Source organism: Vanacampus margaritifer, chromosome 9, assembly GCF_051991255.1.
Source record: "Vanacampus margaritifer isolate UIUO_Vmar chromosome 9, RoL_Vmar_1.0, whole genome shotgun sequence".
In the NCBI taxonomy this organism is placed as follows: Eukaryota; Metazoa; Chordata; class Actinopteri; order Syngnathiformes; family Syngnathidae; genus Vanacampus; species Vanacampus margaritifer.
The window spans coordinates 14,886,328-14,947,275 of NC_135440.1; the positions used below are offsets into that span (position 1 = coordinate 14,886,328).

General features: G+C 42.0%; 1 protein-coding gene across 2 annotated transcripts; it reads left to right on the forward strand.

Moving 5' to 3' along the window:
- The first annotated feature begins 15,164 nt into the window (after window positions 1–15,164).
- On the forward strand, window positions 15,165–60,531 carry kirrel3l (kirre like nephrin family adhesion molecule 3, like). Of its 2 annotated transcripts, none has more exons than XM_077576493.1 (15): window positions 15,165–15,698; window positions 42,089–42,244; window positions 44,407–44,556; window positions 49,563–49,720; window positions 50,780–50,930; window positions 51,031–51,136; window positions 52,460–52,608; window positions 52,713–52,840; window positions 54,468–54,594; window positions 54,678–54,778; window positions 55,414–55,612; window positions 57,965–58,084; window positions 58,198–58,307; window positions 58,432–58,521; window positions 58,619–60,531. In XM_077576493.1, the coding sequence occupies exons 1-15, from the start codon at window positions 15,659–15,661 to the stop codon at window positions 59,108–59,110; spliced, it is 2,277 nt and encodes a 758-aa protein (XP_077432619.1). In that variant the 5' UTR covers window positions 15,165–15,658; the 3' UTR covers window positions 59,111–60,531. The 2 variants fall into 2 exon arrangements, with proteins under 2 accessions (XP_077432619.1, XP_077432620.1); XM_077576494.1 differs by having other exon boundaries at window positions 57,965–58,072.
- Window positions 60,532–60,948: the final 417 nt, after the last annotated feature.

Genomic DNA, 60,948 nt, shown 5'->3' on the forward strand with positions numbered 1-60,948 from the left:
TAAGTGATGACTGTTCACATTTTTAATTTAGTAGCGGGATGAAATATTAATCACAACTCAAAACCTTGATTTATATTTTAAAAAAGAAGTCCTGTCGTTACCACCCTCCGCCTTGCTCTCTCTACCATCCATCTCTTTGGCTTGCTCGGCTGATCTTTAACTACCCCCCCCACTTCTCCTCCTTCTTGGCCCATAACTAATCCTTATGCCTCTCACATAAAGTGCAGGTCTGGCACTATGCTGCCCAGTCACACGACATGAAAAGTGTGAGAGTGAAGGAGGGTATCTTACGTCCTGCCAGGCAACGTTCTCCTGTTTCTGCCTCTCATTTGGGATTTACTCCATTGGATTCCGACTGACTATATTTAAATGCAATATTCGGGTTAAGGTAAAAATTCCATTTTCTGAAACATTTGGATAACCCGTTTATATGCTTGAGTGGACAGAGTTGCTCCTAGACTGACAACGTAATTTCCGCTTTTAACATTTGTCAATATGAAGTACGGTCTTGTAAACTTGCCAAATAGGGTTTTCCCAAGAACGTACTCGAGAACCTTCTTCCTAAGAACACAATTCTCTTTATAAATTCGAACGACTGTGTTCTTGTTGACTGAACCCCCGAACACCCCCACACCACCCCCACTCCTACTATGACGCATTTCCGCGATAGCAGCATGAAATGCTTGTTGGGATATTTTCATAGCCGAGCATTCACAAGCAACAAGTTTTGCATCCTGGGACCATGGGAAAATCAATGTATTCAAGTTAGGCTTGGTGAGCAAGTGGCAACTTAAGATGGCCGCCATGCATACAAGTAGTCCAGACCAAGATTCCTTGAATGGAGCATGCACTGAACACAAACCAAAGTTAGTACCGTTCAAAAGAGGTACCCTGATCAAATTACATTTTATTTTTTTTTGTCACATCTCAGAATTTTGATTAATCACGTTTATTTTTTTATTTAAAAAAAATAAAATGACCCCAGTAGTTTGACATATTATAATATTCTGAATGCTAGAAAAGTGGATCCCAGGCGTCTTATTCAGGTTTTCGCGTGTGTTTACGTGACCTTTCATCGTCAATATTTACCCCATTGTTTTGTTCCGTTTTTACACAGGTCCCGTCCTGGCTTCTCAGTTTTGGGCCATGTGTATGTCAATCACACAGTTTTAATAACAATTAATATGACAAACCAATTAAAAAGGAATTTAACAGTTAATTCCTTTTTACTTACTTTCAGATAAGTTGTATTCTCATTGTGATCCAGATCTAATCGGTAACAGGCATGTTCTCTGCATACTGGAACTTCCTGCTTCCATTACTCATACATAAGACTCATGGGAAATGTAGTTCTACTAGTTTAATGCTGCAGTGACCCAGGACAGATTGAGCTTTTAATTCAGCATTTTTTTCATTGTTACAATGCAAGACTGGCGTAAGGTAAACGCCACTGTCACCTTCCAATACCTGCTGCGGTCAAGCAAAAAAGGTTGGATAATGGTGAGTGCATTGCCTTGTTTAGCGCTGTTGAACTGTCAACCAAGATAGCATTTAGCATTAGCTAAAGCAATAACACAACCACCCGTCACCAGATTGGCTAGCGATAAAATATGTATTTATTGTTTATTTTAAAAATTCAGGTAAATTGTAGTGTCCTGTTTTTTATTTATTTTGAAAACCTGGTCACCCCAGCCAATAATATTCAGGTTCTCAAAGAGTTATTGACTGCATGCTAGCAAGTGTTAAAGTGTTCCCCTGTTACTGCCTCTCATTTGGGATTTCCTCCCTTGTATTCCACTGCCATCCCATAGTCAGCATTAGAACCCCTGAAAGGTAGATAACTATTAATAGAGTTTGCCGAGCACTGCAGTCATATGGATGGCCCCGCAGTGCTGTGACTAAGTAGAACTGATGTCTCCAGTGACAAGTGCTCGTGTTGCTGTCATCCAGGACGCGCGCACGCTCTGCATACATTACTGACTGCTGCCCCCCGCGCCCCACCCCTTACCCTGCCCCTGCTTTTGGATGGCACCACAGCTGTCCCAAAGTGAATCCCAAATGAGAGGATCTGTCAGGGTTTGTTTGCCGCTGGCCTTGATTTAATGCCGTTCCCGCGTGGAGATGGCGAGATGGGCTCAGGGTGCCGGAGATGAGAGCTGCTGGTGGACACTGTCACTCGCCTCAGGCCTGGCCTGGTGGCAGCAAAAGCACTTTTTCAACAAACGGAGAGCTAAAATCAATTTGTTTGCTGTTGAGGGGGTTTTCGGATCCCTCCCTAAAAACAACATTCACCGCTGATTCTTCAGCGCACCCCGTGTTTGCTTGGCAGGGGCTGTCCTCCCTGCAGCCAGATGTTCTTCATTCATATTTCTCACACACAGATGTGTATGTAAATAATACATGATATCTCCTTCTGGGTGGGTGACTCTCAAGGCAGCAGATTCCGTTTCCATTTGGCTTCTTTTAAACTTTAAAAGCGACATATTGCTTATTTTTAATTTCTTATATACAAATAGGTGGGTCTCTAGAGCGCCTGCCCATCTATGACGTGTATTATTTTTTTAAATTGTCTGCAAGTGAGTCATTCTGCAGTTCCATCCCGCTGTGACTTACCAATGGGGCTAATTTGCATAATAATTAACCACACTGACATCTTGATTATTAATGAGAGCAAATAGGCTGGGTGAAGATCCAAAGCCACTTTCAAGCAACGACTAGAGTCAGATGACCAGACTACACCGTTTAAAACATAGGTGTCAAACTCCGGTCCTCGAGGGCCGGAGTCCCGCAGGTTTTGGATGTTTCCCTTCTCCAACACAGCTGATATATGATCAGCTCATCAGCACGCTCTGCATAAGCCTGATAACGATCCTGCTGATTGGAATCAGCTTGTGTTGGAAGAGGGAAACCTTCAAAACCAGCAGGACTGTGGCCCTCGAGGACCGGAGTTTGACACCTATGCATTAGATGTAAGAGTGTATAGTGGACAAGTCTTTACATAAGAAAGGTTCTAGGACTGGTGTCAAAAAGATATACATTACATTATTTGAAATACAAACTACAAATTTAGGGCTTTATTTTCGTGCCCAGGGCAATTCTGGCGCGAGGTGCGGTCTGAATCTGCGCAGGGGCAGAGTAAACTAAGTTTTGGTATTTTTGCAGACCCATGCAAACTTTTTTTTTCTCCCCCAATATGTCTTCACCAAATGGCCCAGTATTAAATGACGGCCGTGACGATGGAGCTGCTGAGGAATCATTCAAGGAGCGTGGCAGAGAAAGTTGATTTAGTGTGTTAGGGGGATCACTTTGAAGGGGGTAAATTTACTGTAGTTTGGATTCTTTTGTGACATCAGTCTTTCTGATACTCCTCATAACTCTGGATGTTCATGCCTGAATTTTGTGATCTTAATTTGCTTTTCATGAAAAAAACAACGACACCTCCAAAACCTGCAGGACTGCGGCCCTTGAGGACCGGAGTTTGACACCTATGGTCTAAAATATTATCATGAAAAAAAATTGTGATTCCTCTTTTATTATGTCAAGAACAAAAGGTAAGCAGAGCTGCATTAAGTTTTGTTAGTTACACATAATAATGCTAGATAGCAGTGTTACCTTCTTGATACACACGGCGTAGGTTAACATGCATGATATGTCTCCTTCAAATCAAAGCAACAAGCATGGTTTCACAATTTAAATCCAAATGGATATTTGCAGCATCAATGGCCTATTTGACATCCGCGTTAAAGGTTCATTATACAGTCGTTGCAACCAAAGTGACAGACTATGCCTGTATATTAGCAACAGGAAGCCCAATTTGACCATAAGTAAGGCGACATTCAAATTTGGTCAACCATGACAGGCCGCAACATATTCCCTGACCATGAGCAGCAAAAGCTGTATTGAAAATAAGGAATGCTTTTGGTGTAGCCTGTACTACAACTGACAGGATTCAGCACAAGTGGACACAAAACATGTTAGCTGAAGCTGCTTTGCCACCTGAGCCAGATTGGAGAAGATTCCCCACTGTCACTCTGGTGCACAGGCTTTTTTTTTTTTTTTACTGTATCACCCCAAGCAACTCTTTCTTCTCTGTGGCAACCATCAGCTGCACTGACAGCTGACCCAATGCGGAGGTGTGCAGGCAAGTCAAGCAGAACAATAACAAAACTGGAGTCAGAGAGAAAGAGGGGGAGGGGAAAGACGGACCCTAATAATGGCCGTGCAGCGGCTTGACATGCTATGAAAAGTGACAGTGGACGAGTCATTCATTATTTACATCAGTGCAGAGCTTCACCGGATCACGGCACGAAACAAGCAGCCAGCCAGTCGTGGGCCGGTCATGTGATCGAGCGAGCTGAGTGATGGGAGGAAGATGTGACGGAAGATGGCCTCCCATTTGGACTCTGCACCTGCGACTGGGTTCACCTGGACAGCTGCTGATTGTGACCATGTCGTTGGCATGTCAGGTCAATTTTGAGCGTGTACATAATATACAGTATATATATATATATATATATATATATATATATATATATATATATATATATATATATATATATATAAAGTTCCTTTAACGCCACACATTTTTTTAACGTGCAATTAATGACCGCCCCTTAGCCTATAGTGGGGAAATTCCAGTTGCAACGCAGCAGATGCGTCCACGTCAAATTTTTGCAGTAATACATTTAATAATAATGCATATATTTGTGGAGACTCCGAGACTGGGGTCAAGTTGGTCACCGTCTTACAAATGCAATTATGCCATCTAGTGGCAGAAAAATTACCTCAACACAAATCAATATCACACTCATTTTTTTTTTAAATAGTTTTATGAATTAGGAAATTACAGTACCAATGACTAAAGATGCAGCCATATTTCTATTAAAAAAAATAAATTAAATTAAATAAAAATTTATTGTACATTTAGAACAGATATAAAATGACACCCCTAATTGTGTCAATTTTCATAACGCGTTATTTGAAGCATAATTAATCTCGTTAAGGCGTTAAACTGACAGCCCAACAAATTACCACTACATTGAAGGTATACACAAATCAAATCAATTAAAAACCCATTAAAAATGACAGCTTCATTGTAGTTTTGCAAAACAATGCACATTATTAAAGAAACCTGCAGGAGCCTTTAAGCCAACACTCAACCAAGACATTCATCAGTGAGTGGCAGAAGCGCTGATCCGCAGTGGCCAATCTATACGTATGGATTAGCAGCGGTGTTCAATAGTTCTGTTCAGTCAACTGGATCGCCATCATTGCCACAGATATTTATCTTAGCGGAGCGTGTATTTGTGTGTATGTGTGCGGTACGGCAGAGACGTGACGGACTCCATCAGGGCATTTCTGGCACACTGGAACGTGCATGACATCAGGAACAGATGTTGCACATGGTGAGGCCCATCAAGGGACAACAACTCTGCATCAGCGCATGAATATTTTAGACAGCTTACTGCTGTACTTATCAGCAAAGACACAGCTCGGCTTGCCGTGGACTCAGTCAATCTGAGTTTACATTCTGGCTAGGGCTGTAATTACTACTTGAATGAGTGACGCGAAAGGCAAAGTGTTCTCATGAGAATGTTGTCGGAAATTAGACAAACATTAAAGTACTACATCCAGAACTGGATGTGGATAGAGCAACAACAAACTCCATAAACATGACGCATGCCAAGATGAAAATGTTCCACTATGTCTCAAAATTTTTCATTAGTTAGGCTGTGTTTGTAAAATCCATGAATATATCATAGATGATATCTTGAGTATGTCGCAACCGTATGGCATGTGCCAAAGTGGAGCAATTTGAGAAGATGCCTCGTTAACTAGCTCATTGGAGCTGTATCGTCAAGCCACAACTCATTAGATTTATACTGAACCATTGATTTTGATTGTATTATGTCTTTCTAACTCAATTTTACAAATAGAGTTCATGGCTAATGCGATGGCCACATCCAATATGGCGGACGCACTAACATATCGCTTCAAACGATATCATAAAAACAAAAAAAAGAAGAAAAAATTGATCTTCATTTTAGATATCCAAAGGGTTTGTGCTCACGTGGTTTATTTTATGAAACGGGTTCAAATTGCTCTTGAGTTGCCGTCCCTAATGTAATTTGTCCCTCCTCACTTGCCATACTGTGCCAGGGACAGTCTAAACACGCAATGTACAGAAAAACAAACCTCGCCTAATGTCCGAAAGCTGCAATCGATCATCACCAAAATGACACCCACTTCTAATAATATTAGAAAGATCACCCCAGTACTGCCGATTTTATGGCTTTTTTTTCGTTGCTCACTACAGAAACTTATGCCAATTAACAAGGAAAACTTCATCCATAAAATATAAAATATTGGGGTGATCGTTGTTGATATTTTGAGGTTGATGTGTGTATAAGTATAAATATCCACATACATTTTGTTGATGAGTGATTGCAATTTTTCTGACATATTAAGCAACATAAGCTTTTTTTAACGTTAATGTTGTGTTACAGACTACCCCATGTCTCATCTGTTTGGGAACGGGTCTGGCTCCAGCTAATTCGGACAAATGTGATCGTAATTGAATGGACTTTGGTCAGGATCCAAATTGCATAGCTTCAGGTGTGTTTGACTTTTAAAGAGACAGTGTGTAGAATTTATTGCCATCTAGTGTTGATCTAATAGAATGCAACAACCTAAGTTCGAAGTGTGTGTATTTTGAAACGTGCACTACAGTGCCTCAGAGAGACCATACTTCATAAGCTTGCCACCGATTACTACAAAAGTTCTTCTCCTTTGGGTATTCGTAGCAGAAAGATGGCGGCGAAACATGTCAGCCTCCTGTAAGGGGTGGCACAACCTATGTAATACCATGAGTGATTACTAAACCTACGACTATATATATTTTTTTTTAATTACGTTGATGTGATTTTTTATTTTTTGGGGGGATATTATTGAAATTTATCGGGAGTTTTTAAAATGAATTAACATTGGGGAAATAAATGAAAACTTCTACACACTGGTCCTTCAAGTTCCTGTTGTGTTTGCATTGTCTCACTGTAGTGAGTATTCATGCATGGGCTGAGAATCAATTTATGGACCAAAGTGTGTGTGTGCCTCCTCTACTATAAATGGTGCTTTCAACCTCTTAGTATTAGGCTTTTATCGGCCTATTGGACTTTTTCCGCTTGACCTATTAGATCCCTCACACCCCCATCATAGTAAACAATCTGGCTTGCGGCACACTGAAATAATGGCAAACGGTGATTTTTGACAGTGTATTTTCTATGTGCTGCATGCTTTACTTCTATTGCAATAAGGTATGTTGCACCGTGGCGTGCTCTAAAATGTGACTAGTTTACATGATGTCATAAATGAGATGAGAGGGAATGTGTATATAAATATTTCTAAAGTGAAAATTCAGTGGAACTAATGCATAATAAGTACGTCATTTCTATTTTCTCAAATGTCACTGTTGAAGTGCATCCTTCAACATGCACACACTACAATAACATCAGGCGAGACTTTGCAGTCTTCCTATAGTATAAACACACGCAATTGGCACAGTAGGTTCCACTGTGTAGTTGGCCTCCTGGTCAGCTCCATATCTCCAGAGGAGTTTAGCGGCTACATGCCTGTAATCCACACGGCGTTCCGAGCGCCGCTTGAACCAAAAGCTTCAACCTCTCCTTGACCCCCGAGGAAAAGAATCCCTCCACTCCATCCCCTGGGAGACTTTCATTACAGACGAAAACAGAATCCATGGGTGGGCAGAGTCATATCCTGATATTAGGGCAGAGGACATGGATTTGATATGAGGCTGAAAATATTCCTATAGACTGCAGAGTGAACCGCGGGTCCGGGTCGAGCTTTAATGGCCGCGCTCTGCTCGTCAATCACACGTGGAGAAAATGCACAATTGCAGATTTCATGGCAGGGCATTGGGTTGACGTCATATTGGTGGAACGGAGGGAGAGAGCGAGTGGTTTTGAATTGCGAGGGGATAGCATCTCCTGGAAAAAAGGTGTATATGTCTGCGTGAGTTACGAGCTCGTAGCGGCGGTTAGAGTTATGGTTGACACACATCCGCTCAACATTCAATATCACAATTACAGTAAAAGCTGGTGTAATGTTTTTCATATGAGGTGCAGCATAAACCTCGCTACCCTACGGGGACCTAAAATGGACGTGCATATGTTCATCAATCCATTCAAATATACGGTTATAACCGTACGGTTGTTTTATCTGCTCTAAACTTCATGAGAGATGCTCGCAAGTCACTTTTTGTTTGGCTTTTTTTTGACAGTCGCCTTTCGTGCTGACTTTTCCCCTTGCGTGCCTGAATGTGTGTGATCTGGTTTTGTGTCAGTTAAATGTCCCCCTTGAGGGATTGTAATGAGTATAAAACATTGAAAAGAATGAGAAATAAAGTCATACAAATAACTCACTTTGTGAAGTTAGAAGTAAAAGAAGGTTAAAGAGAAGAAGGAGAATTAATAACACTGGACTCTGACTCCACAAACTCAGAACTGAGAAGCAAACTGTGAAGCTTGGCCAACATGTATCTCAAAACCAGTATCAGTTTTTTTTTATACTGTGGAACTTCAGTTCTCGTATGCCCAACTTATGTACGAATCATTTTTCGACAATGTGTTTTGTCAGAAGTGATCATCCTTCAACTCCATTTTCGTACAAGAGCTAATCTGCCTGCCTGCATGACTCAACCATTCACTTCCTGGAATCTAGCGGCCACATTTGTTATGAACTGTTTTCTTGTTGAGTGAACGTCACCCCATGTGTTCATAAGAAGCATACTTTAAAAAAATAATAAATTCAAGAACTCATTGTAAACTCCCTAAATTACCGCCATCTTTCTTTTGCCAACACGGCTCTGAAATAAAGATTAAAGTTATGTTTAATGTTCATTTATATTTATTTCACTTTGTTTTCTGTATGTTAAATATTATTTATTCTTTTACTCAAACTTAAAGTGTATCTGGAACATATTAACTCATTCACTGCCATTGACGGCTATAGATGTCAAAAATTAATTTGAACTATTTCTATTAGTTTAACATTTTTTTCCACTTTTGTTAACAAGAGTATGAAAACCTAGATTTTTTTTTACTGTGCTATTAGGACAGATACAACAATTTGTGATTGATCGTGAGTTAACTAGTGAAGTCATGCGATTAATTACAATTAAAAAATATAATCGCCTGACGCGACTTAAAGATTATTAAAAATTCGGGGCGTCAGGCGATTAAAATTTTTAAGCGTAATTAATCGCATGACTTCACTAGTTAACTCACAATTAATCACAAATTTTATATCTGTTTTTAAATGTACAATAAAAAAAATTGCCAGTTGAGGTGGCTCGGGCATCTGGTTCGGATGCCTCCTGGACGCCTCCCTGGGGAGGTGTTCCGGGCATGTTCCACCGGCGGGAGGCCCCGGGGATGACCCAGGATACGCTGGAGAGACTACGTCTCTCGGCTGGCCTGGGAACGCATTGGGATCCCGTCGGAGGAGCTGGCTGAAGTGGCTGGGGAGAGGGGAGTCTGGGCTTCCCTGCTAAAGCTGCTGCCCCCGTGACCTGACCCCAGATAAGCGGTAGGAGATGGATGGATGGATGGACAATAAAAAATATATAGGTTTTTATACTTTTGTTAACAAAAGTAAAAAAAAATGTTAAACTAATAGAAATAGTTAAAATGATTTTTTTGATTTATATAGCCATCAATGGCAGTGAATGAGTTAATTGGATTTGTATTATTTCTTATGGGAATTATTGTTTGAGTTTTCATGCAATTCGATTTTATCTGACTTTTTGGGATAGATTAAAGGGATTTTATTTGGCCTGTCCGGGACGTTTCTGGGCGGAGACTCAACTTTTTACCTCCAGCCAAGCAATGGAGGCAAGCGACTATCAGTGGCATATGCAAATATCGCTGTGCGAACCCCCACTCCTGATTGGTGGACTGGTTTCACGGCTGTTCTAGGATTTTGATTCATGTGGCTTGTCTGCATATTCAAATTTAGCCGTGCAATGCCCCGCTCCTGATTGGTGGACTGGTTTCACGCTGGTTCCTGGTTGGCTGCTGTCCTCGGCTTCCTCGAGCATCAGTTTTGAATATTGTGTTTACGAACAGCAACAGAAATCCGTATAGTTTAAGTATAGTGTTCGCTTACCACTTTGCGGATTAGTTATTGCGGCTTCACTCTATCGTAAGTTTATCATTTGTAACCATAACTGCATCTATTGCTGGTTTACCTCGCTATTTTTATTTATTTATTTATGAGCTTTACTTGGGCAGTTATTCTTTTGCCAACCTTGAGAGGAAGCTTGTGTACCACTAGAATCACTGTTCTAGTAGACAGCAATAATATGTAGGGGCCTCTTTTCTCAACAAAAGCACCGTTCATTATTCAAAATGCAAAGAATGTGTCCAGATATGCGCGTTATGATTGAAAGTCATGCCAAGCGTTCCCACCCAGCTCAAGGTTTTAAAACCAAACAAAACGCATTCCTCGATGGTGCCTCATTCTGTTTACTTATGAAAGAAAAATGTCTTCTTCTACCTCTTCCAGATAACAAGGTTGATTTATTCAGTTTCATATTCGTTTAAGCTAAACACACGGCTACCCTCCACCTAATAACACCAAAAGAGGGAGCAAAGAAGTGCGATCTTAAAGCCCAGCATGACGGACATCATCTTTTTTAATTGACCTGGGGTCATCATAATATTTTGTTAAATTATTCTCATTTCCTTATGAATCCCATTTCCATATATTGCCGCTTCATGCCTTATTTATTACGTCCTTACGATTACCATGCAGACGACATCCAAACTGTCACCCATTTCTCCCGCCGAACAGTTTAGTAAATATCAAACCCTATCTATTATTAATAAACCCACTGCTGAAAATCCCCTTTTTATTCATCAATTATTCACGCAGTCAAAAGCTTGGGGAGTTTGGGCGCCCTCCATTTGATGCCGCGGTGGCCGGCGTAATTAAGACTCACATTGGCGAGTTGATCTGCCCTCATCTGCGTGACATCATACATGTCAATGCAGACGCCAGACTCCGCAATGGATGTCGATTTTATTAGCACAGTGGCACCCCGACACTTTTTTACAATCACCCATCCAACCTCCAGTCAATCATTGATGGATTCGCACGCAAACGCTAGGTCCCACACGCGCGCGCGAATTGGTTTCAATCTCCTACCTCCGAGCGGCAACATGCGAGCTGCCGTGGCCGTGTGATGTTTGTAAAAAAAAAATAGCACAATAGTGTGGATTCCTGCGCAAACACACATCCATGCACACGCAGCGCTCATCCATGTGCTCCCTCGCAATAACCTCAGTTGGCTTCCCGGCTGTGCAAGCTGTTTCTCCCATCAACATGTGTTTACTAGCAGGGGACCCTTATGTTTGCATTAGTGAGAGGCAATAAACAGAAAGGGGCTGCCCTGGGCTCTACTGGGAGAAGGGTGCGAAAAAATGCTAAATGATGTGGATTGTTCAAAAGGTGATCTCCCCCCCCACCCCCCACCCCCAAGTACAGTATACACAAATCCTGAGTGTGTCCACTTTGATGAATTTTTCACACTCTTGTGGAGCTCTCACCACCTGGTTGTGTTAACTGAGCACGTGTGTGTGTGTGTGTGTGAATTGGGGGATGTGTCGATGCTAAATAAAGGTTGCGCACACGTGAAAGATTATTTAAGCAGATGAATGCCAGGCCTATTATTTTTGGTTAATCAATAGATCCTTGAATAACTAATGACGCAGATGAAAGGCTGCGTCTATTAACAGCCACAGGCGAGTGATAGACTGCATTGTTTTCATCTCACAATAAAAGGCCGTCGCTTTTGTTGAGATATGATAACGTTTCGCTTCTCTTTGTGAGCGCCCGCCACATGACAACTTGAGATCAAACTGCTTCTGGAATAAGGTCCATTTTCCTTCCACTCGCAAAGAAATATTGTTATAAAAAAAAAGGAAAAAAAAGAAACAATTCTGAGCTTAACTGTGTTACATTACTTCCCAAGTAAAAAAAAATCACATTCTGCTCTTCTCAGTATGTGAAATGTGAATTTAGATGTTAGTGTTATATCATTTACAGTATGATTTTAAGGAAACTATACTTGTTTATATGCGACACAATATAGGTATAAGTTCAATATCAAACATTCTGAGTATTCTTCTCAAGTCAGAACTCATTCAATCCGCATGCTCTGTGTGCAAAACATATTTCATATGAGCATTCTGAACAAAGAATGTCAAAAAACTCCATCAAAGCAGTGATTGTCTGAAAGCCAAACGGAGCGTTTTGTTGTGCTACTGCGACCCAATTGGCCCAGAATTGGCGCTGTATAAGTGTTTGCTCTGCTTATGGATCTGAGGACTCTCGAGTTTTGAGATGTCAGCGGTTGTATGTCAGTTAACTCCTCATCACTTCGTGTTTCTGCTTGTCTTTTTTGTCTTTCCTTGCAAGACAAAAGTGGGGGTTTCATCCATCCATTTTTATTAGAATTTTCAAGAAATGCGAAAACAAGACTGAATGGAAATGGTAGAAATTCAAAAAAGGGCCTAAAATTTGCCCCCCAAAAAGTTTTCACGCTTCGAGGGGGGGGATTTTGAAGCGTATCGAAAAAAGGTTACGAGAATTTTGGCTATGGAAACAGCTTTGGTGAATAAATGCTGACAAGACCTAATACATGTCGCATGTTTTACCGGATATTACATCACATGCACGTTTTTAGTCACAAAGCAATGGCGGACGATAAAATAAGGTATGTTTGGGGGGACGACACAAACAGAAATCTTTTTGGAAATAATTAAAGAAGTGAATATTCATGTTATTTTAGATGGGAAACAGCAAAGAAACACTTCGGTTTATTTAGAATTACAAAAGCAAACTCATACGACGTCCTCAAACAGCCCAGTCGCTTCCTGTTCTTCTTCTTTTAAATTACTGGTGGATCACATCTCTTTGGTGTATACCGCCCCCTACAGCGGTGGAGTCCCCTCTCAATATTGGCAAAAGAAGAACAGATAGATGGAAACGGGCATATAAATTGCATGTGTGTTTTGGCATTTTCAGTAAATTCGCTGAAAAAATTCAAAACAATTGGATGGAAACCCCACTAATGAGACATTTTATTTCTCAGTAATCCAAAGTTTTACAACTTAACATAACATAACATAACATAATTAATGTATCCAATCAGTTATATTATTTTTTAATGTCTTCAGGGTCATTTATATTTACATTTGTCTGACAGTTTATAATGTTAAAAAAATTGGAGACTGGGAGAGATTATTCCAATTTCTACTGCTGTATTTGCTACGAGAAAATTAATTTTGAAATCTTAAGTAAATGTTTTGATATTGTCGTTTGTAGCACCACCATACCAAGAGTCGTTTCTAATAATTTTATTGAGCTATGTGAGCAGGGCAAGCCAAAGAACAGCTCTCAGTAAAATGCAGTGCTAACTACAACAACCACAAATTGAATTTCCTAAATTGAGGGATTAGTACAATAAATTCAGTTCAATTAAAGAGCATTACTGTCTTTGTAAAAGCAGCATTCGGAGATCACGTTCTTGACTCCGCATGATCTCATTAGGTTTGTGATTTCGATCTCGAAAGATAGATCCACTTCATTTTCCTGTGAACAAAAAAAGGTCGCTGCGTTGGTTCGAGTGGTGAGCACATATCCTTTACAATCCAGAGGTTGGTTTGAATCTGGCTTTGAGCCAACCTTTCTGCTTGTAGTTTTCTTGCTGTTCCCTTACATGCATGAAAGGTTTCTTTGAGGTTGAATATGAATGTGAATGTTTGTTTGTCTATACAGTATGTGCCCTGTCATTGGGCGGCGACCAGTCCAGGGTGCACCTCTCCTCTCGGCCAAAGTCAGCTGTGATCACCCCCTCAACACTATTGAGGATAAACGGTAAAGAAAATGAATGTATGAAAATAAAGGATTCAATTTATTGATTGACTAAATGATTGATGAATGTTGACATTGTGGCTGCAGTTGCAAAAGATGTTTAGGAATTCAAACAAAGAAACAAGGACAAAATGGTGGTCTTTTAAGATCAGTGGTGAGAAGTAACAAAGTACAAATTCTATCTTATTGTAATTGAGTAGATGTATAGACTTTTACTCCCTTGATTTGTACTTTCTACTCATTACTTTTAAAATAGACTCATTACTCTTTTTTTAACCTCCGGATGATAATGTAAAAATCATATAGAGGGTAAGTCAACGGCCATTGAAATTTTGATTGATTGCTTATTGATGGATAGACTGATTAATTGATGAATCGATTGATGGGCCAATAAAGTGCTAAGAAAGTTTGAACAGTTTTGGGGTATTTTGATGCTGCTGAATCCGAAAAATGGCATTGTTTTGTTTTTCTTCAAATTAGCTCTACTTTTTGAGATATTCAAGTTTTAAATTAAGACATTGGCAGGCTTTATTCATCTTTTTTTTGGAATGATCACAGTGCATTTCGTAAACTGTCAACGCACGTTCATTATCAATCAATTAATAGTCAAAAATATTGAAATCTCAAAAAGAGCCAATTCAAAGAAACGTATGTAATTTTCGTACTCAATAGAACAGAATTACACAAAAACCCTTAAAATACAGGCACTCAGAAAAATAACAGGGATTGCAGTGACATGGGTGAATCTGAACCTCTAAAAGAAAGAAATTATTTTTTGTGTAGAGGATTTTTCCCATAGTATCAAATCATCAAAAACGGATATTGTTTACAATTAAAAATAAAACTTGATATTTATTTATTTGTTTATTTATTTGCTTTAAGTACATTTTAGCGTCTAAAGTCAAAGCATTGATTCTGTGCTTCTACTTTTACCAGAGTCTTTCTTAACACAAGTCTACACTTCTACTTAAGTACACAGTGTGATGTGATTATGATAGTGTCCGTTAACGTCTGGGCGTCTGCTAAGCAAAATGTTTATTCAAGCTCACATTTAACTCGGGGTAACAGTTTCAAACGAAGCCCTCCCCTTGACGCCAGCTCAACCAATAGGGGGCCCCAAGAGGCGGGGGGAGAGGGTGAGGGTGGGAGTTTATCCCACCCTTCCCACCGCCCCACCGGCGTGCGTGTGAAGCAGAGGGGCTCCACACACTCAGCTTGGTGCCAAATGTGGTGTAAGCCCCCAACGGAGAGTGTCAGCGCGCGTCTCCCGTTGGCAAGAAGCAGAGAGGAGTGCGCGTGTGCGCGAGAGGTGCGCGTGTTCCATACATCACAGCGAGAGAGTCACTCACACGGAGGAAAAGAAGACGGAGGAGGAGGAGGAGAGAGAGAGAGAGAGAGAGAGAGAGAGAGGCCACTTCAGCCGGCTCCATCATCACAAGCGCCCACAGTCCTGGAGAAGAGCGCGCAGCAGCGAACAAGTGGACCGCGCTTCCGTTCGCGCTTTCATTCCGCAGGGTGGAAAGTTATCAGGAGTGGGGAAACATGCATCTTTGACTAGACTTCCACCAAGTGTTGGGACATATTCACAGCGAGTGGATAATATCACGGGAGTGCGTGCGAGTGAGTTAGTGGACCGCAAGCAGCCCCGCACGAAACAGACGGAGCAGGCGTTTATCCGCGCAGCCGCGGGGGAACAACTACAATGATCGTGCTTTACCTCATCTTTTGCCTTATGGCCTCAGGTAAGCTCACTCTTTTATCTCTTCGTTGTTGTCCTAAATGGACATTTTAGCGCGCGCAATGCGCGCTGCGTCAAGGCAGCCGGTGCGGCGCACCGCTCCACGCAGGACGATGCACCGCGTTATCGGTGGATTTACGCACGCAGTGAGTTAAAGGTGATTCCATCAGTGGGTCCTACAGTGGGAGTGAGCAGTGAGCGGATTTCACGCACTTATCTTGGGATTCTTGGCAAGGTTTGGCGTGGAGACGCTCACGGGTGTGGAGACACGGGAGGAAAAGTTGAGTAGAAATGTTGTGTATTGCCAAACTGTTTGAGGGGGTGAAACAGATAGTTAGTCAATGGAAGAAAAAAAATGGATTATGAATGAACCAAATCAGATTTTTTTTTAAGTCGCCCTGCCGTTTTCTGTTCTGTTGAGCGTGAATTCAAAAGTTAAGTGCGTGCTTTGAATACAAAGTGCATTTGTTTTTGTTTTTCGCTATTCACACCCCTCACCGTCTTTAAATAATCCATATGACAAGATACTCCTGAAAAGACTCAATAGTGCTCAGCATTGATGAATATGAAGCAAAAGAGACATCACCTTTTAAAAGTACGCCGACTTCATCCTACTTTTTCCACTTCCACGCATGACTTGCCTTCTGACTGACTCGCAAATGTCCTGATGCAAAAATAGCTTGCGGTAATTAACACTGTGAGAATGTGACTTATCAGCATTGTGCCAGAGCTGTTAAAAGAGAAAAAACACACTCACATATGTATTAATTTAACACCTTGAGCGCGGGGGCTGTCAGGTATATGACAGAATCACAAGCCAGAATTCCTTTTATTTAACAAATGGTATTGTTGGTATTGTTTGCTTAAAAAGCCATTTGTTAGGAGGACCGCCTCTGCACCATTAGCGCCCCCTTTTACTCCACATGGTTTCATTATTAGGGGTGCTGGGGGGAGAGGGGGGGCTGATGGCATGCCAGCAGACCTTTGCTCTCTGACAGACAAGCAACAGCTGGATAAGAAGGAGGGAAGAGCCGGTAGCCAGACAGTGGCACTGTCCCCCGTTCGCCCCCCCCCCCCCCTCCAAATCCAGCACACAGTCACACACACACAAATCATGAAAATGGTTGCAGCTGCCCTAATTAGAGTGTAAGACACCTTGGAGCGCTTATTTTTATTTATTTATTTTTTATTCTTTTTGTTAAAGCTTTCACGCAAAGTCACCTCAACTCCGAACTGTGAGAATACCTCCACTAGGACCTAAAAAAAAAAACACGAATATGGATGTAGCACGGACAAAGAACAACCTATTGGCTACATTTAATTGTCCCTATCCATCTATTGTTATTATTTTATTTTATTTTTCACTGCTGCTTCACTTAGGTTACAAATACTGAAGTTTATTGTCACTTAGAGTCATAAAGCGAGATACACCCTGGATCGGTTGCCAGTACGCTCACGTTCTTCTTTAATGAACCTAACGTGCATGTTTTTGTCATGCGGGAAGAAAAACCACATAAGGTCTGGGATAACATGCAAAACCCACACATGCAGACCAGAGCTGAGATTTAAACCCAGAACTGTGAAGCACATATGTTAACCACTAACTCACCGTGCTGCCCTAGTTTTGTTCAGAGTGTCTAGTCAGGACTTCGGCTTGAAAACTCTAATCACTATTGATGTTTTTTTTTTAATGGCACTATTAATGCTACTGTTGGTCATCATCAGCCTGAGTTTACCCCATTTGTAAACTTCTGTGCGCTATACAAAATGGATGTTTCCAATCTCTCACTCTGATCGCCACTATGTCATCCGCCACAGTCTCCATCTTGCTGCTGTTTACTTGCTGCCCTCAGTCTCCTCTCCAGTAAATGTTTGAATGTAAGAGACCCTCACTGCCATTCAAACCGGTGATGTTTTCACAGTTTCTCACAGCGCTATTTCGAAATAGAAAACAGATTGTCCCAATCTGAGGCAAGTAGAGGATAAGTGCCGGAGAAGGTGTAAGTCCCGATCCAAGGCGAGTAATGGAAAAGTGACAGAGAAAGTCATTTGGTGCTGATTGAATTTAAATTGTTCATTTTCGTCACCATTTTTGCCACATCACAATGTGTCCATAGCACATGATTGCACGCGGGGTGTACACAGCCTTGTTCCCCACTCGCAATTTACTTTCCCGGAAAGTCCCCTTTGGTGCCCTGAGGAATTTGATTCCACACTGCATCAGTATTCTGAGTAATCTTCTTCGAGCGCTTCTTTGGAAACCTTTTTTTTTTTTTTTGCTTTGGGAAGCTTGTGTCTCATCGGGCCGAGTTCAAAGGCTGAGTGCTGAGATTACAAGTTTCTCCTGCTTCCTCTTTAAGTTGTGTCGCCACTCCATGGTGAAAAAAACTCGCCTTATTCCATCCCAGAAGTCTTTTTTCCTTGGCTTAGTGGTGAACATGTAACGACGGGTCATAGGGACATGCGAATGCATCTTCTTAATGAGGTGACACACACGCACACACCTACGGTAGAAGCCGTTGCAAAGCACCACCTCCCTACTTGGCCATTACTAGAGATTTGTCTCATCCTTGTGCGGTGCAGACATGTTTGTGGGGCTACAGACAGACTGGCCCCCAACAGGGTGGCTTTAAGAAAGTGTGCATATTTCATGAGCTATGGTTCTTTGAATTCTTGTGAAGGGAGTTGGGGGGGGGGGTCACTGTGGGTGGACTAGAGAGGGAAGAGGGCCTTGTTGCAGGCATAAGGCTTGGATGTGTCCCCAGTGTCTTAATGATTGCACGCGGCGGGAAAGTGCTGGGGACAAGCGGCAGAGCGCCGTTAACCTTTTCCGCCTCTTGTCGAACACACTCTCCCATCCTTCCTCTTAGCTTCCCCCACCATCACCGCCTGCCACTCATACTCATTTTATTTCCTTAGCTTAGTGGTCGAAAGTTTGTTGGCAGGAATTTCAGCCAGCCGGCTTTGGACACGAGTTGCATAGTGCCGATCCAGCAGAATCTGGATACAGCTGACTCCTGGAGAGGAGTGTCTTGCATTATTTAAGAGACATAGTCATGGCTAAGATGCATTTTAGCTTACTTTGACTTCCTGTCTATCTGTGTATTGGTTTTTGCTGTTTCAAAGTTGTATTTAACATAGTATTTGGATTATCCACATTCACTTGAGGGTGGAAAATCAATCAATCTATCTATCTATCTATCTATCTATCTATCTATCTATCTATCTATCTATCTATCTATCTATCTATCCATCCATCCATCCATCCATCCATCCATCCATCCATCCATCCATCCATCCATCCCAGAATCTGTTTGCCAGCGTTTCAATCAAATTCACCAAAATCACGTTACACTACCTGTGCCAATACTTAGATTTTTTTTTTCTGTATACTCTCAGACAAACTGTCAGTTTTGGGTGTCAAAGTTAAACCTCCTCGGTACAATGAAACGGCCAGCATGGCGCAGAACCGCCTGACAAATTCCCAATAACGCTAAATGACGCTTGCACTGGCATGATAATCAAGAGCGCACCTGCACTGCATGAATATAGAGGCCATGGTGTCTATTTGAGTAGAAACCACTATTTGAGGCATTAGGGCTTCTTCCAAGCGCTCTAAATTGCTCCTATTCCCTCTAAACACTCATTTTATGCAGTAGGCACGCGCAAACAAACCGTAATGAATGACCAAGCTGTTAAACAATGGCCTGCTGCTTTCTCCTCATCCTGTAGACACGGTGCACACATTGCATTGTGATCCTTCATAAACAGCCCCTACACGTGTGCGAAGGAGAAAAGAAACAATGGCACTTCATAATGTCGCCTGCCTCTAATCAGCTTTGCCATTCGGGTAAACACAGATAAAGAACTTGGCAGTATGTCCCCGTGCATTGTTATCAGCTGTTAGCAAATTAGCCGCTCGTGTTCGCCGCTCTGACCCGGCACAGGAAGCCAGGTAGCTAACTGTTGAAGGCACTTGTCCTCGTCAGCCCACCCATCCTCTTTTGTCTTCACTTTCTCCTTGTGCACATTCTCACCTTGTCTCCCTCCGGGCCAGCCGGCGCATCCGGGGAGGAAATGACAAAGAAACGGGACAATGGAGGGGGGCCGTGTCAGCTTCCTGCCTTTGCCTGGAGACATCTTCCCCGGCGACTCCACCTCGGGCTGGATCGTCAGCATGCGACGCAAACTTGTTTACTCTTTCATTCTTCTTGGCAAACAACGTAATGGAAAGAAGGGGGGAACTGAGAATTAATTCTGCGCACGTCATTAAAACAGCACCTCGAGGGATGAAGTCACGTTTATACAGTAGAAGATATTTTGAGAAGTTGGCTTGTATTTACCTCCCCTTCCCACACACACACACACACACACAGGTATGTTTTACTATCTTTGTGGGGCCATCTCATTGACATAATGCATTTCCTAGCCCCTTCCCTTAACCCCAACCATCAAAAACGATTGCCTACCCCTATTCCTTACCCTAACCTAAACCTAAACCCAATTCAAACCTAAACTCTAAAACCAGGTCTTGACCCTCAAAAAGAGATCTAAACTTGTGGGGCCCAGCAAAATGGCCCCACATGGACAGGTGGGCCCCACAACTCTGTGAAATCCCTGAATGTTGGCCCCACTATATACCAAAAACAAGACCACACACACACACACACAATGTCACTTCCTGCTCAAGAGATGTATACCTTCAACATACAACAATAATAAAGAAACAGATTCATTGTTATCCTTCAATCTGGCAAGAGAAGAGTTTCATAACTGGTGTCCACATGCGTAAACAAAGCACACACACACACACACATGCATGGGCATACACAGAAAATGGAATCATGTCTAGTGCAGCACAGCAATATGTGTTATCTTGTGTTCCTTAACCTTGTATCAAACATAGCTCAGCTGTAGGAGGATTATGAGGAAAAACAAGCTTCGGTAGAAATACCTTCGCCACGCTTTTGTCCTGAGACAAAGAGAAGATCTGAAATGTTCGGCAGGATGCTCTGGGCTGATGACATACGCTCATTCTCCACAAATGACTCACCATGAACTCACCGACGCATGTACACATGTAGTCACCAGGGTCAAGGGCACACATTGTGATGATAAGTTGACATGAGTGTGAGGCATCTTCAGGGCTTTGTGCCCTTTCTGGAATGATTAGTCAAAGTCCAATTGTCTTATTAATGATGCTCCAAGAACAGGACATGTCATCTTCTTTGGAAACAACACAGATGAGAAAAACTGCGGAAGCGTGACACTGCTAACGTGGAGTACAAAATTTGAACTGGTAAATACGTTTAAACGTATTTCAATACGTTCAAACGTATTCACAAGTACAATCGGCCGTATTTGCAAATATGTCCTAATGTATTTTTTCCCCCATAATGCCCAATGGGGTATTGATTTAAGGCATGTGCAAGTTAAAAACAAAAACAAAACAAAAAAACAACAATTGAATTTTAGCATTTGGTGTACATGATACTACTATATTCCCAAATGAATGCTGTAAAAACATAATAATAACAAATCATAAAAAATAAAAATTAACAATGTTCATTTACTTCATTTTCATACATATTTGAATAATGTAAGGCAAATGTTTGAAAAAAAAAGAATTTTTTTTTTTTTACTTTCACATGTACAAGTCAATACTTCATGGCATTATGGGAAAAATTGTATGGTAAATATTTTAGCATTTGACCTACAAGTACATTTAAACGTATTTAAACATGTCCAAACATATTAGCAAGTACATTTAAAGTATATAAATACGTTTTAACGTATGTGTAAGTATGTTCGAAGGTATTTGCAAGTTTCTAATATGTTCTAACATATGTTTAAATGTATTTGCAAGTACGTTCGAACATATTGAAAATAAGTTTGGACATTTTTAAACATGTTTAAATATGTACATATGAACGTACTTAAAAATATGTTTGAATATAATTGCAAATACAATCAAACATATTTGAATACGTTTAAACGTATTTGCCAGTCAAAAATGTTTATGCCACATTGGCAGCCCAAAAAAAAAACTGCTTCTTGAGTCATTTGTTTTTAAAGCAGTGTATATAATATAGTTTATCATGGCAATATAATTGATGCTCACTCCTAAAAATGGCCTGTTTGGCAATACGTGACCAAATTTTGTTGATATCTATGCGCATATGCAAGAAGTCCATTAGAGATACTTGAAAAAAAGGCGCATCACATCAGACTTAAGAAGGTGTTTGAAGCTGAAGGAAGCGCATTGGAAGCTCATCACTGGCGAAGACGTAGCTCAAGGAAAAATAAACACATCCTAGCACTTTCCAAATAATGTTGGAAACTGGAATATTTTTCAAGTTGCAGTGAAGTACAGCCTAATTGAAGGTTCAGCCACGGCAATCTTATCTTCTTGTTGTTTAAAGCGCTCGGATTGCCAGAGCCAATATTGCCTTGGTGACTCAAACATGAACCAAAATAGTGGTTTGGCCCCGCATCAATCCCGTTTACGGTCATGTCTGTCTTGTGTTGCAGAGAAACGACTGAATGAATTGTCTTTTATTTATATTTCTTTCCTGCACTGCTGTGTTTTTTTTTCTCGCCCCAGGATGTCCGAGGAAGATGGTAGCCAATTTGCTATCAACTGAAGGATGTCAATCAAAGCGTATTGATCTGGCTTTTAACTGCAACTTCCCCCAATGGCGAAACATGTTAATGTTATTGAGCTGCGTAGAAACACGAGAAACGGCGAATGTGGGTGGCGGTTGAAGCGGGAGGAGGGAAGGGTGTCTTTCGCTCTCTCTCCCCTGCTGTCTTTTTGGCCACAAAAAGCAATGTGCAAACCGCCATGGGCTGAGCATGGGAATAGGGGGTGGGAGAGAGGCAGACTGACTGAAAGACTGGGAAGGGGTCAAAGGGATTTACTGCTAGGAGCTAAACATTTCAGGTAATGGATATGCTTGAATTGGTGTAAAACAAACCTGCTGCTTTTTTTTCCCTTTTTGGCGTGGCAGGGGTGAAAGAAAACAACAAGAGTGTAACTTACCACATGCTCCGAAGAGGATTTATGGAAAGTTGATATTCCAGCACCTGCGGGCCAAACACGAGCTCTCAGGTGTCTACTCGGACATATGCGGGGCCGGGCGGGCCATGCGCACGCGTGTATGTGTGGGTAGTGGATGCGTATCGTGGGAGGCTTCTTCTGCCACATTCCCGGCAAGCGGGCCAGTAACAGTCGGATAAGTGCTTGCCAAGCTGGCTGAGGTGAACTTAACACTCTTGGTAGAAGGAAGCAGCCCAAACCATTGTTCCAGCACATTGCACCCGTCCGACTGAGGCATCCTACTTCTGCGCAGATCCCAGGGGGGCCGCAAGGAGGAACCAAGCAGAGGAGGAGAGGGACTGATTGTTCCCTGCTCAGACTATCCACAGATGGGGCTGTGGCACATGATGTTTGCTTTCCAAAGTCCCAGGCGTGTTCTGTGAATGCACTGGAGGATAGAAAAGAAGGGGATGCCAGTGGAGACAACAGTGAAGGGAAGAAATGGCCGAGCTGTTTAAAACTATGATGTCAGTGCGGATATAGTGCCGGTTCCCGGAACAGAAGACAAAGCATACAATGAAAAGATGGGCAGGAAAGCGCTAGGGCTCGCCACTATTTCCAAGAAGAGCCATATAAAGCTGAATATAATGAAGAAGGGGAGGGAGAGTAAGTGAGAAAAGGATGAGATGCGGGGCTGCATCCATCATGGGCTTTGGTGCAGGAGCCATTTGTACCTACTGTTCTCCATAATTTGTTTTCTCAGAAGCTGCAAAAAAGGGAGGGGCAAAGGCGAGAGACCGGGCCACGGCAGCCATTTATTTTTTGCCGCTAATTACATAAGTGAGACAGCGTAATTAGGCGCATAGCTAAATAAAAAAAAACGATGTGAAGGAAGGAAATCCACACAGGGAGATAGACAGATGGCAATAGGCACAATCTGTACTTTATATATTCAAGTGATCATGTTATAAGAAGCTTTAAAAAAAAAAAAGATGTATTTGGAGAGGAGGGGAGAAGGCAATGAAAGAGCGAAGAGAGATAAGATGGAAAAGTCCTCTTCTCAGAGTGCATGCAGCCCCCAGTGCAGGTGGAATTGTGTTTAATACACCCACTAGGAAAGGGAGATGTTTGAAAAAAAAAGGAAAAAAAGAGGAGAGCTCCACTCTGCTTCCTCGCATCAAAGCTGCAGAGTGGCTTGAGCAAGATGGTGTTGCGGCTTGTTTGGGAGGGTCTCCATGTTAGGTCACGGGGCCGACCCACTCTTAGGCTCAGGTATTACGCCTCGGAGCCGCCACATAGCAAACGATCAAAGAAGTCGGACAGTGTTTGTGTTTATATACAGTGGAACCTTGAAGGACGAACACTATCCATTTCACAACTCTGCTAGACCTCTAGCTACTTTTCCCACTGGAAAAAAAATGGAAATGGTTTTCCTATTTTCCTAGATAATAGTGGTTCAACCCCTTAAACATCACAGTAGTGACTCACTTTTACAGACGTGAAGAACAATCAACATGAATTGTTCAAAAATATCCATCGAAAGCAAATTTATGGCATAACATGCTCCAATTTTCAAATTGCCTTTCAAAGCACCTCATTAAGTATTTAAGGATGAACATGACAACTTCACTACCCAAAATGGAAAAAGTGGAATTTGCTATCACAATTGCACAAAATATAGCTCAAAAATTTCACTCATCATGGTACTGATATATTCTTTTTCGGAATGTCAAAATTATCTTATTTTCAAAATAAAAGTCAAATCTGACACAAGGTTATTATAGTTAATGAAATAAACAAAAACTGATTAAAAAAAACAAAAACATTTTCATTATTGAAATAAAATAAACATTGAAAAGGCTTTTAAAAAAAGGAAAAGTAACTTAAACTACATTTTAAGTTTATGAAAGTAACTAAAATTAGCTGGAATTATAGCTAAAATGTCCTTTGTTTTTGTCTTTTGGGGTTCATTTTAAATAATATATTTATTTCGGTATTGTTGTACGACCATAGAAGAAGTGTCAAAGAGTCATTTGAGAATTGTAGTTTAATTACTCAATAAATAGTGAACTTTATGTTTATCTTACAGTCCACAAAAACTGCATTTATAAATTTAAAAAACAAAACAATAATAAAAACTAAACTAAAAGCATTTTCAGAAAAAAATTGAATTAACAAAATTGCTATAAAAACGAATTAAAACTAACTTAATTTTTTCAAAGACTAATGTTAAAACTAATTTGAAACTAACTATTTAATCTAAAACGCTGGCGACTTGTGTGAGAATAAGTGGTTCAGAACATGGATGGATGGATATTATAACCCTGGTCTGATGGGGGATACACTTAGAATATTTTACTAAATAAAGTATCCTATGTATTTTGCTTACATGAGTAAATTGGCCGTCCTCTGTAGTCCATCACTAAGCTACATTAATACAGAAGTATGTTCATAATTACATTACATATTTGTATGGGAAAAAAACATAATAAGCAAAAAAAAAAATAATGATTCCAATGAAAATTAGTACATATTCTGTATGTATTCTTTCACCACTGAAAATGAGTTTATTGTGCACCATTTGCAACCTGGAAATTGTCTGTTGGTACCATCGAGCACTCCCTGCAGTTTTTTCACTACCTGTTCGTGACCCATAATGGGTCCAAGACCCAATTTCGGGTCCCGACCCACCAGTTGAGAATCACTGCCGTGGAGAGCATCTTAGGTGTGTGAGCGTTAGTGTGTATGTGTGTGGGCGTACTTAGCTTGTCAGTGGTCTTTCAGGACTGTGATACATGGAAAGATAAATAAGCCCCTAATGAAGCCCCTCAATCAGCGGCCAGTTAAACAGCTGACCAAGAGATTGAGGGGCAGCCAGGGCTGATTGTTGGCTCATTCAAAGTGCTGGTAGGAGGCCCTTGAAGCGTCACACTTCACTTGAACCTTTCTCTGCCTCTTTCTTTCTCTCAACGCTCATTTTGATACACAACGGTAGCTCGGGCCCGCTCCCCGATTGTACCGGGCAGTTCTTTAAAAGGCAATTTCGACCAGGGGGGCTTTGTTCAACTCCCCCAAGTATTGAGTGCATTGTTTCTATTGTGCTCTTCTATTGGGTCTAAAGGGTTGTATTGCGGTCATTAGGCATTTGGTGTGTTTTTTTTTTTTAAATATAAACAAGGTGCATCTTAGAACTGGTTTTGACTAGTTTTTGTGGGGGGAATGAGAGAAATCAATGGTCCATTTCAACCTAATACAGCCATGACTGTTGCGGTAATGGTGTGGAAATGGGCAGCGGTCATGTGGATCTTTTATACCTCCAGGCTTGGATCACAAGTGAAGTTCAATTTATTCCCACTTGAATTGAAGCAGAAAAAAATGTTCTCAAGGGCTTTCAAAAGACTCACATGATGATGGCAAGAGAACAGGTCGTGTTTTGTAAGTTTTGTAAGAAAACGGATGAGGCTGCCATTTTGCCAAAGGACAGACGTTCTGTAACACATTTTTCCATAGCAAATAATGATTCCTCTCTGCAGCCTTTGCCTTTTTGATCCCAGGTAATGTGCTAATAAGCAGCGCGGGTTCATGGAATACCCACCACACTCGCCTGTGTATTCACAGCAACGTGTGTGTGTGTGTTTTTTCTCACCAATTAATGAATTGCTTTGTATGCCTGCTGAGGTGACAGTGGCCTGTCTCTGGCGGGGTCCGTCCCACACATCCAACACACACACACATTTGTGTCGCTGGCCCTGGGCCCTCTCACACTACTAATGAAAGCAGTCTCATTAGTGCTTGTGGTTCCACAGTATATGCAAGAGGACGCTGGACCATTGTGAGAGCGACTAATCAGGGGACCACTCAAAGACTGAGGGCCCCACTGCACCAATGATAAAGTTCACATTTAAAAAGAAGCCAACGAGCGCACTGTTTAATTGGGAGAGAGAAATACCAAAAGGGATCTGTCACATTTGGAGTTTGGTGGTCTCCTCGTCCTAAAAGAGCAATGCAGAAACCAGAGGTAGGCATTCCGTCAGAACGGACAGACTGTAACCAGGTCAAGGACTGACTCTTAGTTCATCACTGACCGACGCCTGTTTTGCTGATAAATGCGAAATTAAATGCCCACCTCAGTCTGTCGGTCCTAAAATAGTAGTGGCGAAGTGATGACGGAAGTGTGGTTAAAATAACATGATGGACTGATTATTACAGTTTGGTTCGGCGTGAAAAAAATTTGATTGATTTGACAGAATTTTATAGTAAATTGCTCACCTTTGGCAGAAATCTGAATCTTGCGCATTTCCTCTTTCTGACTCCACATAACTCAATCTGCTCAATATCAAATAATTTCCCCTAGTATTTCCGTCCTATTTCAACCTTATCGCTCAAACCAAGATCTTCGAGCGTCGGGTTGTTCAAAGAAGAAATGGAGTGAAGGGAAGAAGGAATGCAAATGGATCTCTGAGGAGCGCCTTAATGAGAATCAGTTTGCCATTTTCCCGGGTCAGATGTGGAAACAGCTGGAAAATAGATAGAGAGAGAGACCGCGAAGGGTTCGGAAAAGAGAGCTAAATGAAGCCATACAACAAAGTGATGGTGCTGCTTGCTTGATGTTTGGGGCTCTAACTTGTGTCCCACAGCACTTAACACGCCCTGAGCCATCTCTCCTGGCGGTTAATTAGAATCCAATAAGGTTGCCTCCTGTTGGTCATTGTTCCTCCAGTGTGTTTACCCTTTCCAGAGGCTCCATTCGCTGCTTAATCTGCCGAGAAGCTGAATGTCAATAGGTCGGGCCAAGACTCCAGAGCCCAGAAAGGGCGGGAGGGAGCCATTGAGCAAAGGGGGGAGGAGGGAGGATCAGGGGATGAGGGAAAGGGGTCATTTCTTTCCCTCCTTGCTATATTTTTCTCCCTGCTACCGCATTCTTGTTGTTGTTTCTCCCCCCCCCCACATCCCTTCTTTGCCTCTACCTCGGCTTTTCTTCTCACTTCTAATCCGTCCTCTTGATTGTTCTAAGCTGCTTTCAGACAGCCCCCGGGATGCCGGGGTTGGGTAGTTGGAGACTGTTTTAATTAAGATTTAGGAGAGGACTCCCTTAAGAAGGGGGCTTTTAGTGCGGGACGGACGGAGCAAAGTGAACGAGTGAAGGTGACGAGTGAAGGGTTTAAAGCAGAAAAATGGCAAATGGAGAAAGCTTTAAAACAAAAAATAAAGAGAGAGAGAGAAAAAAGCTGTTAATATACATGGAAACATGCGCCCATTTGCTCACACAAACAGTCGGGCTCCGAGGCATCCAAGGGGCTAAGCCAAATGTGATTTTTTTCATCTGTAATCAAGCGGCGCAATCTTTATGGATCGATCTCAACTTCCTGTGATTCATACCACATCCTGCAAGGGCGATACGGGATCAGTGTTAGCCAGCAGGCCAAGTGAGGGAGTTTAAACGCTCGATCTAATGATCGATCATCACACCAGATGGGCTGAGAAGCTTGCGACGCTTCACTTGTTTGTCGCAGCACCAAAGGTCTTTCGCTTAAAGTCTAATTTTGCTGAGAGAATAGAAAAACAGACATCCAACCATTTTCTATACCGCTTCTCCTTTTCAGTGTCCCAGAGAGTTTAAAGCCTATCCAGGCTAACTTTGGGCAAAAGGCAGACTAGATCTGGTCAAGTCACATGACGAAGTCAACCACTACACCATTAGTCACGCCAAGCCGTTTTCTGTTAAGGAGAAACTTTGCAGAGCTACAAATCCTCACTTCTGGTGAAAACAGGCTCCGCATACAAAATGAGTTTTTGCCTGTGGGTGTTTGGATGTAGCCTGAGAAAGGACGCGTGCTCCGTGTTTAGTGCACAAGCCCTTCAGTGCACATCTGTCCCAACTAAGGGCCATGCAAAGTTTAAACCCCGGTGCAAAGACAGAGTGCACAATGAAGTGTTTAAGTCAATCAAACCAGCAGACTGAAGTGCTGCGGGTGGTGAGGTGCGAGAGGGCAAGGCGAGGTCGAGAGACCAACCCTCGGCATTCTCTGCCGTCACACATCCCGACACACAGCCACCATATGTCCAATGTTCCTTGCTCAATGAGGAAACCAGCCACTGTTACAAAGACCCATTCACAGCCACTTGACGCTGAAGAACTGTGCAATGCTACGGTATGTTTGGGAACAGAATGTGACACCAGCCTAAAAAAAAAAAAAAAAAAAACTAAAAAGAAAGGAATAAACACAATTCAATCTCGATTCAATTTAGCACGTGGGAAAAGCTGTAATCTGCTTGCCAGGTCTGGAATTGTAGTTAGTGTTATCACTAAAGAAACACCACGTATGCATGCATACATACCAACTGTGAGTCCTCCGGTTTCTTATCTGAAATAATATTTTGACTAACCTCTGCGGCGAATATACATTTTCCTCTACGCTTCTCCTTATTGGGGTCACGGGTGAGCAGGAGCCTTTCCCACTCGAATTCGGGCAAGAGGCGAGGTACATTGTGATCTGCTTACCAGCCAATCACAGGGCACATCTAAACAAACAACCATTCACACAGATGTTTACACCTATGGGCAATTTAAATTCTTCAATATAACTTATGCATGTTTTTGGAACGTGGGAGGTAGCCAGAGTATTCTAAAAACACCTCACACAAGCACAGGGAGAATTTAATTTGACATATGCAAATAATGTAACTCCAATGGATGTCGTAAAGGTGCTGTAGAAAGTATATTTAAGCATAAGTATAAGCATAAATGAAACAACAGTGTTGTGGTCCAGCATTGTTTTCGTCGTAATGTCGCACTCCACCAAAAGCTTCATAGTTCTATATCCGTCCAAAATTTCATGCTAGTGCAAACCTTGTTTAGCGAGTTTGGGAATTTTGCAGGACTCATTTTGGCATTTTGGTGGGAAAAGTTGTCAAAACTTTATGGCTGCTGGAACCATGTCTAAATATTAGCGCAGGTAGTGTAATGTGATTTTGGTGAATTTGATCAAGGTGCAGGCAGACAGATTCTGACCCCCGTGGACATGTATAGTGGAGGTCATCATATATAATTCATAAATATGAAAACAGCGTACCCACTGAAACATTGCAGAAATGAATTCTTTGAACAAATAATCATTTGACTGAAGCACAGCTATAGGGGATGGATGTTACATACGGACACAAACGATCAGGGTGGTAAGCAGTACCCACTTCACCAGTGTGTGATCTCTTGAGCAAACTTTATATTATTTTCCTGTGGAAGTCTGATTCTTATAAATGTACTTGGCACGCTCAACACAAGCTAATCAGTTTCTTCTTCTGTCATGTCAAAAACTTTTGGTGCGCTTCTTGCTACTTAACGAGAGGTGCTGGCCACAGCTGTGCAAAACACGTTTTCCCTTTTCACAGGTCTGCAAAAAAAATTTTTTACCAAAATTTGGTCTAGCCCGCCCCCACGCAGTGATATCGCACCTTGCACCAGTCTTGTATTGGGCACAAAAATAAAGCCCCAAAGCTCGAAATTGTAGTTATTATGTAAATGAGCCTTTCCTGGTTTGGTTTTTATTGGATTGCTGTAGGCTATTGTGTACTATGCGCAAAGAGTTTAGAGTCTTTTAGTTTCTTGAAATAAGATTGTGCCGGTTGGTCTTTATCAATAATTTCAATTTATGTTGGTGTTGTGGCACTTCTTAATATCGTTTCGTAAGGTCCTAGTTTAGTGTTAAACAGCACATGGTGTTGCTAAAACAAAAACCAAAAAACCACAGAAATGCATCCGTAATTTGTTTTTTAAGCAATGCAGTCTGATAAACAATATCATGATTTTGCCCTCAGCATGTTACAGCTCCCCCCGAGAGTCCCCCAGTACACTGTGCCTCAGTCACTCACAAGGCTCTTAATAAGGCCACCAGTAAATGCCAGGGAAGATATGCCGGGATGAAAGATCTTTTTCTCATACTCTAGCTTTGAGGACGACTTTCCTGGTGTCGTGGGGGAGGGTAAAAATGCAGCTTTAAAGAGCAACGCTACATTTTAAAAGAAACAATAAACCTATCCGCTTATGAAATAATATTTTTTGAGTCCCGCTTCCCCTTGTGTGCCAGCTCAGGGGACTTTTGGCAGACATGAAAGCTGAGCAAAAGGTAGCGGAGGAAGCCCGTGCCAAAAAGATAAAGTGTGCCAAGCTTCACTGGGAGGGATGCATCACACAGATAGTTCATTCTTTCACTGTAGTCATTAATATCCAGCGCAAGAAAAAAAGGTCAAACCTGACTTAAAGCCGTCCAGTATATCACAGTTACATTTATACATCAAACCCTGCTGTGATGTCTCATCAGCTCGGTCACACAGGAGAGACCCACACTGCACATTATCAAAGATTGATGGGCTGTCCTAGTTAACGACAGGGGGGAGTGGATAGGGAGGAGGGGGGGGGGGGTCTTCGTTCAGGAACTTTTGCATAGTCAGAGATGTTGACTGTGCGTCACACGGTGTCGTCTTAGCAGTGCAAACATCATTAGTGCGGCGGGCTCATGCTTTGCCACGCCACCCTCTCTCGCACACAACCTCTCGACCCGACCTCGAGATAAGCAGCGGAACTTGCAAATGCAGTATTCTGAGGTCAGGGCTCTCATACCAGAGGCTGCTGGTAGCTGCAGAGGCTTCAGCCTGCATCTCCTCCCATTCGTCACTTCTCGCCATCCATCCATTTCTCTGTGAAAGGATGGGAAAAAAGAACCCAAGCAACCAGATGAGCCCACATTCTTTTTTGTTACAACACATCTCTTTAATGCAGCGCCATCGTGCCCACTCCTTGTTCACACTGCTTGCTGCTTTAATAATATATTGATTAATTAGCTTGCTCATTAATCATTTATTCCTTAATCATGGCCTGATTTTTCTTAGGGAAGCGGCGCAATCGGAAAAAGCCTGACTTCACATTTCATTCTAATTGCACTCCTTCACTAATCAACACCTAAGAGATGGAATTTCAGGAAATGAGTTTTTCTCCTTCCTTTCTTTTACTCAATACAAAGCAGAAGTATTGAGGCCAGCAGGTAACAGCCCATCAACCCTCCGCTTCCCCCCTCTCGTTTTCTGGCAGCTCATCTGTGGGTTAAAAGGACGTTTCCACTTACAAGAAATCAAATGAACAAAATGAGCATTTGATGTTAAATTAAAAACTATTCTCCCCTGCAAAGTCGACATGCAGGGGAAACAGGGAAATTAGGTCACATGCACCTTTTCAAATATACCCAACTTGACTCTTAACAGCTCTACTGTACTCGCCATTGACGATTTTTCCACTAACAAAGCTCGTGATCAATCAATGAATGATTGTCATTGTCGTATTACTGTAACTTTTGATGATACATGGCTAGGAATGACAAAAAAAAAAAGAAAAATTACGCTAATGTTAGCTTACGTTGAGCTCTAGAACTAAAGTACGAAGTAAGCCAACGTTAGCATGACGTTAGCTTACTTTGTACTTTGTAGAGCTAAGGTACAAAACAAAGTAAGCTAAAGTTAGCATAACATTATCTTATTTTGCACTTTGTAGAGGTAAGGTACAGCTCTAGATTAAAATTTAAAATAGATTGTTTATTATTATTATTTATGTGCCACAGACTGTTGCCCTTAGTCTCCTGTTGAATAAAATTTGTCTCCTGAACTCGCGTAGAGGAAAATACAAGCGACCCGCCATTGTTGCTGCCCATACTGTGAGGCAGAAAGCAGCAAAACAGAAAAAAAAGTGTGTATAAATATTGCAAAGGTGGTTTAGTAAGAATGTAGAGGAGGCAACAATGTGAATCTCATCATTTTATTGTTTCCAGTAGATTCATGGCTCCCTTGGGGGGTAGAAAGTAATTTGTTTAATCGCCAGGAGTTATTTTCTATGGACAGAGAGAAAACATTGTTAATGTGGGGAGAGCATGAAAAGGAAAAAATGAAGAGGAATATTAAAACAGGTTTAATTAGAAGTGGTCTTTGTGCTTTTGTGTATCCGTTGCAAGGCGAGGCCAAAATACGGCACATCTGCTTTCTGTGAAGAGACTCTTGTTGGCTGCAGACAAAAAAAATTAAAATTATGCATCAAATTAAAAGAAAGCTGCAGTGAGATGACAGCAAGTCAGGCATTAACCTCTAAGCTTTAAAAAGCACACACATTAAGCAACGCTAATGAGACTCTCATTGAGCGAGCTGTGTTCTGTGTTCAAAAACACACAAAAGCGCGGCATTTACTTCAATGCCTTACTTTGAATGAGGTTGTCACCCTCACTCATCACACGAGCAGCACATTACAGACTCAAACAATGGCGTCGATGGCCTTTTACTGTAGTGAGACGCGTTCGCTTACAATACAACCCTCATTAAAAAATAATAATAATAAAAGGAAAAAAAGTATTAATTATGAAACGCACTACTTCCTATCCTATCGTGAAGAGCCAAGAGGGTCTCCATTGGGCTCAATTAGGGAGAGTAGGCCACAAATCCCCAGACTAAATTAATTGACACCCCAGGGCATTCAGTCCAGACCCAGTACAGAATCTATGTAGACTTTCTTTGTTTTCATTTCACCACCTTTTAGAAAAAGCAAGAGATGGAGGCAATTGTATCGTTTTATGGATTTTTAGTCAATTTTAATTCAACATTTATTTGCTGGCTTCATTTGTCACCAAGCTACTCCGTCACATGTTGCGCACTGTGTTTTCTACCTCCGCTTACTACCACACCACACAGCAAAATAAGTTTGACTGATAATGAATCATCATCCAAACAGTGGAATTGGGAGGAAGTCTGAAAGGGAAAATTAGGGCTGTGAGACAGAAGGAGCAAAGAGATGGAGCGAATCAGAGGGACAGGCAAGGGCTGGGACTATGACACAGATCCAGCCTGCAGCTGTCTTGCAGTAAAAACACCAAAAGGGGGGTAAGCAGGAGCCAAACGACAAGACTGGCTCAATCAACATCTTGTCAACACTGCTGGCTGATGCGTACAGACAATTTCATACCACCCTCTACTTTTTTCCCTCCTCTGCATATGTCTTTTTATTTACTGTCCTCCTGCCAGCCAAGCCCGTCACTTGCTATCCCGTCTGCATAGAGTCGGCACTTCTCTAGCTCGTGGCATTGGAGTGTAGCGGAAGCGTGTGTGTGTTGACGCTCAAAAGCAATGCTAGAATTATACTCCGCCAGATGCCTCTGCCCTGCCCACCAGCGAGCCTAAAGATGTAGGACTGTGACAGTGAGTGTGCAGCAAGTGTGAGAAGACAGCGGAAGACGGAGTGTATTTGCAGATGCACACTGTCGGCACTGCAGCACAGCGACTGTGAGCCGAACCATTCATATTCGCTCCAGCGCTGACTGTGTCACATCAGCAGTCTTGGTCTCACCCCCCTTGGCCTCCTCCTTCTACTCCTTTTTTTTTTTTTTTTTTTTACATCCTTCCTCCTCCCTTGAATGCATACCACTCTATTATAGCAGGTACTCTGGGAGCCACTGATGCGGCTCGCATCGCTACTGCTTGCCAGCTCAGTAGAGTGAGGATACTATTACATGACAACAATGTAGTAAAGTTGTTCTTTGGGTTTTTTAGATGACAATAGTGTCAGCATGATCCCAATTCACAAATAAACAGGAGTGAAACTGTTGTTATATGCATGCTAGGCTAGCAATAGAAGACCAAATGCTTGTCCTCCTTATCCTCTTTTGGATGTACATGTTAGTTTAAAAGTCAACATGTTAATAATCCATCTCTGGTGGTCGTAGTACAGGTTTACATTGGTGGCCTGTAATGAACTCTAAGTCGCCTTCCATAAAATGAAATTAATGTAACTTCAATACTTTTAATTAATTAACTAATTCATTCCAAGCCATTTTTACTGAAGCAACCCTCCTCCCTCCCGGCTGTTTTAATGGATTTTGACTGCTTTTGTTCTATTGCTATAAAAACATGGAACCTACCAAAAGAAAGATTAGAGTCTCTTATTTCATGAGGAAAAAAAGTATATTTCTATTTCTATCTGTTTCCGGTTTGCATGGCCCTGGTTGATCTCTTATACTCGTTTTTGTAATAACTACTATTGCTTCAAGCATTCTCTTCAGTTCAGAGGCTGAATCAAAGCTTTCTGTATGCTCTAGCATAAAAACATAAATAAAAAAACAAATACATTATTGGGAGCAAGGTAATGTTTATAAAATAACGTATTTATACATTTTTGGGAGCAAATAGGTTAATTATTTAATTACGATATATACTTTTTTTTATTTGTCTGGTCTTTTTTGTCTCATGAATGTTTATATGCATGCTTTTGGAATGCCAGAAAGAGCCTGCACACACGCAATTCAAATCCAAAGCACAAGAAACGTGAAGTAGAGATGCTAACCACGTAAGCACCATAGCTAGCTAGCTAGCAGGATGGATGGATGGATGGTTGGGTGGGCGGATGGATGGGTGGGTGGGTAGATAGATAGATAGATAGATAGATAGATAGATAGATAGATAGATAGATAGATAGATAGATAGATAGATAGATAGATAGATAGATAGATAGATAGATAGATAGATAGATAGATAGATAGACAGACACATTTTAACCTAAAGACAATTTAGAGTCTTCAATGATACAAACAGAAAGACCAGAGCCAAAGTTCCAACCCAAAGCTCAGTACAGTGAGGCAGATGTGCTTACCTCGAGTCCACCACGCTTGCTTGACAAACGGGCAAATTGTACAATATTGAATTTCCCATTCAAGCTAACACTCACAAGTAATGCTATTAAAAAGAATACTCCAGCATGTATAAAGCTTATTGATCAGTGCCGAGGTTAGACTCTGAACACAAAAAGGACACTCCTAGGAGAATTAAATGTGTACAGCGCCATCTACAGTAATGGAGGCACATATACAATTGTCAGATACATATGCAGTATAGTCAAGTTGTTTGATTTGATGTCACAGTCAAGCTATAGCAGTAGCTGTACATGACAGCCTTTGAGACAGGCTGATTGCTGTGTTACATCAACTCTATCTATAGCCAACTTCTTTGCAATTGGAGGCCAACCAGTACTTTTGTAGTCCCCCGCCCCCCTTTTATTTTAACATGTTTTGAATCTTTGTCTGTTCTGCTGCTGTCACGCTGACAAGCCGACATAAAGTCGTGTGAGTCTCGCACAGGGACGCAGCGCACGAGCGAAGGGACAGAAGATGCGAGGGAAAGGAGAGCAAAAAGCGATGACAGCTGACACGAGCGGCAAAACAGACTGGTGTCAGAATGATGTCAGTGATTAATAGCGCCTTATCACGTTGAGGGCCCCGTAAGGTGTGGATTTCTCATGAGTGTAGATGCACAAATGATAAACAGACAAATGAGAGGGCGGGGCTTTGATTGGGGCAGAATGCACCGGGTTAGAGATTCAGGGTAGCAGCCAAGTGGAGAGGAAGGGAGGAGGGGCGGGCTGGCAGGCTGGCACTAGTTTAGATGAGCGGGTCCACTCGCTTAAAAGGGGTCTTGGCCTGAGCCAAGATTTTCACAATGGAATAAAGGCCGGGAGGGGATGCGGGGAGGATTAAACTCCGGCAAAACAGCTCTTAAAAAGCAGTTAGATTGCAATTTGGGCAGAAAAATGCAGACTAGGAGGAAAGGGAGCGAGAGCGGGTGAGTGGAAGTGCAGCCGGAATGCATAAGGGAGTGATATATTTTTTAAGAGATGTACGAGAGGAGACCATCTGTAGACAGAGCTGCCTGCAAGAGTCAAAGAAAACATCCATGCTGGGCATCACGGTGCGGCCAGTTGGTGGGTGGTATCTCTTGTTGGGTTCTTTGAAGCCCTCAAGTTGTGTACAAGTCATGCTAATGAGCTTAGTACACTCCAAACATGAGATGGGTGCCGGGTCCCCATGGGGGCATTCGGCTTGAATAGACTACCTCAGCACTACTTTTTTTTGTTTGTACGCATACGCACACACACATGAGTGGAAGGAGACAAAAGACTCAAAACAAAGGGATAATAATTCTATACAGAGAGAAATGGAGCTTGCATTTCCAGCCCGATTTAGAAGCCTTATCTCGACAAGGCACAATGGATGGCATTTGGGGAGAGGGGTTGTTTATTCCAAGCTTGACACTTTTTTTTGCCAATTGCCTTGTTTTGTGGGGAGTTGTGTTTGTGCATGCGTGCGTTTCTGTTTTCTCCCCATTTCCTTCTCTCTCTCGAGTCTATTAAGGAAACCTCACAAGAGGGTGACTGCAAGGCTACCAAAAAAATGCACTTTTTCATATATGTATATATGGGTGTTTATATATATATATATATATATATATATATATATATAGGTGTCAATTGATTAAAAACATTATCGTAATTAATCGCATGACTTTGCAAATTAATCACACATTTTATATCTCAATTTATATCTAAATTTACAATAAAATGTACAATATTTTTTTCTTCTAATTTTTCATACTCTTGTTTACATAAAAGTGGGAAGAAATGTTAACCTAATAGAAATATGGTTAGAATAAATTGTACAATTATTTTTTTGCTCCAATTTTTCTTTACATTTGTCAAGTGGGAAGAAATGTTAACCTAATAGAAATAAATATATATATATATATATGCAAGTGACTTTGTTTTTTCTTTATATCCGAATGGTGTAACTGATTATGAATCTTCAGGGTGTGGTGATGAATGAACGCTGCTCTGTATGTTACATTCCCATTATAACAAAAGGTCATCCGCAGTGCCATTATCACACTCAGTCTTTAGTTTCATAGCCATCACACACACCCACGCACACACACTGGCAGATTCAATCTAATTCTCCCAGGGCAGATGTCCAGTGGTGAACGGATCACTCCTGGCATCTGCCCATCTCTTCCTGATCTGGCCTGATGTGAATGTACCCCTATCAGTTCAAGGCGACAGAAAAGGTCTTTAACAGGTTCAACCCTGAAAGGCTGTTTTGAATTTCACTGTAGAGCCATGTGACACAAGCAGCAAAGTCGCAACGTCAGAGTACACTGCTAAATGTGCCCCCCCGGGGCTTGACACTTCGATTTCCCTATTAACGCACTTCTCAAAACATCACACAGCGTCAGCAGGAAACGCACGTACACATATACCAACTTAGCGCCATGCGCATCCAGTGGCGTGAAATGATATTCCATTTGGAGAAATCCGGATTAAATTGTTTGAGCCCAGGTTGTTTGACCTTGTTACAGCAGGAAGGAAAAGTGCACACATACACATGAAGTTAAGTAAATGCTAAATTTGTGGCAATGGAAGTGTTTATCTAAATGTGAAAAGCTTGAAAGGTAACATTAATCCAACACATGCATTACAACTAATCCAAAGAGTTGGAATATACGGAATACACGAATGAGTTAATGAATAGATTTAAGGTAAAGAAGCAAAACAAGTCAAATCCAGTGCCGTGATTTGTGGTATTTAAGACTCACATTCGTGTTTTCATCATTTTCATTTCGATTTGATTCAATTGCAGCCAATAGGAAAGCTCCTCCTGTTAAGTCTGGTGAGAAGTGTGTGTTCGCGGACTGCATGTGTGTGCGTGAGAGTCTCCAAACTGCCTCCACCGTTCCCCTTTGTGTGCCTCTGTTCCTCCCTCGCTCCCCATCAGGAACGTATTCATGTAATTAAGCCGCTAATACACCGTCAAAGAATTGTCTAATTCGGCAACGAGGAATTAAAGGAATCTGGCATGAGTCATTAGCCAGTCGAGATGTTCTGTAGAGTCTTTTCAATAAGGGATCTGGAGAGCTGTGAATCACTCACTACAGCACACAGTCGTCACTCTATTTTTGTATGGCTCCATATGAAGCATTAATTGCTAAATGTGAGCATACGAAATTGTGTGTGGGTGTGCTATAGACAAACACTTCACAGCATGTAATCCGTTTAAACAATCAGCCAATGAAGTGAATTATTACCCATTGAAAACAGTTAGATACACTGGGCAAAATACCTAATTGCAATCACTTTTTTGCCCCCTCTCTCTGCCAATACAAAAAGAAAAATCTCAATCTGCTACTGCCCGGGGAGGATTATGAAACAGCTCATTACTTCATGAATGTGGAATGTTAGACAAGCAAAAGTGTAAAATAACACTTTTTGAAGGGAAAAATGTCGGTCCCCGCTTGGCATTTAATAGCCCGAGCTGCGAGGCTCACCGGCATGCTCCAATTGGCCCTTTTTGATTCACACACATGTAGCCTACCTGCCGCTCAATTTCAACACTTTTCGTAAGCGTGATGCACAGACACTCATTACACTAGTGCACCAATTTTTTCTTCTTGGGTGAGTCATTCGTAACATCTTCTGCGAGTCGGATGGAGAGCACGACATGAGCGGCGCATTAAGGCTTTATGCCGCCAAGTAGTTCCGCTCGGTTCAACTCGGAACACATCGGTTTGGTATGTCTATTGGAGTTTCTCCATGTTTGTTTACCTGCGACTTATATACTCGCATATATGTGTGCATATATTAGGGGTGTCAAAACGAATGTGTTAAACGCCACAATTTTTTTTAACGATTAATGACCGCCCCTTTACTGGAGGAATTCCAGTCACAATGCAGCAGACACGTCCACGTCAAAATTTAGCAGTAATAAATTTTATAATAATGCATATATTTGTGGAGACTGGGGTCAAGTTGTCTTTTGCAATTTTAAAAATGTACAGAATTTCACACGTTAAAGATTGATAGCTCGTAATATGAAAAGAAAATGCATCAATGCCTTACAAATGCAATTATGCCATCTAGTGGCAGACAAATGACCTCAACACAAATCAATATCACGCTTGTTTTTTTACTGTACAATACATCTTTATCTCAATTTTATAATAGTTATGAAATTACTGTATCAATGACTAAAAGATGCTGCCATATTCTATTAGTTTAACATGTTTTCCCACTTATGGTAACAAGAGTATGAAAACTTATAGATACAGATATAAAATTTGTGACTAATCATGAGTTAATTATTGAAGTCATGCTGTTAATGACGATTACAAATTTTAATCGCCCGACACCCGTAGTATACGGAAAATAACGTGAAAACGCCGCAGATAAATCAATGTATTCAAGGTAAGCTCGCTTAGTGAGTGGCAACGTAAGATGGACGCCACACATCAAAGCAGTTCTTTACTGTAGACCAAGATACCTTGCGTTTTTTTTTTTTTTAAAGAACAAATATACTCAAATTCTTTTTGCGCGCGTTATTGACTGCATGTAAACGTAGTCAGTGATTGGTTGACAGAAATTTCAGCACTGCACCGCTCCGTCACATTATGATATTTACTTAATTCTTACTAAGTTCCACTCTATCTTTACATAGCGGACACAGCACCCTGCCTACAAGGCGGACTCTACAAATGCAATGATTTAAACTGATTGAGACTCAATCCTACCGTGGTGAACTAAACTGTTCAGTTCAAAGATGGCTTTAGAGAACTTAAGTTCCAAATTCAACGTTTGGCGGTGTACGGCAATGTATGCCGCCATTCATGGATGAAAGTGTACAATTTGTGTTTTGCATCTCTCACACTGTTGCTATATACACTTGTGACCAGGTTTACACAGTATTAACCATCTTAAAAGAAATGGCTCCTAAATACTACTATTCAATCATCAGCATTTGGTTACAATGTTGAGTCTACAGTTGAAGCCATTGGGTACAGTTCAGTATCAACGAGCATCAACTCGCTGCAGTACGGTTTTGGAAGGGTAAACGCTGATCCGACTTTCTCTGCGGGGCATGACACTAATCCATAAACAAGGCACACAAAGGTTTTTTAATTACATTTTGTAATTGGTTTTTAATTACAATTTGTAATCTTATCATTCCAAATCTGTTGTGGTGCAGAAACAACAGTTCAACCAATCAGCAGTCTAATGTAACTCAACTGAAAGAAGGATGTCTAAAATCTGATACGATCCAGTTTGTTTATCTTGATACCATTTGAAGCGTATGTCCATAGGAATGCAAAAATCAAAATGCTTGGTTGAGATTTGGTTTTGCTTTAATTATGCTGCTGGGTGGCAGTGGGGAGGGAAAGGGTGAGGGACAGGGTTCAGTCCACAGGCCCTCCCTGAGATGAAGTGGATAATTGAGTGTGGAATAAACACTGCCAACAAGCAGCCCCATTCAAACTCAAAGAGAGAATGGCGCAAGAAAGAGGGGGAAAGCAGAAAAAAAGAGGGTGAGAGCGTAAGCAAAAAATCCCCGCCGCCCTCCTTAAGGGGTGGGGGTTGCTATTGAAAAGCTATTAAACTTGCATTTAGCAGGATTGATTGAGAATGAAGAGGCCTATTAAAAGAGAGGGACAAGAGGACAATAGCGTGTCTCTGGTTGCCGTATGTTGCCCTCCTTTCAGCAGCTTTCTTTACTGGTGATGGGGGGAAGGTGGAGGGCGGGTGGGGGTGGAAATAACCTCGTCTGTTTAAGCAGTCCAACCAAGACAAGCGGTTCTGGAAGGGTTGTGGGTGGAGGGGGGGGGGACTTAGCCCAGCCTGAATAGAGGCCTCTTTATCTCCCCCAGTCCCCTTTCCCCTTCCATTCTCCATTGAGCAACAATGAAAGAGAGAAGGAGAATGAGTTTTGCTTTTTTCAAAGTCTCCCGACTCACACAGAGCCCACTTAGATAACCAACCAACTGTCTCTTTCCCCGCCTACGGATTAGTTACCTCTGGAGCGCTGCCATCTTCCCCTGCCTATAGGCCCTATTGGGTTTGTAATTCTCAATCTTTATCATAGCGCCACAAACATTTGGAACCCGTATTCCTGTCGTGTCACACTGTGCGTGTGTGCTTTGGTTTGTGTGTCTGAAGGCCAGCCAACTGATCCATTGGGAGTGCGTGCCGCACTTAAGCAAAGCAGCACAACGACGGCAGGTGTCTCTACTGGATTTGAAGCGCCTCAAACAAAACGGGTCCCCGGGGACCTTCGGTGCCGTTTTAATTGTCAACATCCATTTTTACTAAAAGTACACCGGAAGAGTGGCAGAAATTTCCCCCTTCCTCCGAAAGTGCTTCGTGCCAGTAAGCATACAAGCATATGGACTTGGGAAAGAGTTAAATAAGTAATAAGGCAATGCTGACTCTTCTTCTTGGAAGGGATATTTATAGGGGGGGAAATATTAAATGTTCACACAAGTCAGCCTCATCCATCTCTTTAAAATGTCAGTTTATTGAGCCATCACGCTCACTCTTTACAGGGCGACTTTCACGATCCTAACCCGACACACCTGCTGCCATTCACTTGATGTGGGCCGTAGTGTGCAGTTTGTTCTCGATTTGCCCTGAAAATGTCAATTCTTGTCAGATTCACAACATGTTTCTCCTTCTGTCCTTGCAGCCGCCACCCGAGCAGCCTACTTCTCCCAGCAGCCTCAGGACCAGGTGGTGGTGTCTGGGCAGTCCGTGACTCTACCATGTGTCATTGTGGGCTACCGGGGGATGGTGCAGTGGACCAAAGATGGACTGGCTTTGGGTGGCGAGAGAGACCTACCAGGTATGATCTCAATGACTTTGTTTACATGCAGCCAATGTTTGGGTTAAGGTTCAAATTCAAGTTTCTGAAACATTTGGGATGGCCCATTTACATGTGTAAGGGGACAGATCGAGTTAATAAACCGCAACGCATGGACAAAGCCAATAGACAATTAGACGCCATTTCCACATATAACTTTCTACGGTTACTAAAAGACATTATATTCATATCACTCAGCACACTAATTAATTTGTCGGTTTCCTCCTAACTCCAAAAGTGTGGTTCTGTCCTCTGTCGTCATTTTTGTTTATTTCTGATTCTGATTCATGAAATAACGCCGCAGAGAAATACATAGTAGTAGCAATGTAAGATGGCCGCCGCATATACAAGTAGTTCCTGAAGACCAAGATTCCTTGCAATTAGAGCATGCGCAGAACACAAATCAAAGTTACGTTCAAAGGTACACTGACCTCGTTCATATGAAAAGGGATATCCCAGGGTTCTTATTTGGGTTCGTATATTGGCAATATTCGGGTTTTAAAAGGGTTATTGACTACATGTAAACGTAGTCACTGTGCTTCTCACCCGATACGTTGACATGAGTGAAACTGAACTTTTGAGGGACATTGTAAACATCAGTCCGACTGTAATTAAATTTGTCATAGTTGTACTAACATACTCGGGATCTAAATCAAGCACTTATCACAAGAAGTTAGGGCTATTTGGCTTTCAGGTGAAATTCACTTTAACCTTTACAGGTGAACTTAATTTGACCTTCTTTAAAAATCTCTCTCAGAGCGCTAAAGCTAGCAGTACCAATCAGAGTGCTAAAGCTAGCAGTACCAATCTATGACTTTAGGATAGAAATTGGGTCAGATGTTTTGGAACCCTTTACAACTTTTAACAATGAAAACCACACTGATACCAAAGAAAGCAGAACAGCTTTATGGAAACATGGCTCCAAAATTTGAAAGCCAATACAGACGCTCCCCACCTTACGAACGAGTTACGTTCGGGACGATCGTTCGTAAGGTGAATTTGTTCGTAAGTTGCTTCAGTGCTATATTTTGTATTATAATTTATGTTTAAAGCCTATATAAGTATATTGAAGCTTTATATAAGTATGTTTAAGGCTTGTACAAGTAACCTGCATTGGTTTGTACTGAAAAAAACTTTTAATAAAATGGAGAGAATACGTACAATACTGTACTGTACTACGTATGTTAGAGAGAGAGAGCGAAAGACACACACACAGTATGTACATGTACGTAATAAGATAAATAAAATGAAGTTTAACTTACTTTTGGAAGATGTCCTCGATGCTTAAGGAGATGATGGAGGAGGAGGAAGAGGAGGATTTTATATCATGAGAGATTCTTCGTCGTCGCTGGAATCGGCTTCAAAAGTTATTTCCTGCTTCATGGGGACCGGCGTTTTCTTCCTCCTCCTCCTCGCCACGTTGCTCAGCCTCCAATGAGCTCTCACAGCGCCAATCGTCGGTATTAGCGGCGGAAAGAAGCACTACGCGCAATAAAAAATCAAACTTACAGCATTTCTTTCCGAACATTTTTCGACATACTGTACGCGCAGAAATGTTCGTATGTACCGTTGTTCGTAACTCGAAAGTTCGTAAGTAGGGGAGCGTCTGTATAGCACCTCTTAGTGCAAGTCCATTTTCTTTAGGTAAGTTTACTAGCCTTTGTCTTTCTCCGATCAATGCAGGCCCCATTAGAAACCAAGCCTCCCTTCCTTAACCATTTAGGTTTTACAAGAGTGAATGGCGAACGGTCGGCGACTGCTGCGCACACGTAACGTGATTTGCTGTTTAGCTTTTTAAGGTTTTTGTAGGAAGGTAGATAATCAATCAGCTTTTCACACTGACATTTGATGGTGGAGAAACTGCCTCTTGGCCCCGGAGGCCCTGCCACCATCTTTATTGTGTCTGTGCTTCAAGGACAGACTCCTCATGCGTTTCATTTCCCACCTCATGCTGTTCTACACACACACACACACACATACAATGACTCAATCCTACCCAGGCGCCGCCTGCGTTCATTTGTGACTTAAACAGCTTTTCCACATTTCTTAGCGCTTTGTCCAAATGGGCTCCGTAGTTGTGTGTCATTATGTGTTTATTGTTGCTTGGTTTGCGACTGACTGTTGTGTGTGCTGGCTTCACGCAGGCTGGACGCGCTACTCCTTAATGGGCGACCCGCTATCAGGCGAGCACAGCTTGCTGATCGATTCGGCAGAGCTGGTGGATGATGCCGTGTACGAGTGTCAGGCGACACAGGCGGGCCTGCGCTCCCACCGTGCCAAGCTCACTGTACTAGGTGAGATACGCCGCAGCTTGGGAACAGTCCCAACACATCACACGAGACACAAGTATAAAGACGGGCATTATACAAAAGGAAGTCGTGCACAATGTGTAATTATCCCATTCGGAACAGCAGCAGGCAGACAAATGAAATCTGTATTGCATTGTGTACAATATCACTGACCTCTTTAAAGGCTTTACAATTAATAAAATGATTTCTTATCACCACTCAGCACTAACCCCTCAGCGATAAATCTAATTTCTTGATGGAAATGAAATGCCGGGGGTATAATTCTACTAAAGCTCAGCCAAGAGAGCCCGATGGGGGAAGAAAAAAAAAGAAGAAAAAAAGAAGTAAACACTCTCAAGACTGTGGACGTCTTGGCTAATGTGATTGCAGGAATCACAAATGACTGGAGTAGTCACTTGAAAGTCAAGGTCTGCATAGTTAGCACATTTTACGGTGAGCCACAACATTTGTCAACCGCAAGGCAGTTTTTACATTAACGCGATGTGAGTGATCCACTTCTTCATGCAGACATTGAGGGGTGAGGAGTGGCGGAGGGGATGCATGATTGTGTGTCTGTGTGTTGGGTGGGGGAGGGGGGGGGTATACAAGTCTTGTGGGAACGAGCAAAGCACTGCTGGCATCTGGTGGCATTTGAAGGAATGTCACTCCCTATATATCTACTTCACCCCAGCGCGCTTATAAAAGAGGCAAGTCAGAGGCAACAATCATACGACACAATATGATGATGAGAAACTTTCCCCGTTAAAGAAAGCTTATTTTTTATTGTTTTTTTTTTATCCTCCCATCTTATTATGGCTGATAAGGATACAGACTAAGTATGTTTTTTGTCTTATACTTATTCATCAAACACATATTTGAATTTATTGATTTATTTAAAAGGGAAAATGCACATTAATCAACATTTTACAATGTAAATGTGCCCAAGTTAAGTCAAGCTAATTTTCATTGGCAGTCCCTTGGGCGGATGTAAAAGCCTAAAATGAGTCATTAAAATCACAAATCAATTTACAACAATATACAATAATATTACACATTACATTTCCTGTACAGTTGATAGTGTGTATACTCGTCTTTGATTAATGTTTGTTGAAAATGATCTGTAAACTGTAATTGCTATTTTATTTTCAATGTCAATATGTAGTAAATCACTTTCTTTATTCGTTAATCGATGCCACTACAGTTTTTCCATTCTAATTAAGTTGAGATTCATTTTCCAGTCACACCGCAAATCTGTTACGAAAACAAAACAACTATAGATTTGTTTGTGTGTTGTTGTTTTTTTCATGAAAAGCTAATTAAGATCACAAAATTCAGGCATGAACATCCAGAGTTATGAGGAGTATCAGAAAGACTGATGTCACAAAAGAATCCAAACTACAGTAAATTTACCCCCTTCAAAGTGATCCCCCTAACACACTAAATCAACTTTCTCTGCCACGCTCCTTGAATGATTCCTCAGCAGCTCCATCGTCACGGCCGTCATTTAATACTGGGCCATTTGGTGAAGACATATTGGGGGGGAAAAAACAAGTTTGCATGGGTCTGCAAAAATACCAAAACTTAGTTTAGTCTGCCCCTGCGCAGATTCAGACCGCACATGTATATCTTTTTCACACCAGTCCTAGAACCTTTCTTATGTAAAGACTTGTCCACTATACACTCTTACATCTAATGCATAGGTGTCAAACTCCGGTCCTCGAGGGCCACAGTCCTGCTGGTTTTGAAGGTTTCCCTCTTCCAACACAAGCTGATTCCAATCAGCAGGATCGTTATCAGGCTTATGCAGAGCTTGCTGATGAGCTGATCATATATCAGGTGTGTTGGAGAACGGAAACATCCAAAACCTGCAGGACTGCGGCCCTCCAGGACCGGAGTTTGACACCTATGATCTTATGGTCTTAACTCTTTGACTGCCAGACGTTTTCAGAAACGGGTTGTCCCCAGTGCCAGCCGATTTTAAGCATTTTGACTGATCTTTCAAGGTCCATAGAAAATTATGTGTTTGGACTATGGAAACACACATACTACCAAATGAAAGATTGGACTCTCATCTTTCATCAGAGAAAAAAGTTTGTTTCTACCTTATTCCGTTTTTCAGTAATCAACAATAGAAAATGGTTAGTTTCACCTCTGTTTTGAAACAAACGTCTTTTAACGTCTTTGGCACTCCTCCATAGGATTTTACTAAACGTTATTTAACGTTTTTGGCAGTCAGAGAGTTAATTATCACACACAAATCCATTATGATGACCGCATACAGGCAATAAAAGGAAGCTAAGTTCTTCATAAAGTGCACCCTAATTGATCGAAATTGGTGGTTGATGGACAATTGTGGACTTTCATAGTCATAAATAAGGAGGGCTTCTCAGGCTATATGTTTAGAAGTAGGCAAAACAAGAGCTAAAGAAAGAGTGTAGGGGACTTTTTTTTTTCCCTGTGAATGTGTATTTGCGTGCAGTTGCCTGCGTGCCAAAGCAATCCGGAGTCAACGTCTGGAGTGCAGTCAGGGGAATCGGCATGGAAATTAAAATCACCTAGCACTCGGATTCCATTAGTGTCCGTGCGGCAGCAACGGAAGGACCTCTGACAATTCCGACACACACAGTGAAATTGGTTCGGTGGAGGGAGCGAAAAAGGCCAACACAAACCCCACATTCACGCCGCTCCTTATTGGTCCGGGAAATGGACGCCCTCATCAGGGGTGGCACGCTTGGCTTGCCAGTGCTGTGTGAGAAACCATGCAAATAAATGAACAAATAAGCAATTCAGCCCAAACATCGCTCAGCAACAGTGGGAGCGATCGCAACAATAATGCTTGTCTCTGAAAAGGAAATGAAGAATGTGAAGTGTGTTAATTTCTCCTCAGATGACTACCATTTGAGGACTTTTTATCAATGATACAGTGTTAAACAGACGGGATGATAAGAGCCTATTTGTTTACTTCATTTAATGTCACAACATTAGGGATGTACTATTATGAGATCCATTATGAGAGCTGGATCAGAAATTCAAATAACAATGTTTATTGTTACATGCTACTCCAAAATGGGTGCATTTTCAAGTAATTACTAATCTAACGCGTTACTATTTCCGGTCAAGTAATCCGATTAGAGTTACTCTTCTAATATCATTAAAAGTTTCTACATGAAAGTATCATCAGTATTTGATAAAGTGGCACCTTTTACTACTACGGGCAGCAGCACTACAAGTGGCAGCAGTGAGAAAGAATTGACAAGATTTAAATGAACAGCGCACTTTTCTCACCCACGCTAATATTCTCCCTCTTGAAAATATTTTAATGTAGAACTGATGCATTAGTACTGACGAAAGTCACTAAACAAATAACGCTTGAACATAGTGCAAGGGCATTGTGGGAATATTCAAAATGTCTGAGTTTACACTCCAAATACATGTGTAAAAAATGGACCGTTTCTCTACTTGGGTCTATTTGACCCAACTTTGAGTCAAGAAGTGGGTCATTTAGTGTGAAACAAGATATAAATATTGGTCAGATCCTCTACTTAGGTCAAAAAATTGGGTCATTTTGTATAAAACAACCCAAAAAGTTGGATAAAATTGACCAAAAAAGTGGATTGGTCCATTTTTTATCCATATTTGGGACACTTTTGACCCAACTATTTTTAAAATGTAGCGACATCACCGTTTTCAGTGCATTGTCTCCTCACATGTCCATAAACAGCAATGGAGGAAGGAGTCCGAGAAATTTGCGGTTTCAAGGTGGAAGTACAGTCACTAGTTTGAGTTTAAGTCAGCTAAAAAAAATTTTTTTTTAAAGGTTTAAAGGTCTGAGTTGTGCTTTTATGGAGCTGCAGGAGGTCTCCTAATTATTATTATATTTATAAACAATTTACATTATAAATGTTGAGCTTTGCCATTACAACATTAATAGTTAAGTATGTCAAGTTAAATTTTATTTTAGTTTTTAACTTTAATTTAGAAATGTTTTTATGTTAAGTCTTTTTTTTTTTTTTTTTTACAAGTAGCCCATTTATGAAATCCATAAGACTCATTTATTTTATTTTTTATAATACTTATGTTTAGCCGAAATGGTTGTCTTTATTTTATTTTTAATTTTAAAAAAATCATTTTATTCTTAAATGTCACTGTTAAAAATGCACTTTCAATTAATTGGCAAATCAGGGTGTCATTTTTATATTAAGCAGGGTTTGTCAGTACTTGCTGAATTAACTATTAAAGTAACTTCTAATCTAACTTAGTTACTTTGATCAATCAAATAATCAGTAAAGTAACTAAATTACTTTTTAAAGCACATAATCAGTAAAGTAATTAACTCATTCACTCCCAGCCATTTTCAATGAAGCAACCCCCTTCCCTCCCGACTGTTTTACTGTATTTTGACTGATTTTGCAAGGCCCACAGAATATTGTGTTCTATTGCTATAAAAACACGGAACCTACCAAAAGAAAGACTAGAGCCTCTTCTTTCATCAGGAAAAAAAGTATATTTCTATCTGTTTTCATTTTGCAACAATTAGTATTAGAATATGGATACGTTTCATCATTATTCACAAATCTATTTCAAATTGTGGGGAAAACAGCTATGTTTCAACATGGCCCTGGTTGATCTCTTTTGCTCTGCTGCCACCTGCTGGTCGTTTTTGTGCAGTTGGGAGGCTGCATCAAAGCCTTCTGTATGCTCTAGCATAAAAAAAACATTTAAAAAAACGACTTTGGGACACTTTAAAATAGAATGTATTTATACGTTTTGGGAGCAAATGAGTTAAGGGACTTTTTTAGGGTAGCTGTGGCAACACTGGTTGTAGTTGTACTTGGCAGTGGTGTCAAAACGATTTTTTGTTTTACTCCTTTGTTATTTATCTATCCATCCATTTTCTTGGATTCTTCTTTTACTTTGTGTGGGAGCTGGGGTACACCTGGTTGCCAGCCAATCACAAAAACATATAAACAGCCAGTACGTGTTTTGTATTGAACAATGTGTTTGCTTTACAGTCCCTCCTTCAGACCCTTTGGTGGAGGGAGGCCCCGTTGTGCGTCTTAAAGCCCACACGCCACACAACCTCACCTGCAGATCCTACGGAGCCAAGCCTGCCGCAGAGATCACCTGGTACAGAGATGGCGAAGTCATGGAGACAGCTATTTACTCCAAGGTACACGCAACAAGCACGCTCTGGCCAACATTTCCTCCTTAGCACTCATCCAAGCAAAAACTATTCAAAGGCAGTCCAGCTCTTTCCTTGTGTTTTTCCTCTATAGTTTTCAATCAGCACCTTATTCTCGTAAGGTTTGCTCAACCCACTCTCTGCAGTCCCCCTCCCGTTTTCACTCCCTCCCATACTCCCACTAACCCCCGTACACCCCCCTCCCGTCCGCTAATGCAGTGACACTACAGCATAACTGGAGCGTGCCAAAGCTCAGACAGGCATGAGGGTTTCATACAGTAGAGTTTCTGCACAGAGCGAATCACCAACACAACAATGCAGAAACACAATGGGGGTGCGGCGGAGCGTGAGTCAGCCACGGCTGGGAAAAGTGTCACATTTTTCATGCTCCCTGACCACGCTAAATGACGCTAAACACCACATTTAAGGAGGCGAGCGCGGGGGAAGAAGAGAGGGGGTACACGGAAAGAAAGACACAAAGAACAATTCCAACCCTTAAGATATGAAAAGGGTCTCATGTGATTTCATCTCGTAAAAAGAAACAAAAAAAAGTGTGTGTTTCTTGCTGAGGAAGACAAAGAGCCGCTTCATTGATTTTGCCTTTCAGGAGAAAATGCCCAGCCTGAAGATGTGACACTTCTGCCTCACTGTCACCACCTAAAAACAGACTCACAAGCAATTTGCCCATTACACTATTCTCCCTTCTTTGTGTGTGGATTTGTGTGTGAAAGAGAGTGAGCAGTATGCATTACCCTCAGAATCTACACCTTGCCTCACTTAGGCGTATTGATTTCTGTGAGCAGTAAATAGATTTAAAAGACGATGACAAACAAGGCGCTGACGGCAAATGCTCTCAGAAATGTAGGAACAGCAAAAAATCCCTGTGCTGCATCGTAAAATATACTAATATATTTCACCGCCGGTGCCAAAGAATTTTAAATTAAAATAGCGTTACTGGCGTACGCATAAAACTAAAAATAAGATGACATATACATGCTGTGCCTATTGCTTCCATCTGAAGCTAACAGCTACTGTGTATTGTTGCAGACGCTGATAGAAGACGGGAAGAGGGAAGCAGCTGTCAGTATGCTTCCAATCATCCCAGAGGACAGCGACTCCGGCCGCACCTACACCTGCAGGGTTCTCAACCCAGCTGCTCCCGCTGGAAGACAAACATCCATCACTATCAATGTCCAACGTGAGTCACAAACATGCGCTCGTCCGCATTCTCATCCAATGACCAGAAGTTGTCGCTACGTCAATATTGCGCCCGCTAATTCTTTAATTGCGTCTTGCAGATCCTCCATCTGTGGTGTTGTCAGTCCAGCCTCAGACGGTGACCGAAGGCGCCAAGGTTCTCTTCTTATGCACTGCGTCAGCCAATCCGGAAATCATTGGCTACAGGTAGACGCACCCTCTTTTTGGCAACCTAAATCTGGATTATTTTTTTTTTGTAAGATTCATTCATATAGGACAGCAACCGCTACTTTCAAAAGAGCCATTTTAGGCCAAATAAATGTCCAAAACTCTGTCTGGAGCATTGAACATTGTGATGAACGAAACAGAGTTTTAGTTAGTGTGCATTGGGGGCCCAAGAGCTCATTAGACCTGGACCATAACAGAAAAATATGGTTTATATGTTTTTGGGGGTAATTTTTTTCAGTCTTCATTTTCATACATTTTGAGACTTTTATGTCTTTCTGTCAAATTTCTGACATTTTTGGGCAATTTTATGGACATATTATGGTCACTTTTTGCCTCACTTCCTTTTTTAGACCGTTTACAGCAGATTTTTTTTACTTTTATATAAATTTTTTGACATTTTTGTGCAATTTTATGGACATATTACGGTCATTTTCGACCTCTCTTTTTTAATTTTTATACATTTTATGGCTGATTTTTAAATTTTTTTAAATCTAAAATTTAATTTATTGCATTTTTTTTTGCAATTTTGTGTACATTTTATGGCAATTTGGGGGATTTCTTCTTTTGTTTTTGGACACATAACTACTTTTTGAACATTTTTTTCTGCCTTTTTTAAATTCTCTGACATTTTTCGTAATTTCATAGACATTTAAAGGTAATTTTCTGCTTTTCCTCTACCTTTTTGGACATTTTATGGTCACCTTTTGGACATTCTTAGGTACTTTTTTTTAAAGATGCTTTTCATTTACCTTTCATCTCTTTTTTCGGACAACTTACAAATTTGGACCGGCATTTTTTAAATAATTATTTATGCTTTTTAATAATCTTAACTATTAATTCATTTAAAAAATATTTATGTATATGAAAATGTAAATGCAAATATATATATATATATATATATATATATATATATATATATATATATAATTTCTAAACATTTTTTAAGAGATCCAAATGGATCCATAGTAGAGGGATTAAAGTCCGCATGTTGCAGACCCTTGATATAGGCAAAGGCAACTTTTGAATATCTGTCCACTGTCGTGACCCTGAAAGTGTTAAATTGAGCAAATTAAAGAGAATGTAATGTCACTGCTACACTATGCTGAAAAGCACATCACCCTGACAAGGGGAAAAAAGTGCAAGTGTTTGAATAATTTGCTAGAATGAGCCGCTTGATTGGCAGCATTTGATTATGATTGGCACACGCTATGAATGAGCTAATAGCCACTTTGATATGCATGGCTAAGTACCTTCCCCGAACTAATAATCTGACTGCATAATGTGATTATTCATCCGTCCCAGGTGGTCTAAAGGAGGAGTCCCCATCTCTGAGGCGAATGGCGACAGTCTGGAGGTGACAGTGGACTATTCCTACTTCACAGATCCGGTCTCCTGTGCGGTGTCCAACTCTGTGGGCAGCACCAATGTTAGCACCCTGGTCGATGTTCAGTGTAAGTCGAACTGAAGGACTGTAAACAAAGCTGTTAGATTGTAGCCTTGAGGCGTATGTGTTACGCGATAAACATATTGATTCTAACCGTCTGCTTCCCCACAGTTGGCCCAAGATTGCTGTCGGGGCCAAAGCCAATGACAGTGGATATCGGCATGGATGCAGCATTTACTTGCACATGGACTGGAAACCCTCCCCTGACCCTGGCTTGGACCAAACAAGGCTCAAGCGAGGTGAGGCGATATACAACCATCTTGGAGATTTCAACACTTCACCACTGATCACCGTCCCTTCAGAGTGAAACATTCGCACATGGCCTTCAGGCATGACGCCTTCACACTTTTCTCTCTACACATTCTTCAAAAAGCTGCGCTCACTACGCTCCCTGAGGGATAATGCCTCTGGCAGAGAACTGTCTGTCCACTGACAGATATACACAACGAATGCTGCGCTCAGACTGGCTGTCATCGCACTAACTCAATCAGTCCGAGAAGCAGTCAGTCAACCGCTGCGGTTAAAACATTCGCAGCTTATCAGGCATCAGGCAGCATTTGAATACCAGTTTCTTCGAAGAACATTACTATCCTGGTAAAAAAGTATTTTAGTGCACCACATCAGCACTAGCCCACAGGAGTGTCTTTCCTCGCTACCAACACTACTTCTGAAGACAAGCAGGTGAAAATACCCCGAGTAAAAAAACGATTTGAGATGCCGTAAGCGACGTCGTCACATCTGAGAGCAAACACTTTCAGCCCCTCTGAGGGAGAAAGCAGACATTTTTCTAATCCACCCACTACCACCGTCCCTCACATAGCCAAGAGTAATGGATTAATTGGGTTACTTCGTAAAGTGTGTTGAAAAAGAAAAGTGGAGAGAGTGAGAGGGGACTGTGTGGAAATGGGAGGGAGGCCTGAGTGGGGGTAAATGGATTAAGCACAGCTTGATAGAATGACAGGATCAATGAGCTAAGGAGTGAGTGAGTGCAGCCGCTTCGGAGGCCCAATCGCGGCATTCCACGGTCTGTTGTGTCCTCACAATTTAATGACAACAATCTTACTAAGCAGCTACTCAGCCCTTGTTTGAGTGTCAAATGTTGGGATAAAAGAGAGCCAAATTATACCAAAACCAACAACATCTGTAGCCACTCGATAAGGGGTGTCCAAATCCAGTCCTTGAGGGTCACTCTCCTGCATGTTTTTTAGATCTATTCCTCCTCCAACACACATGATTCAAATGATAAGGATCCTGGCTTCTGAAGCCTGATACCGATCCTGAGTGTGTTGGGAGAGAGAAACATCGAAAACATGCAGGATAGTAGCTCTTGAGGACCGGATTTGGGCACCCGTGGTCCCAAGAAGTACAAGAACTACAGTTCAGTTCACCACAGTTCAGTTTAGAGTGGTGAACCCAAGCACTTAGAAATTAACGAGGTACAATTCAATAAAAACTTGAATGCAAGGAGGCCGTTTTAAGAAGCACCTGCCTGCTTCTCCTTGGTACACACATGAACAGGCAGTAATCATCTACCATATCCACCTGCAACTCCAAACACAAACTTACCTAGTCTCACAACAAAGTGAGAGTTAGGAACAAGGTCTACTTTGATACCCTCACACTTTGTATGTGGTTCTAATTAACAGTATATATGGGCAAAGGCATACCTTTTTCTAAGGCAGACTGAAGTCGATACTTCAACAAACGGATGCTAGAAAGTTGTACAGTGCGGGTTTGCTCATTTGGAATCTGTTTCCAACTTATGACACAAGACGACATCTGTACTGCTCAGTAGACACTAGGCTGGTGTAATTTGTCTGGAATGAAAAACCTCCAGTCTCATTGGTCTTCTCTGTCTCTCACCAGGTGCTAAGTAACAGCAACACCTTGCAGCTCAAGTCTGTAACCCAGGCAGAGGCTGGCTTGTACACCTGCAAGGCCATCATTCCCCGTATCGGAGTTGCAGAAAGAGATGCCACTCTGACTGTAAATGGTGCGCTTCCTCCGGCAGTGGATTGACAATGTGCTCTTTGGTGTGTCCGAATGTTTTCTCATTTCTCGGCGACTTCACTCTAGGCCCTCCTATCATCACAGCTGAGGCCACACAGAGTGCAGTGAAGCACTCCAAGGGCAAGCTGGAATGCAGGGTGGGAAGCAGCCCGGCACCTTATAAGATTGTAAGCGAATCTCTTATTGACGCTCTTTATCATTCTGTATGTACGTTTGTGACATACATACTTCACCACCCACACGTGAGCTATCACTTGGTATAACGTTACCCCTGACCTCACCCTCAAACCTTTGCACCATGACGTATTCAGCCGTCTAATAAAGACATGCACACATATTCAGCTGTGTAATTGCACTGCCATCAAATGAAGCGATAGGAGTCAGGGGAGCTGTGGGAGACGGGCTTCCTACGGGTTTCAGACAAACTGCATTCAATTAGCGGCCCGAGAGGCATCACTCAGATGACCTTGTTGAACCACTGAATGTATGCTGAGCTGAGAGAGGATAATTAGGGTGCGAGAGGAGAGGACGGAGCGAGAGACAGGTGCTCTGCTTGCCCTGTGCTAGTGACAGCAAAGAGGAGGCCCACTTCAGTGTGGCTACCTCGCACGTGGGAGGGTGCTTAAACATAAGCTCGCGAGCTGGGTCAGACTCGAAGTGCTTTTGAGGTCGGCAGAAAGTTAGTACAGCGACATTTGCCGGTATCGAATGAATGGATCTGAGGGTGTACGTATATTTTTTTTACTCACCAGTGAAGAAGCTTACATAGAAAAACAATGTACGATCTTGCTCCTTCCCACAGGTATGGTCCTTTGGAGACATCAGCCTCTCGTCCGGTTCTTCCGGTCGCTACTCAGTGCAGACGGTGACCAACGACCAAGGAGTTGTGTCCTCTCTGGTGCTCTCCGAGACTCTGGCGCCTGATTTTGAGCTGCGCTATAACTGTACTGCTTGGAATAATTTTGGCACCGGCACCGCCTTGGTCACGCTCAAGGAACAAGGTAAAGGCATGACAAGAATGGCTATATCAACCTAATTTGCAAGGCACACCCAGCTTGCATTTCTCAGGCTGGGGATTGAAATCCGAGTTCTGGTCTTCTTGTGTGGAATGGCATAGGGTGACCAGATTTTCAAGAATAAAATTTAGGACGCTGTATAACACAGTGTACAATAAATTTCACCAAATGTCATTGCGAGTCAATCTTGATCAATAGAGCCAACATGCGTATCAATCGCTAATGCTATATGCTATCTTAGTTGACTGTTCAACAGCGCTAAACAAGCCAATGCACTCACCATTATCCAACCTTTTTTGCTCAGTCGCGACAGCTATTGGAAGCTGACTGTGACGTTTACCTCGTGCCGGTCACGCATTGTAACATCCATCCATCCATCCATTTTCTTGGCCGCTTTTCCTCACAAGGGTCGCGGGGGTGCTGGAGCCTATCCCAGCTGGCTTCGGGCAGTAGGCGGGGTACACCCTGAACAGGTTGCCAGCCAATCGCAGGGCACACAGAGACAAACAACCACACTCACATTCACACCTAGGGACAATTTGGAGTGTTCAATTAACCTGCCATGCATGTTTTTTTGGAATGTGGGAGGAAACCGGAGTACCCGGTGAAAACCCACGCAAGCACGGGGAGAACATGCAAACTCCACCCAGGAAGGCCGAAGCCCGGACTCGATCTCACGTCCTCTGCACTGGGAGGCGGACGTGCTAACCAGTCAGCCACCATGCTGCCCGCATTGTAACATTGGAGATATATTTCTACAAAGCTCAGTTTGTGTTGTCTGACAAGCGACTGGCGACCAGAGTAGTTAGTAGGACTACATTTCCCAGGATTCTTAGATATGAAAGCAGGAAGTAGTTCTAGTTTGGATGCTGATGTGAATGAGATCGCAAACGTGAATTTGGAAGTAAATAGGAAGCAATTTAACAGTTAAATTCCCTTTTATTGGTTTATTGCTATGACAACTGTGGGACATAGACATGGCAAAAAAACAAGATGCCGGGACTGGACCTGGGTTATATAGCAGGATAAAACAATGAGGTTAGCGAAATCTGCCAGGACGTGGGCCCCACGGCTCAGTAACAGGAATGTCCCGGCCAAAACGAGACATCTGGTTAGCATGTTAGCAGTTAGCATGTTCTCAAAATGTTTGCCTGGATCTTACCCTGGAACTCTAACATCGTCCCTCCTTTTTTAAGTTAACTCCAAATTGTCCATAAGTGCAAATGTTGAGTGTGAATGGGCGAGCAAACAGTTCAAGATGTAAGACTGCTTCTCGTCCATTGTCAGATGGGCAAATTCCAGATTACTCGTGTCTCTAATGAGGATAAGACGTACAGAAAATAGATACATGAATTACTACTCATTTAAAATCAGCACAAACCTGTCTGGTTAAGCAATCCTGAACATGTCAGTTTGACTCAATCTATTAACAAATCAGGTTGATACTGTTAAATTCCAGTGATACTGGATCTGGTTATTTACCATTATTGGTAATACAGCAAAAAGTAATAATAATTCTGGTTTGGTACCAAGGTGGGATAGTTTTTTTCCTTGTCCCGAGCACCAGCTAGCTAGCTAGCTTGCTAACTCAACCAAGCAAAGGCAATCAAAATGTAAAACTCTCCCACTGAAGCCCGTCGTAGACAACATAATGAAACTCTCAATCCTTCTGCAAAGGAGGCCAGATTAGGTAAAAGCACAGCCCATGCTTCTCCTTATCTTAATTATACTCTCCTAATCGATATGATTTAATCAGCAGATGGTTAGCTTTAATGAATATGTTTGCCCTTATAACATAGATATTGATTGGGGACAAAAGTCAATTAGATGGAGTCATGTGTTTTAAGGTTGGACTGATATTCTCTATCACTGTCTCAGAGTGAAACGCAGCATCTCTGGCTGCATTCCACTGAAGTGATCTTAAAATTACACTGGAATGCTGTAGCCGGTGGAAGACTTTGTTGCAGCAGGCACCAAAAATAAGGTCCTCTCGAGTAATTTACATCACTGTGGCAGACTGAAGTCTCCAGAGAAAGGGGCATTGGTATCTCCTGGAATCTCAAATTAGATTACTGTCTATTGCTTCATTACATGTCAAGCCTTGTTACCTTTACTTCAGAGAGATTAGAGACAATAGTCGGGGTGTGTGATACCAGATTGCCCGCACAAGCGTACGTTCGTGGTCACGGTTAACTGAGGTTGCGTCCTACAGGCACTGGCGTCTCAGGGATTAGCAAATTAAATGCTCTTTGTATCAAATATTTGATACATTCAACGATCTTTTTCTTTCGTGTTCTGAGAAACCATCTAACCCCACTCCCTTTACTCTCGTTACAGAAGCCCCACCGATGTTGTTAATCGTTGGTGGATCAGTAGGTGGCGGTTGTGTCCTGATCATTTGTGTCATCGCACTCGTCTCGATCTGCTGCAGGCACACAGGCAAAGGTGAGCTCAACGGTCAGTATGGGACGGAGGGGTCACTCGCCAATTTTTCTCAATCAAATAATTGCAGTGTTGTCTTATCTCAAATCCATTCTGACTGTCATGTTCAATAATTTCATTTCCTGCAGGGAAAAGATGTACCCGCCTCTCCAAGAGTGACATCAGAGTACAAATTGTTCACAGCGATCACAATGCCACACGTGGCAACGATGACGAGGAGGATGTCAAAGAGCCAATGGTGAGACCCCAGTAACGTCATTCATAGCGAGCATCACATCATGTAACAGAGTTGTCTTGTTCTCATCCAAGCGAAGTCTTGTTCACTGTATTAATTCATCAAAATATGCGTGGTCTTCCCTCAGGCTCCAAACAGTAGCGAGTCTCCCGGGACTTCTCGCACAGAACACAGTGATCTCTTGGAAGAGGAGGAGGATGAACGATCGGACATCAAGGTAAACACTCACTTGAAAAAGACTGCCAAATAGCAGGAATCCATACTTTCATTTTCCATGTCAAGTACTCAAGTTCTTTATCTCTTGCGCACTCAAGGATCCCACCAATGGCTACTACAACGTGCGTGGCCACGAAGATCGACACATACGCGGCGGCGGATTCTCCGAGTACGTTCCCAACCCTCGGCCTGTCTACACGCCGTCGCAGCTGCCCTCCCCAAGCCCGATGTACGGCCAACACGGCACCCAACCGCGGGTCTACGACTTCGCCCACCGATACGCGACCAACACTCTGACCCAGGCCGCGTACGAACAACAACAAGCCGCACAACAGCAACCCTCTCAACCGGCCACCATTTATCCCACCGACACCGTCTACAGCGGTTCCGCTTACCTGCCGGCAACCTACGGCCGCGCCTTCACTAGTTATGTCAAGCCAGCGTCTTATGAGAAAGTGGACGCGTTCGACCAATCGGACGAGGCCAGCAAGGTGTCCAGCTCGCCCCGCTTCTCTTACGCCTCATCACAAGTGTCCTCCCAACAGTCGGACTACGGCCGACCTTCACAACGTATGCAGACGCATGTTTGATTAGACAAGGGGTGTTGGAAATCCTATGAGTACTTAACTACGTTGTCGCCAGAACTAACATGAACAGAGACTTTGTCAACTTTGGACGAGTATTAAGAGGAAGTCACTACAAGGCGAATGGAGGGATGCTAAACAAAGCTGGAGAATTCAGCAGGTTATCTCTGCATGATTGACGACACACGACCCAAACATGTGGAGATACTCGCTCGGTGAGCTGGAAAACCAGATCAACTTGACAAAAGTTGCATTCAAGTTTACTTGGCGTCAACGCTAAATGCGAAACATCTGCAAGATGAACTTACCACAGCTTAAAACGGACATGAACAATCTACCATCATCTGTCTTTTGCTGTTTTTGGTTGGCATGCAAAAGGAATACTAAGCACATTTGTGTGTCGATTACCAACAAAAGACTGAGCTAGCCACAGAAACAAACTAACCTGCGCAAATTTTGGAATACTTCCGCCTGTCCTTGATCCTAGAAAATTACCGGACCACAAAAATGTAAAAAGGAGTCAAATTTTAGCCTTGACTTTAATGAAATTGATGGTAATTGTGTGTTTTAACAAGGAAGCAAATGAATAGGCCATAAAAACCCAAAGATGGTGACCATTTTACAGGGTTGGGGTCCCTGTACTGCATTCCTTACCCTGGCACTGTTTTCTACAGTCTTTTGTGATTGTGGAACCGAGGAACGTAGGATATTACCAGAACAATCAAATGTGGTCGTTTGTAAGTAACACGGTGGCAATCTTGAACTTGAACTAAACTTGAATGCCACGTCAGGTGGGGGTGGGGGGGGGCAGCAACGTGCCAGGCAGTCGTCAGATGGACGGTTTACATCTTAATCAAATGGTCTCAAAATGTTTACAAGAAACAGTACTACCCTGGAAATATCTGTACAAATGGCCTAAGCCCATGTTTTCTCTCTGTTGCATGCAAATGATGTGTCTAGTGAAAACCTTCCGCATTTCGAGTCATGTCCATTTCACGTTTGAGACGTTTGTTTCGGCTCCTGGCTCAGTTGCATTCTACCTTGTGGATGTTTCCGTGTATGATGCCTGTACTGCCATTTGACGCTTGTTACCAGGCAGCCTGACGACAACAAGTAAAACTTGATAGTGGAGGCAAAATCATCGCTTGTCTTTATTTTTATATTTTATATAAGCCTTAATGTACAGCGCGTAAGCTGCTCTATTGTAAAATATCTTTATATAATATGTATCCATCTTGGTTTATTTGGAGCCACAGATTTTCTTGCTTACTTTACCAATCATTGAATGCTTTTTTTTGTTTGTTCTTTATTTTGATCTCAACTAATTGCCATTTGCTTGTTCATTCTTTTAATAATGTATTAAGAATTTTATTTGCTAAAAATAAGCTACCATTGCTTGTATCTTTGTACACATATTTATATTTAAATAAAACCATTTTCGATAAAGTCAGCGTTGAGTGTGGAATTTTGAGCAGCTCCACTAACGGAGCGGCGACAAACAAAGCATCCCACGTAGCAACCATGATGAATACGTAAATTAGCAGCGCTGTCTATGTTGATTTTGCTATTCCCCCAGTGGTGCTCCGCTTTTAATGAAGACAGATGCGATCGTACAAACCCCCGCTGCACGTGTACGCTCCTCCCGGAACACGGCATGCCCATCTCTTGGGCTAATAGGACAGAGCTGTGACAAAAGCAGGTATTATTGACGATAGGAGTTTGTCTTGTCACCTGCGTTCCCCAGGTAGGCATGCGGCTCGTGAGGAGCATGCTCATTACCTCTCGGCAATATCTCACAAGGTATGCATTTGCATAACAAATGCAGCACGTGTAACCCGTGCACC

Bases quoted from the DNA above. Each gene is read 5' to 3' on its own strand.
- kirrel3l (XM_077576493.1), top strand. From the start codon at position 15,659: ATGATCGTGCTTTACCTCATCTTTTGCCTTATGGCCTCAG. The intron at 42,245-44,406 runs GTATGATCTCAA...GGCTTCACGCAG, and splicing joins TGGCGAGAGAGACCTACCAG to GCTGGACGCGCTACTCCTTA. The intron at 49,721-50,779 runs GTACACGCAACA...GTATTGTTGCAG, and splicing joins AGACAGCTATTTACTCCAAG to ACGCTGATAGAAGACGGGAA.